Source organism: Lacerta agilis, chromosome 8, assembly GCF_009819535.1.
Source record: "Lacerta agilis isolate rLacAgi1 chromosome 8, rLacAgi1.pri, whole genome shotgun sequence".
Taxonomy (NCBI): Eukaryota; Metazoa; Chordata; class Lepidosauria; order Squamata; family Lacertidae; genus Lacerta; species Lacerta agilis.
In genome coordinates this window covers 61949899-62021987 of record NC_046319.1, presented here as the reverse complement: position 1 = coordinate 62021987, position 72089 = coordinate 61949899, and the positions used below count along the sequence as shown (strand labels likewise).

Genomic DNA, 72089 nt, shown 5'->3' with positions numbered 1-72089 from the left:
AAACATTCCAACAGAAGCAATTACAAACAAGTCTATACACACAGTTCTAGAAACAGATGAAGCTGTAAATTACCCTACAGAATTCTTAAATTCCCTAGATCTACCACCACATTTACAACTAAAAATTGGATCATCAATAATCATGTTAAGAAACATAAACCAACCAAAACTTTGCAACGGCGTTCGCCTCACAGTTAAAAAATTGATGGCAAACATTATTGAAGCAACAATCATAACAGGACCATTCAGAAATGAAGATGTCCTCATTCCTCGAATACCAATACCATCAGACATACCATTCCAATTCAGAAGACTACAATTTCCAGTAAGATTAGCATATGCAATGACAATCAACAAATCCCAAGGACAAACTTTGAACTGCTGCGGTATACATCTAGAAACTGATTGCTTCTCTCATGGACAATTGTGTCGCATGCTCTATAGTTGGAAATCTGCTTCCGGTTCCGCCGCCAATCGAGAAGGAGCGCGGGTGATCTCCTCTGGAGAGACCCTGAGCTTTACAGGAGAAAAAGGGGTTTTGTAAGGGCTCAACAAACCCCGAAACCCAGGACAATAAAGTCCAGGGGACATAGGACACGACAGCGTCCAGGTGGCTCTCCAGCTCGGAGACCTGGCTCGTCTATAGAGGAGTCGGGAGGGAGCTGGTCTAGAGCCGGGACGCACGGGTCTATCTCACCCTGTAAAGCGCTGCCTCGGGCTCCACGGGAAGGCGGAGAATCTTCCGGAATATAAAATCTATCCCAATCTTTTGGACGCGGAAACAAAGAAAGCAAAGAAAATTAAGGAAAAAAGAGGAAAACCGGGAGTTGTGAAAGCACGGCAGAAAAGAAACCTGTCGGAAACTGCGTGAGAAAATGGCGCGGGACGCTGAGCTATGAGAGGAACGAACTGTTGAACTACGGTAATGAGCATGACTAAATTGTTTCACTTTCCTGAGAAGCCGAGCTGCAAGGTAGCAGTCGAAATTTGCTATTCCTAAGTTATTCAAAAAGACTATTGTATGGAAGTAACTGTTGCATTTTGAACTATTTGCTACATTTAGAACTGTATTGGCCACATCTTGAACTGTATTTAAACTACTCGCTATGTTTAGGACTGTATGGGCTACATTTTGAACTTTATTTGACTCTGCTGGGATTTTGTTGCAAGATTTGACCCAGTTATTTCACGAATAAACCCTCTTGGCAAGAAAGGACATTAAATAAAGGACATTTATAATAACGGAGGAGGCAAACCCCCAAATCTGCAGCGTCTTCCAGCGTCTGCCAGGGAAGGAGGAGGAAGAGAGGAGGGAGAATCACTGACAAAGAGAGAAGAAAGGAAGGCGGAATTGCGACAGCAGAGGCAAGATCGTCAGTTTATCTCTCCATAGCAACAAATGATGCACTCAGCAGCTGTAAACCCGCAGCGATATACCCTATATGAATAGTCCAATATGCTGCTCGCTGGGAATTTTAGGCAATTCCGAAGTTAAGGGAAAGTGGATTTCCCTGTTTTTCAAGAATAGCATGCATGTTGCGTATGACAGAAAATAGGACAAGTATCCCTGAAGGTAAGTTCAGGGAAGCTCCAATGTTGCGATGGGGAAAATAACGACGTGACGAGCAGGATGGTTTGCAATGGGAAGGCAACCTCGAGCCACACCCAGGAGCTCCCTTTTATTGATCATTTTACACAGTAGTTAAAGATTAACCCTCAGGCACAAGTCCCATGACCGGGGGTCAGCAACCCGCGGCTCGCGAGCCGCATGCGGCTCCCTGAGCGGCCTGCCGCGGCTCCCTGCTGTTGCGACTCGGAAGGAGGAGAGGGGAGGGCGCAAAATGGTGAGTGTGCCCCGGCGAGGCTGAGAATGGAGCCAGGAGGCGGCGGCGACGCGGGAGGGCGATGGGCCTTGACCTGCCTCCGGCCAGGATGGGACAAAGGACAGAGGCCGGGGGCGGGGTCAAGGCCCAGGTAAAAGCGGCAGAGCCGCCCAGATTTCCCCCTTTTCGTTTTACCTGCAGGAACGTCCAGGGTCCAGGAGCGTCGCATTTCAGGTAAGTGTTCCTGGTTTCCTGGTTTGGACTTGCGGGGAGGGGGGCCTCCCTGGAGCGCGGCCTGAGCCCTACCGCCGCCGTCGATTGCTTTGGGGGCCTCCCGCTGGGAGCCCCGGGATCAGGCTGCTTGGTGGCCAATCGACCGGCGGCGACGCGGGAGGGCGATGGGCCCTGCCGCCGACGCCATTTTGTTGGGTTCAGGCCACGGGGGCAGCGACGGGGGCGTGAGGCCGCTTGGCCTGGCCGCCGCTGCCTTTGCCCGGCTTCCCGCCGGGCCCCTGGGATCGGGCGCGCGATCGGCGGTGATGCGGTCGGCGCGGGAGGGCTCAGGGCCCTGCCGTCGCCGCCCAGCGATTGAGGTATCCCGCTGGCTAGCGGGAGCCCTGGGATCGGGCCGCGTGACGGCCGAAGAGCTGGAGACGGGGCCGCCTCCGCTGGTTTCAGAGGCCTCCCGCTGGGCCTGGCAGGCTGCGGGAGCACCAGGATCGGGCCGCGTGGCGGCTGAAGGGATGGCGGTGGGGCGCGATGCGCTGCCGCCGTCGCTGCTGCTGTGGGGGCTTCCCGCTGGGCCTGGCAGGCTGCCGGAGCCCCCAGGGATCGGGCCGCTTGGTGGCCAAAGGGATGGCGGCGGGGCGCCACCCCCGTGGAAAGGGAGACCCCGACCCCCCTACTTTATTTCTTTTCTTTTTTAAAAAAAACTATTTTTAAAATATTTTTATTACTAATTTTCCCCCCAATATCTTTTCTTTTTTTCCTTTCCCCCCCCAAACCTGTTTTTTGCTTTTTGCCTTGCTCTCCCACATCCCCCCTCTCTTTTTCTTCCTCCCCTCCTTTTTTAATCCAAGGGGGAAAATCCCATTTTTAAAACAAACAAACAAACAAACGAAAAACAAACAAATACCCCCCACAGCTGCTGCAGCCACTCTATTTGAATTTTTATTATTACCCTTTTCTCCCTCTATCCCCCCTTTTTCTTTTCTCTTCCCCTTTTGTTTTTGTTTTCAAAAAAAGGAAAAAGAAGAAAAAGATTTTCCCCCTTTATTTTTATTTTTTAAACTACTACATATTTTTAATAGATATTCTCCCAACCCCACCCCCAATTTATATTTTTTCCACCCCACTTTTCCATTCTCACCCCCATCTGTTTTCTACCCCGTCTCTTCCTTTCTCTCTTTCCCTTTGTGTCCCTCCCTCTCTAAACCAAATTCCCCTTTTTCTTTCTTTCTTAGTTCGCTTGCCAACCTATCTTAGAGGGGGAAGCCCTCTCTCCCACCCCACCCCCAAAAACAACTTTGAGTTGAACCCCAAATAACGGGGGTAGATCACTGCTGAAAGTAGATCACAGTTTCTTGGGAGTTGGCCACCCCTGGTATAAGACATGTAACTAGAATAAAAATTTAAAAAAACCAAGCAAATAATTGTAATAAAGCACTGCTATAATTATATATAATTTCCCTAAAATTTTGGTTGCATTCGCCTTTCCGTGCTGAAATGTCACAACCTGAACGACCATGGCTTGCGCCCCCCCCCCCCCAGTTTTGATCCTGGGTACGCCCCTGAGTCAATGCAAAAAAGTAAGAACTTATTCTTGTTGTTTTTACTGATTATACTTTGCATTGGCTCCTATACGTTATTTATTATTATTGCATTAAGGTAAGAAACAATATATGCAGCGTTATATTTGTTTTAAATGTCGCAATGGTTTTGCGGCTCCCAGTTGTTGTTTTTTCCTTTGGAAACGGGTCCAAGTGGCTCTTTTCGTCTTAAAGGTTGCAGACCCCTGCCCATGACCAAAAAAGGAAAAACCTCTCCCTGATGTGCCCCTCCCGCTGATCACCTCATGATCCTCCAGTACTTTTCCAGCTATTCCTTTGTTCTCCTGCTCTGCCTAAACATGTGTATCCCAACCTGGTGCCCAGAGCCATATGGCGTGCCGAATGAGGGCTCTGTAGCTTACCTGATTAGTGTGGCATGCCAACACTTATATATGAATTATTCTACCTTGATAGAAAGGCGTGGCATGCCAGCACCTGGCTAAACTATAATTCCCACACTCCAAGACTAAAAAAGATTTAAGACAAATCCTTATGTTTTACAGGCTTAAAGACATTGTACAAGGCAAATGACATCAATACTCCAGCAACTCATAATGGAGGCCAATACCATTAAGTCCCGAGCAATAAAAATTTCCCTTGGGAGGGTTGGATATTGCTCATGGAGCTCTTCACAATGCCAAAAGGAGTCACCATCATCATTAGGGTCTCTCCAAAAACAGTCCAGATTCCAATCCAAACGTTTCCAGAGCAGATTCCCTTGGTGTTTTCTACATACCACACTCTCCAGTTCACACTGACTGTCGATGCAATGCACCTAATCCAAGCAAAAATACCAGTCAAAAATGCACGTAACTGGCAGCAAGAAACTAAGGACAGCCTTCTCACCACCAGAGATGCCATGGCTGAGCGGAGGGCACCACCAGCAACAGCCACCACAACAAGCTCCAGCCACTATGGGGCAAGGGATGGGACGGGCACCCAATGGTGGGAGGCTTTGTCGGGCTGCGTGACCTTGGAGCTGCCTTTGCCCGCCGGCTGGGAGGAAGCAAGGGACTACAATGGGTGCATCTTCTACATCAACCATAACACCCGGCAGACATCATGGATCGACCCTTGAAACAGGATTACAAAGCCATTGACATTTTCTGACTGTGTTGGTGGTGAACTGCCTTTAGGGTGGGGTAAACTGTTTATGATCAACAGACTGGTTGGACCATATCAATCTGAACCAGACCGGTAGAAAGAGGAATGAACGAAAACAGAAATCAGGCATGATAACTGTGGTCACTGTAAAGAGAATGGCAAAGATCTCCTCAGTATGTCTGCACTTGTCCACCTGGGGCATCTGCTCTCCAAACCCCCACTGTGGGCTAGAGAAGGATCTCTGGTGGTGAGATGGTTGTCCTTAATTTCTTGCCTCCAGCTATGTGCATTTTTGACTGGTATTTTTGTATCGGATTGCATTGAAAGCTCAGCCTGTGAGGGATAGCTCTGTTCTGGAATCTGATCTAGTAAGTGACTCCCAGAGAGAAGGATGGAGGGGGCAATCTAATCAGGTTGTTTAACACAAACCTTCCAAATCTGCACTTCCCAAACCAAGAATCTATTCTACCCCCAAGACAGTGAGATCCTATCTGAATGGTTGCCTCAACAGTAAAATTAATTCAACAAATAAGACAAAGAAAGGCCCGGTGGCATTTGCCCTCTTTTGCTAGTGACATCATCCCAGTATGAGAGTCAAAGAGTTAAATATTTGTTAAATGACTGTCCAATGGAAGACCCAGGGTGGAGTCATCTGTGGTATAAGATTAAAGCACAGGAGTTTTCAGAGTTAATTGGATGAGTCAGACAAGAGAGTTCAGTCAGTCAGGAGTTCAGTAAGATCAGTTGGCAGTCTGTGAGTTGAAGGGAACAGTGTTGTCAGTTTAGTAAGAGTCAGTGAGAGCTTTAGCTACTCACAGTGTGTGAGAGTCTTGAGTTAAGAACCTAGACAGTTCAGTTGGGAACTGGAAGGTCGTTGGTTCGATAGGAAGGTATAGGACGGTATAGGAACTAAAGTTAAGATACTGACAGGATATTATCTGAGAAACCCTAAGATAGTTAAAATTTGTTCACTTTTAAAAACTGACTGGACTCTGTTATTTACCAGGGAGTACTTGGTTGGTGGCAGTGGGAAATAGGGACCGTGATGGCACAGGGATCAATAGACCGTTATACGTCCGGGGACCCTGTGTGAACGCCACAGGGCCCAACAAAAAATACCCTTTCGATGAGAAGTGGGTTTTGTTTTATAACAGGCGGCTGAAAAGGAGCATGACAGGACCTACAACTTGTTGTGATATCAGTACAAGCTGAGCTGCGAACGCCTCAGCAGCGAGGTCACCTGACTATGAGTCATGTATTCACCCTGTGGGAAAACCACTGGCCATACCAGCTTTCCCACACATGTGATGTCATTGTCATGAACTGATGTATTTTACTTTCTGTTCTGCATCAGAGATGCTGGACGTATTACAGACAGCTCTGAATCCATGAGCTGGCTACGCAGAGGCATATTCTGCATTTTAACTGCAATAAAGTAGTTTTAGCCTTAAAGGCTTGTGTGTGTTGTTTTCAAGCTGGGAACAATCACTTATTACTAATGTGCCCCTGGACTTGAGTAGCCAGGAGTGCACAGAGGCTTCGTTCCTGCCTGGGGGTCAGTCTAACAACTTGCCCCCCCCCCGGGAAGTTTCATAACACAACTAACTCCTGCTTCTTTGTGGAAAGGTGTTGTGATAATCTGTTGACACCTTTGATACCTCAGTTTCTGACCTAGGCCTGGGGTCCCAGAGGTGTAGTGGGGGGCACACACACTGGGTGCCACACCAAGGGGGGGGAGCACTTAACACAGGGCTAGCTATGCCGCTATGGGGTCCCCAAAAAGCGTACATGCATCCACCAACAGCAAGGACCCGCAATCACTAACTCCTTCCAACATAAAAAGCTGCTTGCATGCAACTTTCTCTTGCTTCTCACTCAGTTCCTCTTTTCTGGGTCTGGGCCAAAGCATTCTAAATAACCCCACCATCCTTTCTGATGCCCCGTGCCTCTGTTCTGGAAATATGAGGGAAATGGGCAAAAAGGGTATAGGGAGCTTTGAGGGAGCATGCCGTTTCTTCCCTGTAAGTATTGCAGATTTGGAATCTCCCCAAAGATGCACCGTTGTATTCCTTCAGAAAGTTTTAGTGGTTTGTATCTTCTTCTGTGGTCAATAAATTATAGGTAGGCGGGCTGCTTATGGATCAGGGCCACCACTTCTGATCATGGGAAGTAGGCTCTAGTGAGCACATTCAGTGTCCAGAGCAGTCCACTGGGAGAACAATTATCACAATAGAGCTGCCACAAACAGCATAACGTCCAATGACGTCCAAGTTGTTTCCACAATATCTCCTTTCCTGAACCCACAGCTTATCTTATAGAGAAGTATTCACATCTTGCAGGGACTTGAGGAGGGAAGCGGTCTCTTCTTCTCAATCCTGAAATAGGGGACTCTTAAAGGAGTCCATTTACTGCTGAATTTAATGAACCAAGGCTTGCAGAGCATACTTAATTTGCAGTTACATCAGCACTGATCACCTTTAGCGAAGTTATCACCTCCTTGTAGGAGAAGATCAGGTGAAGGCCACAACCGCCTCTGTGAGGCAGCAATTTTTTTTGTTCTCCTTACCAGGCATAGACTGCCTCTCTCTTTAGCAAAATTGTCCCAAAGTAGCAAAGAAGGGGAGACACAGAGGATTTTCTCATTTGCCAATACACAATAATGGATTCTATATTGCTCTGGGATCTGTCGATTATTTGTTTTATCTTCCACATCAGATTTGATAGAATCTCTTGGCTCAATGCAATCTCTTGGCTCAGCAACATTTTGTCAAGAAGGAAATTTGTGAATCCAGTGAGTTGAGCACACCTCCAGTCAACTTGCACACATTTAATTTGCGCTATTGCAGCTTTATACACTTGGTCACCCAGCACACAACTGCACAAATTATACACAGGCAAGCGGGAGAGGAGTACAGTCTCACTCATCTAATATTTTTTTAATGATGTCTGTACAACCACAAATGATCCCATATTTGGTAAGATTCCTGAGAGATTGTACATCTTCACTTTCCTTAATGTGTTTAGGTTTCAGGTGTCAGTCCAAAAGAAAAAACACACTTCTTTGCATAAGCTTTCCCTGCGAATGTGTCCCAGTTTTATGTACTTCTTAACTTTGCCATTTTGCAGATTTTATGTATACCAATTTTTATGTGTACCGATACCATCCATTTAGCAATGTAGAAATAAAAGCAAATTGCAGATAAATTGGCAAGTGCTTAAAATACACATACAAGGGAGAAAAACGACCAGCAAACCAATTATTCAAAACTTACAACCTATCCACTTTCTGCCAATGCACTCAAGGCTATTTGCAGTCCAAACCAATGGCTGGCTGGCGTGTCAAATAGACAAAAATAAATGAAAAAGTGACAGGAACAGAGGAGGATAATGAGCATCCAGCAGCAACCCCAACTGAAGTCAATGGGACATACTTCTGAGTAAACACACACGACAGGACTGCACAAACCGATTGACATTATGGCTCAGACTATACCCATGTAGCTGAAGGGTTCTTTTTTCCCTGCATAATATGTAACAATATGAGAAATTATGCCGAAACCTGGGAGGATTAGGATGTAGACTTCAGGGTGTCCAAAGAATCAGAATAAGTGTTGGTAAAGAATTGGGTCTCCTCCTCCTGCGGGATCAAAAAATGATGTGTTTAGATTTCGATCAGTTAGTAGTATTGTAATTCCTGCGGCCAATACAGGAAGAGAGAGGAGTAATAGTACGGCTGTAATTAAGACTGATCAAACAAATAAAGGGGTTTGATATTGTGTTATATTAGGGGGTTTTATGTTGATGCAGGTGGTGGTAAAATTAATTGCACCTAAGATTGAAGAGACTCCAGCTAAATGTAATGAAAAAATAGTTAGGTCAACTGATGCTCCTGCGTGGGCGAGGTTTCCGGCCAGGGGAGGATAAACAGTCCAACCGGTTCCGGCGCCAGCCTCAATGCCGGAGGAGGATAAAAGTAGAAGAAGAGAGGAGGGTAGGAGCCAAAAGCTTATATTATTCATTCGGGGGAATGCTATATCAGGGGCACCAATTATTAATGGAATCAGCCAGTTCCCAAATCCACCAATTATAACAGGTATAACTAAGAAGAAAATTATAACGAAAGCATGAGCTGTAACAATCACATTGTACACCTGGTCATCTCCAAGAAGGGTGCCGGGCTGACTTAATTCTGTCCGGATCAGAAGGCTAAGAGCTGTGCCGGATATGCCAGCTCAGGCGCCAAATAGTAGATATAGGGTGCCGATATCTTTATGGTTTGTTGAAAATAATCAACGAGCAATAAGGCAGGAGGCTGTAAACCTTCTTACGGAGACCTAAACTCCTCCTATCAGATGTAGCTCTGAGGTGTTGACGTCAAAATGCAAATTTGAAGACGCACTCTTAAAGGTGCCGGGGCTTCCCCCATTTTTTTTTCTAACGGGGGAAGAAGACGGATGGAAGCCCGCTGGGTAGGGTTTTTAGCTGTTAACTAAAGTTTTGCAGGATCGAAGCCTGTCCATCTAGTTAGGCCTTAGCTTAATTAAAGTGTTTGGGTTGCATTCAGAAGATGTATATTAAAATTATACAGGTCTTAAACAGAAGCTAGGGGTTGGCCCCCTATTTGAGGCTTTGAAGGTCTCTGGTTTAAGAATTAACTAAAGCTTCTAGATGAGGATTAATGGGGTAATGGGGAGGAGTAGTCTGGGTGTGATTAGTGGGGAGGGGTTGGTTGTTTTAGTGGGTTTAAATCGTCATTTTATTGGGAGGTTAGTTGTATTTGGGGAAATATATGTAATATATGTTAAACGTACATAAAATATTAAGTTTAGTAGGGAGGTCAAGGCGATTGTGGTTGCTAGAGGGGTGAGTTGATTGGTTGTTAGTTCTTGTAGAATGAGTCATTTAGGAATAAAGCCAATTAATGGAGGGAGGCTGCCTAGTGCTATAAGGGCAATTATTGTAGTTGTGGAGAGTGTGGGGGAGGTTGTTCATTGTATTCCTAGATCTTTAGTACTTTTTGCTGTTGAGAAAATAAGTGTTATGATTATGGAGGTAGTTATTAGTAGATAATATTTTTTGCACTGCCGGGGTGGAGCCGCAGGGGCCGCCAGCGAGTCGGGGTGTCACCCCCCTCACTGGCCGCCTCTGCGGCTCTGCCCCGGCAGCGCCGAAAATAGCCCCCGCCCTCCAGCGGCTTTTCGCGCCGCTGGCTGGCTTGCGGAGCCGGGGCAAGGAGAGGGGCGGGCCAGCGAAGAGGGGTGACACCCCTCTTCGCTGACCTGCCCCTCTCCCTGCCCCACTTGCGCTCCCCCGAGGGGGCCCGGGTGGGGGCTTTGGGAGCTTCTGCGGGCACCCCTTTGTGCTACAGCAGCGGCTTCGGGGCTCTTTGCAGCCCTCCGAGGCTCCCAAAGCCCCCGCCCGGCATCCCCCGCATGCGCCGCCCCGCCCCCCAGGGGTGCCTCTTGGCTTCCCACCCCGGGCAGCCAAGGGGTTAGGAACCCCCCTGCTCAGCAGCCAGCGCCGTTCGTCGCTCCTTTCTGGATCTCCAGGTCGTGTACCGTCTGCTCCGTTGAACTACTAACTGTTGTGATATTAGTACAAGCCGAACTGCAAGAAGCGAGGTCACCTGACTAAGAGTCAATCCACCAATCTTCCCACACATGTGATGTCATTGTAATGTACGGATGTATTTTACTTTCAGTTCCGCGTCAGGAGATGCTGGACGCTTTTACAGACAGCTCTGCAATAATGAGCTGCGCAGAGACAGACTCTGTACTTTATCTACAATAAAGTAGTTTTTAGCCTTACTGGCTTGTGCGTGTTGTTCTTCAAGCTGGGGAACAATCGCATATTATCTTTATGCCCCTGGACTCCAGTAGCCAGAGGGCACGGAGGCTTCGTCCGCCTTGGGGATCAGTCACTCAGCTTGCCCCTGCGGGAAGTTTTCATAACACTAACGTCCCTGGAACGCCATGGACGGCTGGTAAATCCGTGGTGGGGTTCTTCGTGCGTTATCTTGCCTCCCTGCTGAACCCCCCCTTTTTCTCCTTAACTGCTGGTTAGAAGTGCTTGTTAACTCGTCTCCTTGCTGAACTGCCCCCACCTCTTTTCCCTACCGGCTGGTTATAAGGGGCTTGTAATTGAGGTTACCGTGGGGTGTTTTCAGTTCCCTGTAACGCGGGTCAGCTCGTAATTTATTTGCCTTGTGGAAACTGCACAGGGGCTTGCCTGGTTCTGGAGGGGGGCTTGCTGCATAATTTCTGGGGGGTCCAGTGCCGCTTTTTACGTATCCTGCTCGACGCATTCGTTATTGGGTTTTGTTGTCTTTGCAAGGGGTTTATCAGCGCCATTTTGTGCAAGGGGTTTATCAGCGCCATTTGTTTGTCCTGCCTAACTAGTCACCTTTGTTTTGTTGTGTCCGGCAAGCCACCATTTTAGGTCAACCACGTGGCACCAGTGCGGTGGCCATTTTGAAGAGGCCATAATCTGCAGCCTGACTTTTGTTTGAGCCATAATCTGCAGCCTGACTTATTACTTGCCTTTCAACTTGTGGTTATTATTCAACTATCGCTTCCTTTCTCATTAATTGTGAGGCTGCTCTGCAGTCTCTCACTGTTGGGGAGGAAAAATTTTTGTTTTGCGGCTTAAGTAATTCTCAGCCTCGAGCTTAATCGTAAATAACGAGCAGGGCACATTGTGGGCCTCTCGGAAAATTCCTGGTAGTTTGTGTTAAGGCTGTGCAGCCTAATTAAACCCTTCGGCTACTTATACTGGCAAGTGCTTTAAGCAGCAAGCGGTCGCCTTATATTAATCTAGTTCTAGTGGAGTAACTGTCGCTGGTTCACACGGGTAGGCTAATTTCCCTCAGTCTTCAGTTAAGTTATTTGCATAACTAACAACTTTTGTGTGGCTGCGGGCAGTTTATCAGAAAGGCAGCGCAGTTCAGAATAAGGTGTTTCTGGGGACTCTTTGTGTGGGGCTTGTCGTTGCTGTGAGCAATTTAACTTATATTAACGGCAATATATAAATTATTAACAATTAGTAATAATAAATAAAGTTATTTAATTATTTGCATAACCTTCTTTATTTAGCAGTCTCTAAAACAATAGCAATAATAAATTAATAATAATTATTAATAATAATTAGTAACAATAAAAAATTAGTTGATTAAATACTTACATAACTTTCTCTACTCAGCAATTTCCTTAAATAATATTAGTAATAAATAGGGTAAGGGTGGTATGTGTATTTCCTAACACCTCATAAATAATACATAAACAAGCAAATAAATAAATAATGGCCCCAAAAGGGAAGAAGTCAGCCACAGCTTCTGCAGGTAAGCCTAAAAGTGGGGGCTCCTCTCAACCACAGGGTGGCGCTGTCGTTACAATTTCTCCTCAGGTGTTGGAAAGTTTATTAACTGGTTTTCAAACCATATACAATCAAATTAAGCCCAGTCCTTCCATTGTGGAGCTCCCACGCAGAGTACACCGGGCTGCATTCCTGACATGGCACCCATGGACTCAGTATGTCCTGGGACTTCTGCTTCTTTACAAAACACTTCCCAATCGGCCAGCACGCAATCCCAGGGCATGACAACATGGTCTCAGGCCCCAGCCGCAGTGGCAGCCGGTTCGCTGCGCTCGCAAGGTGAGTCTAGTTCTTCCCAGACTAACGCATCTTCAGTTCAGCCGTCCCCAGGTGTGCCAAGCTGTTTTCAGGAAACTCAGTCCAGTGCAGGCTCTTCTCAGGGGAGGGTGCTATCGGAGACGTCATCAGATGAGGAGGGGCATGAGCGCACCACTGCATCGGTTGTCCAGCCAGGGCCTTCTGCTCCGGGACCGCCAACGTCAGCTGCTCTGCAAGAGTCATCGACATCAGCTCAGCAGGAGCAAGGACGGGAAGGGCGAGGAAAGAAGAGGTCAAAAAAGAGTGCTCACAAGAAGGCCAAAAAGAGTAAGCACTCAGACACCGAGGATGACTCAGGTACGTCCTCTGATTCTGATAGTGATGCTTCTATGGAAGGGTATTGGGGCGAAGGTGAAGATCTGGTTGGCCTTCCTTTATGGGCTCATGAAAGGAGGGCCAACTCACATCGAAAATCCTTTAATGGTACACTGGAGTGGAAGGGAGGGGCCTTAGTACCGGAAACCAAAACTTCCACCTTTGTTTCTACTGATGTGATCCTAGGCAATCACCTAACCAAAAAGAAGAGGTCCAAAATACTGAATGGGGATTATGTCGATATTTTCACTCTCCTCCCCCCCGGTTAAGGTCACTGCAAAAGGGGAGAGGAAACGAACTTATGAGAGGTGTAAGTACAGGGAGCCCAGGGCCGAGAGAACATTCGAGAATTGGCTGGATGGGTTTCAGGTATTTATGGGCGTGGTCGTTGCTGCTTACCCCAAGAGGGCTATGCATCTCTTGGCATATTTGTCTCATATAAGAAAAGCGCAGGCAAAGGCGGGGGAAGCGGCTGCTTTAACCTATGACAAGGCATTTCGTAGAAATGCGTCCCTCTTGGCAACCACGCGTTGGGACCTGATTGATCAGAACTACTGGAACGAACATGTAGGTCCTTAAGTATTACAATACTTATCGAATTTTGGAGGATGGGTAGAGCAGCCAGGACCCTTAATATTCATTCAGCTGCTATTTCATTTTTCAGTAAAACCCTGTTCTCGGTTGACCCTTGCGTTGACTTTGTAGTGAGGAAAGCACTTGAGGGTTGGCGCAGGCTTCAGCCACCTAGGCCAGATGACAGGCGCCCCATCACATTTGACATATTGTCTAAAATCCATTCGCTTTGGGGGACTTCCGGCGCGATCGCCATGGCCGGCGGTTGGGAGTCGTCTCGGGTCTGAGACGGCTCCGGTTTTCTCCGGGGGTAGGAGCTCCGCAACCGCTTAGCGGGGCTCCGAAACCACGGGAAGAGTGTCCCGTGGCAGGGTCTTCCAGCTGGCCCATTTGGTGCCGTCCAGTTCTCGAGCCTCCCTTGTAAGACGACATATAATAGCATGGCCCATGCTAGGTTACTACATTTGTAGATTTGTATTCATAGACCTGCTGAAAATGTGGAGAATGTGTAATGCATGTTCGCACTCAATAAAGTGTTTGAAAATAAACTTGTATTTAGATGCATTTTACTTTAATTACATCAGTATTTTTATAACAAACAATACATGTGCTTAGGGGGTAAGGGTTTCTTTAACTAATCTAGTGGAAGAGACTCGAGTGCTAAAATCCACGGGTTAGGGGCCGCAAATTACTTGCCTTGCCCCGGGTGCTGACAACCCACGCTACGCCACTGCCTTCATGTACGGTTTCATAGTACTTTTCGTGTTTTTTATTATAAAAAATGTAGCCAATCTCTTCCCTAACATTTGCTACACCTTGACCTGACGTACTAGCGGTAAGGCTATTGAGTCTACTGTTAGACCTTCATAGGGTAGGCTGTCGACGGCGGTATATAGGCTGATGTTGTGCTAGTTAGGGTTGGGTAAAACGTGGAGTATCAATTATAGGACAGGCTCCTCTAGGTCGATATGGGACACCAAGTCCTTTGAGTTTCAAGTTTTTCACTTGTAGTTCTCTGGCAGAGAAGTTGTATAGTGGCTAATCAATGTTTAGGGCTTAGCATAGTAGGGTATCTAATCCTAGATTGTTTCTAAGCTTTCGTGTGGTCAAGAATGTAAAGTAAAAATATTCGTTGATTTTCTTCACTACCTGAGTATTTTACAACTGGGTTGTGGGTTTAAATATTTTTAACATTAAGAATCTCTAGTCACATTTTACGCCGTTTATCGTTGTTTTGGGCTTTTCGTATAACCGCGGTGGCTGGCACGAAATTGACCAGCCCTATAAATCATAACTGGGTCAGGTTTTCACCTATGGCCCAATGTTTATTACTGCTGATAGCCCGTGGGGGTGTGGCAAAGCAAGGCGTTGTGGGCTTGAATTACAGTGCCTGATGCCTGCTCCAATAGCCTTTTTAAGGGTTAAGGGCATTTTCACTGGTGAGTTGAAACTTGTATAATTTTGATAAAAAAACAACGGTAAGTCTAGGACCAAGACAGTAAGTCTGTGGAGGTTTTCCTTTTCCTCATCTCGGCATCTTCAGTGCCACGCTTTTAAAAAATAAGCTACAATGACATGTTTTTGTCCTGAGATACATAATAAAAGTTGTTAAGGGCATCAAAATTTTAATATATATATATATATGAAGCAATTTTTTAAAATGAAAATGTAGTTTGGTCCAAACAAACGTAATAAATCATATAAAAGGCTTTGTAATTTGATCCTGACAGAGCTAACATATTTTTTATAAACTTAACAAGTTTTTATAAGTGTGTTAGAAAGTTTCAGGTAAAAAAGTTTGATGATGAATCAAATTTTAACAAGGGTTTGAACCAAAAATTATAGTTGTATCGTTCGTAAAAGAATGTAGTACTGACTGTAATTAACCGATAATTGATCAGTTTAGTTGAATCTCGTTTTAGGGGTTTGGCGAGAATTTTTTTTGGCTAAACTTGAAAAATCATTGGTAGGGGGGTTTGCCATATGTTCATATATATGATAAAATTTAGTATTGTAATTAATTTGTTTATTGTAGGATATTTATTGTTAATTTTTTAGTTTTTTTGTAATGAGTATGGATCGCGGGTAATGATGTTAATAAAATTATGTTAGAAAATTTTAGGCTGAAGTTTAAAAAATTTGTTAAAAAAATTATGAAGTTTTTCAGGGGTGTTTCGTTGGTGCAAAAAAATATGTCCACCAAGCATTAAGACAATAATACCATATAGGAAGCTTGCGCTAAGACCATTGCACTGTTAGCTCGGGCTAGAAATCGGATAGGTAGGAGCACTTTGAGATGTGATATGAAGGGAAAGAGAAATAAAAAATACTAGCTGCCAGGAAAACCAGTTATGCTATGAGCAAGGGTACGAGGGGAACTAACCCATTAACAGCGTGTAATTAACCCACGGTGGCAGCGTGTAATTAACCCATGGTTGGTGCAGGTACCAACGGACCATGAAACGTCTAGGGGTTCTGTGCAGTTGGAGTGGACCGACACAAAAGTGGTGGCGCAGCGGTGGGATCTGAAAGTCCAGTGACTGGATGGAGTAGTAGCAATACACCTGGAAGGGGGAGTAGGTAAATATGAAAAGTGGATTACCTTACCCTAGGGTTTAATTGTGGAGGCTCTTGGTAGTTGAGAATTTAAGGACTAGTGATTTCAAAATTTATTTGGGCAGAAGGGTTTAAGCGGTGCTGGTCCGAAGAAGTACGCTGGTAGATGTTAGAGAAAGAACCTTAGGCGTGACTTTGGGGATCATAGTCTTGGGAGAGCCTAGCCTGAAAGAACAGTCGGAGAGAAACGTTCGTTTCTTTGATAAACTTGTTGAACCCCTATCTCTACGAAAATGCCACCCGAAAAGACTAAGCACCCTGTGAAGGAAACTTCTATTGAAATTGCTGAGGATGATAATGGGAATCTGCAAGGAGAAGACGTAATTGAAACCCCACCTGAAGGAGGGAGTCCTAAAAGTCAGAGAATTTTGAAAAATGGAAACTAGCACAAGAATATAAACTGAGGGAGATAGAAATGAAATTAGAAGCTGAGAGAACAAAAGCTGACAAAGAGGAGAGAATGAGGGAAAGAGAGATGCAGTTTCAATTAGAGATGAGGAGATTGGAATTAACTGCAATGGAAAATCAGAATAATAGTAACAACACCAATGGGCAAACACCAGTGAAAATAGTGTTAAAACGATTCCCGGAATATAAAGATAAAGATAGCCCAGAAGCCTTTATAATTTCATTTGAAAGGGAGTGTCAGGACTTCCAAGTTAAGGAGGAAGATAAAATGTTGATCCCGAGGGCAAGAATTAGTGGGCCTTTAGTGGAGATCTATTCACAAATGACTGAGGCACAATCTAAGGATTTTGAGGCGTTCAAGCAGCTAGTTTACACCAGATTTGGAATTACCTCAGAGCAGTTGAGAAGGAATTTTAGAAGTGTAACCAAAGTGCGTGGGGAGACTTACCCAATTGGGGGCAAAAATTTTGAATTTTCTTAATAAATGGATAGAGCAGGAGGTGCTGACTCAGTTTCAAAAATTAAAGAAGTGATAGCTCTGGAACAGTTTTATGAAACCATAAATGGCCATTTAAAATACTTTATAAAAGAAAGACATCCCAAAACCATCACAGAAACTGCTCAGATGGAGGATGAAATCAATGAAATTAGAGACTATGGGTATGATGGACCCAGATATGGAGGAAGAATTGGGAGATCAATAAAAATAAAAATGAACAAAATCAAAGAAAAGTTACCTCAGACCCCACTAAGAGAAATTATCGCATGGACAAGGGCTCACATGAGAAGACATCCCCACAATCAAGGATTGCTGAGGGAAAATTTAATAAACCCAGCAAGGTAGACTATCAAGAAATATTTTGCTGAAATTGTGGGAAACCAGACTACCGAAGGGCTCAATGCTGGAAAGAAAAAGAAAAGATAGTAACGCCACTCTGAAGAAAACATTTTGTGTCCAGGCTGTAGAGCAGGGCCCAACTGACCCAGTTGTCAGGGCAACCGACAAGAACACAACTGCTGAAGTAATTGAGGCCAGGGTTCTACATTGTTATACAATTCAACAAGATGAACACTTCTTAAAAAGTGCTGGGGGGAAAACATGGGTTAGAGGGGAAAAGATACTGTGGGTTGAAGGATACAGGGCCACAGATTGATATCGTGAAAACGGAGGCCATCATTCCCTGGAAAACCTTAAAGTTAAAGGGAATTTCAAAACATCCTGAGGTATTACCAATGGCGGAAGTTAATATTAGATATAAGAATTGGTCAGGACAGTGGCAAGTAGCGATCCTGGAAGAGATTCCCACCGCAGTCCTTATTGGTTGGGACATTGTAGATCATGTGCAGAGTGCTTTCATAGTCACCAGAGCACAAGAGAAGCTAGGGGAGAGGGGGGTACATTTCAACATGGGGCACCTTTCAACAACTGGAATATCTGACTTCTAATACTGCACAATGATTGGCCAATATGCCAGCCAATAAGCTTTTAGTATGAGTAACTGCTGTCATTTAGTTTTCAGTCATTTCTTTTTACAATTGTTGTGTTACTCAGTTGATCATGTTCTAACACCCCAAAAGTGAAAAGGAAACTTTCATTTTGAAACAGTTAATCAACTAGTAATCCTTTAATCAGGTAAGTTATATTTATTCACCTAATAGTTTATTTAATTATGCTTCTAAATACACTATCAATAAGTCACAAGTATTTTTCTAAAATGGTTGACAATACTTTAACCAAAATGGCTGCACCAGGGGCAGATTTCAACAGAGCTTAGGGGGGTACATTTCAACAGTGTTGAAAGGTGCCCCTTACCATTTTTCAGTTAAGTAATTATGAAAATTGGCTTGTAATTTTTTAGATCAACACCTAGCTTGGATTAAAAAGTTTCAGGATGACTTCCGGCGAGGACGCCATCACGGGCGGTCGTGGGTCGCTTCGGCAAGACCAGATACAGTGGTGGAATACTTATTTAATTTACAAAACACCCTGCAAAGATCTCTAGAGTTAGCAGGGGGGAATCTAAAGGGGGCACAAACCAAGCAGAAAGCTTGGTATGATAAGAAGGCTAGGTTCCGAACATTTGACCCTGGATGTGAAGTGCTATTACTAAGACCGGTAAAAGGAGACAAACTTCAGCTAGCTTGGGAGGGACCCTACAAGGTAATAGCAAAAATGAATGAAGTCAATTACATAATTCAACATGGGGAGGGATGAAGGGTGGTACATGTCAACATTATCAAACCCTATGGACCTTGTACACGCTTAGGGGTGGACCTTGTACACACTTAGAGAGGAACTCCATGAACCAGAAATACCCTGCTGGGAAGGGGAGGAGATTCAAAGCAGAGTATCTGAAGTAAAATTAGCCCTGAATTTAAACAAGACGCAGCAAGATGAAGTGGCTCAAATCTTGCAAGTATTTGCGCAATTATTTAGTAACAGTCCAGGATTGGCTAAGGGGGTAGAACACCCAATCAACACTGGAGACGCTAAACCTATAGCTCTTAATCCATATTGAATCACGGGGAATTATGTAGAAAAAGTTAGTAAGGAGGGGTGAGAGATGTTGAAAGCAGGGATAATTACACAATCCGAAAACCTGTGGGCAGCTCCCATATTACTTTTGGATAAGCCTGATGGGACAGTGCGTTTATGTTACTTTCAAAAACTGAAACATATCACAAAAGCTGATGCATACCCAATGACGTAATTGAAACCATCTGGGGTTGCCACTACACCACCAGTTTAGATCTCACGAAGGGCTATTATCAAATAAAAATGGACCCTAGGGACAGGGGGAAAACTGCATTCAGGAGTCCCTTAGGACTTTATGAATTTAAGGTTATGGCCTTCGGCTTGAAGAACACACCTGCCACATTCCAGCGGTTAATGGACAAGAACTTAAAAGGACTGAGTGACTTCACGGTCGGATATTTAGACGACATAGCCATATTTAGTATGACATTGATGTTGGCATATTTAAACTGAGTAACTGCGCAACAAAAGGCATTCTGAGGAGGCTGCAAAGTATAATTAGGAGTTGTTTTAATTAAAGAAAAATAACAGAAGTTACATTAACTACAAGAATGTTACAGAAACATGACCCATCCAGTGACCCACCACCCAGGGTACTGAGAGAGGTACACAGACCTCCTTATATGCTGTATCCGATTGCTGATACGCCTTAAATCAATACAAACTTAACATCACCTGCTATACTGCCCAACAGCTACAAAACTAGGTCATTTCATTTCCTTCTTTCTTTTAAAGATACACATTTCTGTGGAACAGTAATGAACCTTAAACTGTAACCACTCAACAATGGGAAGAAAAACCACTTGAAAAATCTATCAAAGCAAGTGCCAAATAGGAGGCACAACAATTCCATACTTAGGTCACATGATTGGAGGAGGGGAAATCAAACTGATAACCTCAAAGGTGGAAGCCATCTCTACCTGGCCTACCCCAACCTCAAAAAGACAAGTGCGAGCATTTCTAGGATTAGTTGGATACTACAGAAAATTTATCCCAAACTTTAGTGAAATAGCAGCACCATTATCAAACCTAACACAAAAGAAAGAACCCGACCATGTGAAGTGGACGCCAGCCTGTCAGCAATCTTTTGACATCTTGAAAGAAGCTTTGACAAAGGGACCAATTCTAGCAGCACCAGACTATTGGCAAGAGTTTACTGTGTTTACAGATGCTTCCAATGTAGGAATCGGGGCCGTCTTATGTCAGCTGGGACCGGAAGGAGACCTACATCCGATTGCCTACATCAGCAAGAAATTGCTACCAAGGGAGAAACACTTATCTACAATTGAGAAAGAATGCCTGGCAAGTATGGGCTCTGAAAAAACTAAAACCGTACATCTGGGGCGAAGCCTTTATTCTATGCACGGACCATTCCCAATTGATTTGGCTTCGGACTATGAAGAGCAACAGTAAATTGATGTGCTGGGCTTTGTTGCTACAGAATTTTAATTTCACGATCAAGTGCTGTGGGAATATACCTTGCAGGTGCGCTCGCACCTGTGGTTATTTATGTTTATTTGTGATTATTTGTGCTTAATTTTACTGTGTCCTTCGGCTTGGAAGGAAAGGTAGCAGCAGGATCCGGCAGGCGACTCACTGCTGGGATCCCTCCACGGGGAAATAGTGGCTCCAAACTTTGAATTAGGCAATGGTCAGTTAATCTTCTTCCTGCCCAATTTAGGGCAGCAACAGTATTGATTATGATGTTGGTTATTCACTCAATAAATAGCTGCCTCTCCCTGTTTGTGGTGTGGAGAAAGCTGAGGAGTAAGCACGAGAACATCGTTGCGTGACAAGCCCAGGTGCAAACAGAAAGCGAAACCAACCACACAGGGCAGCGGTAGGCTCCTCCACCAGACTACAGTCTCAGTTGTTTTATTTTCACTTTTGTTTTAAAAGTCTTTTATTTAGCAGTTTAGTTTTGGCCGCCTTTTAGCTTTATTTTCCTCTTTGGAACCTTTTTGGACCAGACAGACGCTTGCAACCATTCACGAGGCAGAATCTTCACGGACTCACAAACTCAACCCTCAGATTGCAGCCAGCGGATCCCTTTTTTCACGGCGCGGTGGGAGCGGGCTCCAGGATTACCGGCCGTCCCGGCCGCAGGCTGCCCCACAACTGGTGCCCCGTGTGAGGCTACACGTGAGGCGTCGGTTGCAACAATCCCCACAACTGGTGCCCCGTGTAAGGCAACACTTCGGCAACTCTTCCGGAATCTCAACTTCGAGGTGAGGCATAACGGCTCGGTCACCCAGGACTTCGCAGAGGTAAGCGGGTCCACCACTCGCCCAGACCAGAGGTTTAAGGTCTACAGCGCGCAAACTCATCCCACGGGATCCCTGGGTAGAGTGGCAAGGGTTAGGAGGAAGTTTTTTTTTTTAAAAAAAAGGAAAAATTCATTTCCTAGAGGACTAGGAAATGGGCTCCTCACTTTCGGTTCAACAAGTAGTTTTGCAGCGATCTGTCGTACCTCTTAAGTAAAAACGGCCACCCCGTTTTACATATTCCCATGAATTTTTTTCTAGTGTATTAGACTCAGATCTAAAGCCCCGGCTAAGCTAGCCTGCAGCAGAGAATCACAACAGGACCGCATCTTAAGCTAGCACAGTTATATTCACAAAGAGGTGAACATGAGCCCAAAATCATTCATGTGGCAAGCGAGGGAGCAATATGTATTATTATTATTTTGTTGTTGAAAGTTAAGAACATTGCTACTAGCAATATATCACATCTTCTATAGCCTACATATAGTAGGGGTATTTAAAGTGAGAGTTGTCGTAGTGATCCATGGTTAAAAGTAGAAGTTGGCAAATGTGTCCTCTTTCTTGCTCTTCAAAATATCATGACTGTCTCAGCCCCAAACTGGTAACCTTTTGGGTTATTCCCCCCCTTCCTCCAGGAAACTCGTCTTATGGTATGTATTAAATCCAAATCCCCACAGCCCATATCTCCTCCTCAGGCCTTAAGTATAAGAAGCCGTTTCTCATCACAGACTTCCTGGCAACCCCACATCCCACCCTTCCCCACTTCCCACATTCACTTCCCAGAAATGTCTGCCTGCTGTGAATCCCTCACGTCCCAACACACAAGGCCAGTAGTTGAATCTCTCAGGATTGTTAGGCAGGACTCAATATTCGTCTCCCCTTCTCATGCTTTTCCCATCCTCCGACAGGATGCGTTTCAAATAGGCTGTGTCTGGATCCAGAGTCACATTTTCTGTTGGGAAGATGATGAGGGAAAGAGAAGATTAGGCAGAGTCAGCTGAGAGACAGAAACAGACATCTTGTTTGGCTTCCTTTGCAGAACTTCCTGAGCTGCTGACTCTGCACATCTGAGCAGATGGTGGTCTCCTCACCCAGAATATTCTGTACAGTTTCCCCAGAATCCCCCACTGCTCCCAGTTTCCAGGGCATGGCCTCTTCCTTCTTCAGGGCCAGCTGAGTCTTGCTCGTCTTCAAAATATCATGACTGTCTCAGCCCCAAACTCTTCCCCCCTTTCCTCCAGGGAACTAGTCTTATGGTATGTATTAAATCCAAAAGAGAAGTATTGAATAAGCCGTCCTTTGTAAAATTGCCCTGCCACCTGCCTCCTCTTTTTTTAAAATCTCACAAGCAAGCAAAGAAAATTTCATTTAATATAACACAGTATAATAAACACTTAATATTAAAACAGGTGTTGAAATCAGTAAGATCCAATAAAGCCATAAATTGTAACTACTTCAGAAAAAATACTGAAACTATCACATGGGCTAGTTATTTTGTTTTTTGTTTTTGTACCTGGCTCTCAAAACCATCAGGATATTGCAACATGACTTGCCCTCTGGGCTGCCTTCCTTGGCGGCCGCGCTCTTGGGCGGGCTCTGGTGGGCCTCCTGAACAGCTGCAGCTAGTGGTGTCAGCTGTTAGTTCCTCCTCCTCTATACCTCCTCCGACAGATGCCATGGAGACGGGAACCAGGGAGGGGGACACTGCAGACGAGACGGACGCCCAGGAGCCAGGGAGGGGGGCACTGCAGATGACATGCAGGAGGTAGTGCCAGCTGCTGGCTCTTTCTCCTCTACACCTCCAACGGTTTGAAGTAGCTTGCTGGGTGTGTCTTTCAATGGTCATAGAAGTGCCTATGAATAGTTGAGAGTCAGGTGAGGTCATTTTGGCGTTCAATATCAAAAATTCTTTCCTTGATTAGGTTTTTCTCCCTTTCCATTCCCAGGCTCAGAAGATACCCTGTTGAGAATCCATATGAAGCTAGTTTCCTGAGAATGGTCTTCCCCCAACTAGATTGAAATTTATCAGTGGAGCAGGGGTAGAAGGCCAGATGGTGCTTTGTTTAATCTTAGCCAAAAATGGAAGGCAGATTGCCACACTTTGGCTTCGACTCTATGTAGGCCTGTTTCCAGGCGTAAGACTGCGTTCGGCACACATTTCGGCGTTTGGAAAATGGATCTTAAAAATCCTGATTGGATTTTCTCATACAAGACCAGGTTGGAACTAGGTACAAGTGGAGCGCTGTACAATAATTGGGCTAACGGTTTAGCCACAAATAATTTAAGGGCTGCTGGAATGTAATTCCGTCCCTTTGATCAATAAAAGCTTACAATAGCAGTCATACTTCTTTGTGGAATGGAAGAAGTGTATTTAATATGAGCAGTTTTCTTCCTGGAGGCTTGGAAGATGACACCCAGGTATTTAAAGCAATTTACCAGCTCGATGGGTTGCTTGTCTAAACGCCAGTTAAATGTTTTCCTTTTATTGGAAAAAAACCCATTATTTTGGTTTTTTGATAGTTCACAATCAATTGTTCCTCCCTGCAGTATTGTTTGAGTATATAAAGTGCTTTTAGAAGGCCCATCCGAGTCTGAGACAAAATGACCGCATCGTCTGCATAGAGCAAGATGGGTAGCCTTTGATCAGCTAATTTGGGAGCATGTGTATCTGCACCTTGCAGCTGTGCAATTAAAGGGTTAATGTAGATGTTGAATAGATGAGGGGCCAATATACACCCTTGTTTGACACCTTTTGTTGTTCTAATTTAATTTGAGTGTTGGCCTTCCCTATTGCATCTTCCTCGAAGATGTGTGTTGGTGTATAGCTTGTATATTAATAACAGCAGGCGACGGTCTATTGTTGACTTCCTAAGTTTGTCCCAGAGACGGGTTCGTGAGATGGAATCGAAGGCCGCTTTAAAGTCCACAAATGCTGCAAAGAGCTGAGGGCTGTGATGCGATATATATTTCTCGGCAGGGGCGTACCTAGGATCAAAACTAGGGGGGGGCAAGCCATGGTCGCCCCCCCCCCGTTTCAGGAGCCGATTACAGCGAGGGAGAGCCGCTTTAGAGTTAGGCTACTGTCCTCCTCTCCCTGGCTCGCGTGCTCAGCCCTAACCCTAACCCCCCTTCTCTTGGGAGGACAGAGCTGAGCAGACCTTGGAGCCACTTAGCTAGATGTGGTCTACAATGCCAGGTAGCAGCACTCTGATCCGACCTGGAGCCTGATGGACCCTGGGACCCTCTGCGCACAAAGACTGACGCTCTGACGTCAAGTTTGGGCCCTTCCCCAACTGAAGGAAGCCGTAAACTTTAGAAAAAGTGCTGAGAGCTAGGAACACGGAACTAAACCTGCTGCTGCCTTCTGCATCATCACCTGCAAACAAGCCCCACTGAGCACTAGAGCGGCTTGCTTCTTAGTAAATACGTTAAAGCTCAGGTGCGTGCCGCGCCGAGGAGACAACCGCGCCCACTTTTACGCGCAAGGCTTTTTTTTTAGATGGCGGGGTGTAGGGAAACCATCTCGGTTCTGCAGCCTTTTCCCCTTAACGAAAGAGCCTTTCCTCGTCCTCTCCCCCCGCCCCATAAGCCCCACTTCCTTCGCCGCCCTTCTCACTTCTTCCAGCGCCAACACGGCCCCCGGCACTTCTGCAATTTGGAGGCGAAGCTCGAAGCGAGCTGAGATCCTCCGAAGTCACGGCCACGAACTCGGAGACGCTGATCTGCTCCGGCATGTTGCTGCGAGGCGTTACCTTGGAGATCGGGGCGCAGTTGCAGCCGGTTTTGCTGTTGTTTTGCTGGTTCTCCAGTTTTGTTTTGTTTTTTAATTGCCGGTTTTACATAGGCCTCCCCTCCTGACCCTGGCTCACGTGCTCAGCCCTCAGAGCACAACAGGGTCCTAGCGCCTCCAGAGGGGCGCTGGAGGCGCGAAGGCACCAAGCCCATGCTCCGCCTCACTTACCTCCCCGCTCTCCCCTCCCCGGAGTCTGCTTCTAGGGGGGGGGCATCTGCCCCCCTGGGTACACCCATGTTTCTCGGACAGATGTTGCAGGATCAGGCAGTGGTCTAGAGGGGACCCTTTCTGTCTAAAACCAGCTTGTGCATCATCAAGTATGTTCTCCCTATCAATCCACTCACAAAGTTTCCCACTCAGATATCTGGCGTATAGTTTGCTTTTGGTGTTCAAAAGGCTTATAGGCTTGTAATTGGCTGGGTTGTCCCTTGGGCCTTTTTTGTAGATGGGGATGATAATTGAAAGCCCCCAATCCTCTGGTATCTGAGCTGTTCTGTCTATGTGAGAGAAGAGTGCAGCTAGTATGGGAGCCCACCAGTCGGGATCGATTTTAAACAGATCCGTTGGAAGGGCATCATTTCCAGGGGCTTTCCTGTTCTTTAGCTGGACTATCAATAGGTGTATCTCCTCAATCGAAACCGGTGGCCATGGCTGTAATTGCCGTTCTGATATATCTAGTGAGTGGGGCGCAGTAGTGGGTTCCCCGTATAGAGTATGGAAGTAAGATTGCCAAGCTGACACTGATATACAGCATGATAAATGTGATAGCTCCAAAGTAGGCTGGCCCGAGGCTAACCTCCAGAATAATGCTGCGTTTTTAAGCTTGGTAGCCTCGATTAGTTGTTGCCAGTGCAACTTCATTTCGGATCGTTTTTTCCTGATCAGTAATAACTTTTTTTGGCATCCATCATACGGTGTCTATTATGGTCAGAAGGGTCTTCCTTATGGTCGATGAAAGCATGAATCAGTGACTTTTTAGAAGTAATGCACTCTTGATCGAACCACTTCTTAGAAGGGATCCTATACTGAGGGGGATCAGGGTGTGGTTTTATGACTAATTCTTGGAGTCTTGTTATGAGTGTTTGATATAATATGGATACGTTGGAAGTGTTCATCGCTGCACCTGCGCAGCTCTTCTGGATTGCTCTTGACAGGTGCTGACTCTCGGTAGATTTATACCATTTAGCAACAAGATCACTCATTTGGCCATTCCACTTAACTTTTTTATGTCTGGTTTTATGTCTGTATCGAAGTGGTGGCTGGTTGAAAGGCAGAGTACACCGGAGGGCCATAGGTAGATGGTCACTTTCCGATCTAACTATTACTCTGAACTCAGCAATCGAGGGGATCAGCTCTTGAGAGACGATACAGTAATCTATGACAGAGTTTTTGGCCTGACCAAAACGTAAATTGACCTGGGTGGTCTCCTTGTGCTGCACCATTCAGGATATGTAGGTTTTGTCTAAATACCATTTGAATTAGATGTAATCCTCCTATGTTACAGATCTTATCTAGGGAGGACCTGGGTGGTAGCGGTGATGAGATTTCCAAGTCTGGGGGGCAATGATGGAAGCGTGCGTAAAGGTCAGCGTCACTCGAGCCAGCCCTCCTCCTCTACATCTCCCTGGCTGCATGTGGAGGCGGTGGCCACCATGGAATCATTTGAGTGAGTTCACAAGATCCTGGAGGGGGCTGCTTTGGAGAGGGAAGCTTTCTAGGTGCAGTACCAGTGTAGTTGTCACTAGAGGGTGCTGTTTTGCAACTTCTTCTGTTCCGGTTTTCCTGGTTTTTCCAAAAAAGCTTGTTTTTACCTGTGACAGGTGTGACATCTGTATAATCTAAGTATATGCAAACACTCCCATATTGGCATGGAACGTTGTGTCAAAATTTCAACGCCTGGGAGGATTTTTAAAATTTGGCATAATGTCTCCAGTTTTTTTGTTTGGCTTTTTGGTTTACATATTCCCATGAATTTTTTTCTAGTGTATTAGACTCAGATCTAAAGCACCCGGCTAAGCTAGCCTGCAGCAGAGAATCACAACAGGACCGCATCTCAGTGGCGTAGCGTGAGGGGTGCAGGGGGGGCCGGCCGCACCGGGCGCAACATCAGGGGGGGCGCGCTCGCAGCTCTCTGCCCCTGCCTGGCTCACTCACTCTCTCTCACTGCAGTGCTGGCTGTGCGAATCCGATCCGAACCGCCGGGTTGCCACCCACTGTGGAGGGGGGGGTGCCAGGCGTGCGGTGCGGTGCGGAGAGAGAGCGAGGGACTATCTGGGGGAGGGACAGTGCAGCGGCCGCCCAGCGCAGCGCTGAGCGCGGGAGAGAACCACACCAGACCAGACCAGGCAGCAGCAAGAAGCTCCTCCCCCTAGCCAATCAGGAAGTGGGATCCGCTTCCTCATTGGCCGAAAGGTGAATGCATGCAATTGGCTGAGCTGCCGAGCAGGAGGCGGGAGGACTCGAGGAGACGCGGGGAACTGAGTAGAAGCCGCCGCTGCAGGTAAGTCTCTGCATTGAAAGGGGGCACGCTGGTCTCTCTGCATTGAAAGGGGCACGCTGGTCATGGCATGTTGAGCTGACCAGATGGATTGAAGTTTGGTTGGTTGAACAGTGACGAGACAGATTTTGATCCATATGTAGCTGCTGCAGCTCAACATAAGTTGATGTAAGCCAGTGGGTCTAGCAACCTTTAATTTATTTTTTATTTTTTGCTGAAAGAGTAAGGCAATAGGCATGAAGGTGAATAAACATTATGTTAAGAGTAAAGAAATGGTTATACAATGAAGGGGTGCTAAAAGTGCAGCAAGGCAAGAAAGTGATTTTCTTTTTTTAGAATTTTAGCAGAATACTACACCTATATCATGCCATACAAAAAAGAATCTGGTGCACAAGGCAGGAAAAGGAGAAAGATAGAGACAGAGCAACAAGCTAAGTTAGCTGGAAGCCTTCACCGGTTTTTGGTGAGTACTGCTGAAATTACAGCAGGACCATCAGCAGCACCACAGGAGACTCATAATCCTGATCCTGTGTCGGTGGACATTCCTGTTCCTGCATTAGAAGCAGAGACAGTTTCATCTAAGGATGTTTATACTCAGCCAAATCTGCCAGAAAATATTGACCAAAAAGTTTATACTGATATTGGCTATTGGCCTGAAACCATGGATGAAACCTTGAAAACTGAACTTGTCAGACGAGGGACAGAGGAACTGCAGAATAAGGATGCATGGTTTCCAAGAGACAGTAATCCTTGGTTCTGAAGCAGGGGTTTTGGGGAGTAGAGAATCATGGGTATTATGCTATGGGAAGCTGACCGAAGGTTGCCCTGGCCCAAGAATGTACGGGTTATCTTTAAGGAGTTTATGGCCGGCAGATCCACTGGGAGTGTTGGGATTCACAGTTGCAGGGAGTTACTCTGATGTTCCGATAAGAACTTACTAGGGCCAGCTGGTGATTGTCAAGCTGGTGAGAAAATCAAGGAGGGAACATCAAAAGGGCTTCAGCTGCCTTTCTTCTTTGGCAGGTGAAGAGTAATGACCAGGAGTCGTTGATTGGGTAATTGGATTAAGAACCCGTCTCCCATAGGAGGATAATCGGGAGTCCACGTGGGGGGGGGGGCTTTATCTGCCCCAGCCTTTTGTAATTGAGAGTTTATTCACACCTGACTTAGAGACTGCTGAGGCGTCTGGGAACATCTGAGAATGGGCACCTAAGGAAGCTTAGGGGATGGAGTCCTTTGGTCATCAGGATGCCTGCCAGAAGAACTGCCTTTCTTTCACATGCAGATTCAGTTAAGTATTAGATCCTTGCCGGTTAAATGGAGAGGGATTATAGCAGTGTTTTTCAACCACTGTTCCGCGGCACACTAGTGTGCCGCGAGATGTTGCCTGGTGTGCTGTGGGAAAAATTACTTTATATATAGTCAATATAGGCACAGAGTTAAATTTTTTAACATTTTCTAATGGTGGTGTGCCTCGTGATTTTTTTCATGAAACAAGTGTGCCTTTGCCCCAAAAAGGTTGAAAAACACTGGATTCTAGTAAGGTTTTAGTGCTAGCCTATTAAGATTGTTGTTTTTTGTGCATGTAACTTGTATTGGGAACTATACCTTATGTACTTTTTAGTAACTTTTAAATAAATGTTTAAAGGAACTGTTGTTCTGGTTTCCTGTTCATTTCTAAGTTTGCTTGGCTAAATCCAGGTCTGCCGCTTGGTGTGCTACTTTAAGGGAATAATTATTTGTGGCTCTATTTGAGCTTGGAAGGCTGTGAGCCAGTGCAGGTGGAACTGCCCTTGGGTTCTGCTCTGTAGCTGCAGCTGGGGGATTCGAACTTGCGAGGGTGGTGGCAGCAAAAGGAACATCTTGACTCAGCTGGAGAGCTGGGCCAAGGCAGAAAAGAGTAATTTGGGCGCCCGGAATGCTAGCAGCGGGAAACGCTGAGGGGCAAGTGGGCGCTCGATTACTACAGTAATGGCAGGTCATTTTCCAAGGATTGGTTCTACATACATTTGGAGAATGGTGACACTATGTTAAGGACATGGTTGGTTTTCTCCTGTAAACAATGCTGCATATTGCTTTCTTTGCATGCTTTTTCAGAAGGCTAAAGGGAAAAGTTCATTTGGAAAGTCAAGTGGATTTAATGCATGGAGAAAGTTAAGCCCTAGATTACTAGAGCATGACTGCAGTTCATATCACTTGAGTGCATTTACAATGTGGAAAGAATTAGAAATGCAGCTGCATAAACAGGAGACTATTGATGCTGCTGCCCAGCTTGCACAACAGAGGTCATTTGAAAAATGGAAGGCAATCTTAATCAGAATACTTGATTGTGTTCTGTATCTAGCCAGGCAAACCTTACCCTTACGTGGTCACTCTGAAGATTTAAATACAGATGGTAACTGTGGAAATTTCTTCGAAACTTTCAAGTTCTCGCCAAATATGACCCAGTTGCCAAACAACATCTTCACAGAGTACAACGCAGATGGTTACATTGTGTCCACAGGAAGTCTTTTAGTTTGCATAATGACATACGTTTTTTTCTCTTTCTTGCATTTTCGGAACCCAGTACTAACCGAAGTAAATGATACTCAGATCTACCTGCAGCAAGAAGGAGTTGCGCTTGATCAATGCGTGCAAAAGTTAAAAGCATTGGCTTTATTTTGTCATGAAAAACGTGATAGCCTAGTGTCAAAGGCAACTGAGAAAGCTCTGCAGGTATGCAAAACCTATTGCATACCTACAGAGAGGAGTTGGAAGACGCAAGAAGATGGATGGTAAGAACAGTTGCGATGCTGGCTTGACCTTAATACAGGAAACAAGCAGAGAACTGGAAGCAATTGATCAGCTTCAGGCAGAAATTAAAAAACGTACTACGCAGATGAATACGCTTCACCAGCGATTTGCTTTTTTGCAAATCCAAACATTGTTGGATACTGGAAAAGATGATTTTATTAAGAAACAAATTCAGCACACGTGTGCTCAGTACACAGAATTGAATGCTGCATCTATGCTCACCGAAATAACTTGACTTCGGCACCACATTATCTTGTATAAGGAGGTCAATCCTGATGAGCAGGTTGCAAACTGGTCAGCTTTAGATTTGCTTCGCGGGGTGTATATGTGGAAGCTGCAAGAAAGTTTAACTAACTTTGTTGTCACATTAAGAATCTTTCTTACTATTACTGTTTCTACAGCGAGTTGTGAAAGAAGTTTCTCAAAACTTAAACTAATTAAAACATATCAGAGATCTACAATGAGCCAAGAAAGACTGAGTAATCTAGCAATACTGTCCATTGAGAGACTTTAATGTAGAGTTCAATTCTGTTGTTGAAAAATTTGCACTAATTAAAAGCAGGCGAATTTAAATTAATCTGTATATACAGATTGATATCTTGCACTTCTATTAAAGAATTACAATTAGAGGTACAGGATTGAGGAAGTTGGCTCCATCTAGCCCAGTCTTGGATCATCTCCAGGGTATGGTTCCATTTTGATGTTTAGTTTTTGTTCTTGATATTTTTTGTCGTTTACGATGGTTGTGAGACGACATATAATAGCATGGCCCATGCTAGGTTACTACATTTGTAGATTTGTATTCATAGACCTGCTGAAAATGTGGAGAATGTGTAATGCATGTTCGCACTCAATAGTGTTTGAAAATAAACTTGTATTTTACTTTATTATGCATTTTACTTTAATTACATCAGTATTTTCATAACAAACAATACATGTGCTTAGGGGGTAAGGGTTTCTTTAACTAATCTAGTGGAAGAGACTCGAGTGCTAAAATCCACGGGTTAGGGGGCGCAAATTACTTGCCTTGTCCCGGGTGCTGACAACCCACACTACGCCACTGGTGGCATGTTTTAAATGCCTAATACCAAACTCGATCTAATGAAAAGAGGGGAAGAAAATCATGATCCATCAGCTGGAATCTGGGATCTCTACCAAAAACTGAAGCTTGGTCAGGATCAGGGGCTGACCATCATGATAGAATGAGAGCCAGTGTGGTGTAGTGGTTAAGAGTGGTAGACTCGTAATCTGGGGAACCGGGTTCGTGTCTCCACTCCTCCACATGCAGCTGCTGGGTGACCTTGGGCTAGTCACACTTCTCTGAAGTCTCTCAGCCCCACTCACCTCACAGAGTGTTTGTTGTGGGGGAGGAAGGGAAAGGAGAATGTTAGCCGCTTTGTGACTCCTTCGGGTAGTGAAAAGCAGGATATCAAATCCAAACTCTTCTTCATTTGTATGCTACCCCTGAACCTAATATATTCCTTTAGTGTTATAACAGGACACATGTCAGTCTCAGCAGGTAAGACATGGACTCTCTCCGTCTATAGGTCTTTGACCAACCCACTCAGATGCACTAAAGCCTCTATAAAAAGTCCCTAAATTTTGCAGTATGAGAACCAGTAGGAGAACACTTCAATCTCCCAGGACATTCTATAAAGGATCTCAAAGTAGCTGTCTTAATACAAAGAAATTTCAGAAATAGACTGGAAAGAGAAGTGGCTGAATTGCAACTAATCACCAAACTTAGAACCATGGAGAAACCTGGTCTGAACAAAGACATTGGATTCTTATCTCATTATACTTAACAAAGCTATCTTTGGCCATCTCACCCCTTGCCTTTCCCTGCAAGACTAATTGCAGCCTTAAGAGTCGTCAACAGGTTTTCCACACCTATCAGCTGATCACCCATTCCCACCACCCTCTGAGTAATACCCCTCCCCACTCCCTCACTATATTTAAGGATCTGGTGACTTCTGTTTCAGTGTATCTGAAGAAGTGTGCATGCACACGAAAGCTCATACCAAGAACAAACTCAGTTGGTCTCTAAGGTGCTACTGGAAAGAATTTTCTATTTTGTTTTCCTAAATTTTGCAGTAAGTGCTGTTAGCAATCAGCTTTAGACTGAATCACTAGCTCATCCTTAAATCTCCCAAGAAGGGCTGCTGAAACTACTACTTCTGAAAGTTAGAACAAGATGAGGATATATTTCAGGTTCTTTTCTTTTTTAAAAAAAAAAAATTATTAAAGATTTCTTAGTTTACAAAAATACACGCACTGTCTCTTTTTTCCAAGTTGTATTTTCTACAGATCAGTTTCATTTGTTATGGGATGTTGTAAGAAAAAATCTGCCCTTATTCCCTTATGGGGTTGTTATGCATGAGTGTTGCAGTGTTGAGAACTATGCTACAAGAAGCATGCCTGCCTCTGGTGAATCATCAAGGAGAAACCTATGTGGGGTTTCCCAAGGCATTCGAGCAGGGGTTAAGCATTGCTGCTGGAACCATTCAGCACAAAATGGCTTCTGAAATAACCACTGAGGTTTTTATTTATTTATTTAAACATTTCTATCACACCCTACATGTGTAAAGCCATTTGGGACACCTCAATTCCATATAATATAAATTTATTCTATGTTGTCAGACATGAGTGTTGCAAACTATGCTACAAAAAGCATGCCTGCCTCTTCACCAATTCTCATCCGTTACCACTGATGGGGGACCAGCAATGATTAGCTGTGTCAGTGGGTTCATTGCTCACTGCCTGAAAGATTATTGCCCGTAGTTTGTGTTATTACCCACTAAGAATATATTTTTTAAAAAATTAAAACAGTTTTCACAGTGATTGTGGTCCCCACCCCCCTTATTTATTATTGCGCAGAGGAGCCCTGACCATCAGTAAGATCACTGTTCCTCATGCCTAGGGTGAATGATATGTTCAAGCCAAGTCTTTAGGATTAGTCACAGAATGGCCATGGGAGGATTAAATGGTGTGCAGCTTTTGGGTTCTACTGCACTATGTCAGAGGACCAGCAAGAAGGCCTGACTTCTGGTGAGATAGAGTTGAGAAGCATTACTTTGGGGTTACCAGTTAACACAGCAATGTTGCCATAGGTGCTCATTAAGATATCTGTTAACAGCTTCTGCTCAGAAGTGTATAGCTGAGAACTAGTGCATTAGTGGAGATTGTTGAGCTATGGCTGGAGACTATTAAAATCCCTGTTCAGCCTTAGTTTTCATTTAGTTCTCCAATTGTGCTAACAATGAATCTGCTCAGCCTTTAGGGTTATTTTTGACAGTCACAATCTCTCAGCCTAACCTAGGAAATATAGGAAGTTGAGTCAGAACACTGGTCCAGCTAGCTCAATACCGACAGGCAGTGGGTCTCCAGTGTTTTGGAAATGGAAGGCCCCACTTGGGAGATGCCAGGCATTGAACTTCGGACCTTCTGCATGCAAAGTGGATGCACTACCAAGGAGCTACAGCCCTTTTCCACAATGTACCTCACAGGGCTGCCGTGAGGATAAACTGGGTAGTAGAGAACCATCTGTGATGCCTCATGCTCCCTGGAGAAGAGTTGAACATAAAAGAAACATGCAACTTTAATCTGCATGATTCCTAAACAAAACAAAATGAATGGTCATCTAACTGAAGCCCCTGGTTTCTCCATTATGTTATGTAATGGAATTACCATATATGGAAGAAAAGGAATCTCTCGAGGGATTGCTGAAGCCTAACCTTTTTAAGTTTTTAATTTTCACTTGTTTATAGTTTCACTTCAGAATCCTATTTAATTTTAAGCAATATATAAATTGTTCAAATAAAAACAAATAAATACAAAAACACCCAATGTTAAGTTTGCACACATTTGGAAGTATTGTCATACCTCCCCCCTCCTCATTACCCAAATTACAACTTTTGGGGTGGGGAGTATTGAAAAAAGTGTCAAGAATGCTGCATTCCCTACACAAATATTTCATTGATGGCTTAAATTAGGATGAAATTACATTGGTGGAACCCTTTTGAAATATAATTGCTTTTAAGGAGTGCAGCCAGAGCAAGGGAAAAACGCAGGCTTCCAGTAAAAGGGAAATGAAATAAAATCAACCTTAAGCTCCTGTCCCCAAGCCATAATGGCTATCTAAGCTAAGAGAAGTCTGGTTGATATGACTGAAATAAAAGAAATGCCACTAGCTATTTGCCTACTGCAACATGTACAGACAAGCCAGTTTGCAAACCTCCAGGACTTACCCAACCCACCATCCCCTTGCAAAGCCCTTTTCAATCTGAGTCTCCAAAGAAGAGGGCTGGAGATGTGAAGCAGTGGGCCAAACCAACTCATGGCAAACATGGGGGGGGTGAGAGTGTTCAGTTTCTTTTTTCCTTTGTAACCCAAGCATTACTACTTTTGTTTGCCCCAACTCTACCTTGGCACCATAAAACCAGCATTTGCTTACATATTCTTCAAGGTGGCACACTGGATTTAGTGCTTTCCACAGCTGGAGGCTCAAAGTTTTGTCCCCCTTCATGTAGCAGAGATGGTTCCCCTCCCCCCAGTCATCATCAAGCAGGGGAGAGAAACCTATGTGGGGTTTCCCAAGGCATTTCAGCAGGGGTTAAGGAACCATTCATTTGACACAAAATGGCTTCTGAAATACCCACTGAGGGTATTTCACTTATTTAAACATTTCTATTGCACACTGCATGTATAAAGCCATTTGGGTCACTACTATTCCTTAACATATAAATATGAAATTAAGGCCTATACATTTAAATCAATACAGTATTATACAACTTTAAACAACCCCCAAATAATTATGGAAACTGTAGTTTTTTAAGGGCACTAAGTTGTTGGAAGACCCTGTTCCCCTCGCAGAGCTACAATTCTCAGAGGAGCTTGGCAGTCCCTGTTCCCAGGAAATTCTGGGAATTGTAGCTCTGTGAGAGGAACAGGGGTCTCCTAACAACAGTCAGCACCCTTAACTTAGTGCAATTCCCAGTACAGTGATACCTCAGGTTACAGACGCTTCAGGTTACAGACTCTGCTAAACCAGAAATAACGCTTCAGGTTAAGAGCTTCGCTTCAGGATAAGAACAGAAATCGTGCTCTGGCAGCGCAGCGGCAGCGGGAGGCCCCATTAGCTAAAGTGGCGCTTCAGGTTAAGAACGGACCTCCAGAACGAATTAAGTTCTTAACCTGAGGTACCACTGTATTATTTGGAGGAAGTCATGACTGTTTAAAGTTGTATAATACTGCTTTAAATTTATAGTGCAGATGGGACCAGCATTTGTACATATGTTCTCAACCAACACAGATTGCTGTGACTCTTGGCTCAAGAACAGAGTAAATTAGCAATGAAATCAGCAAGCCAAGCTTAGAAATAAAGAATATGCCATTTATTACAAAATATGATTGGTAACATGATACAGAACAGAACAGTTAGTTTTCATAGGCAGGTTGGAGTGGCAGCTCTTTGGTTAAATCCAAGAAAGAGCAGAGAAGGAAGGATCCTAAGGACAATAAGGAGAACAGCAAAATCCTACTTGGGTTATTTAACAAGACACAGGGCAGGGAATCTGCAACTTCCATATGTGGTTGGTGTGGGATAACCAGCTTCGTATAACCAACATTCATTCTAATGAATGAATGAAGATAATACCATAGAGTAAGCTATCCTGCCAGGTTTAGCTATGTCCATGTCCACTTCCCCTCACCTTAATAGGAACAAGGTAATTCCCTTTGTTCTCCCCTAGTCTTCAGTGTGTGAAGAGGTTTGAGCTGGTTGCTCCATCTCAACTGCATGGCTCTCACAAGCCACTTTTGAGTTCCTATACCAATAACTAAGATACATTAAACACTTTGCATCTAAGCTGAGTTTTACTGCCTGTGCAACCTTTTCTGAAGCACATGAACCTGACATTTGGAGTTTGTAAGTAAACCTTTTAAAAAAAAAAAAAAGTTTTACCAACCGTGTGGTCTTTTTCCTATGCTGGGGGGGGAAGGGAAACTTTGGAAATAAACTTTTTGAGGGAACATTCTGGAACTCGCTCAACTCCTCACGGGTAGTTGTGATGAACCTGGGGAAAGAAAGAACCCCGTTCTTCAGGGGATGAGGTTGGGGACCAGTGTGCACATGAAGCCTCCATTTTAGTAAGGAGTGGGGCACATGCATACCATTGCACAAAGGTGGGTTGGAAGATGCAGTTTGAAAGCACATCAAAGTGCAAGTAGATAGACACCGCTCCGGTGGGAAGGTAAACGCTATTTCCGTGCGCTGCTCTGGTTTTGCCAGAAGCGGCTTAGTCATGCTGGCCACATGACCGGAAAAACTGTGTGCGGACAAACGTTGGCTCCTTTGCCTAGTAAAGCGAGATGAGCACTGCAACCCCAGAGTCATTCGCAACTGGACTTAACTGTCAGGGGTCCTTTCCCTTTTTTGCATGTGTATTGTTATACAACTGAATTACATTTTTAAAAAACTGTCAACTCACATCAAAATGTAATTTTCTTTGCTGAAAACTTTTATTAAGAAACAATAAATTAAATACTGGATTTTCTGTGAAAGAATTCATTACAAGGTGAAGTGTGTGAGGAATTGAATGGGTGGAGGGGGGGGGGGTTGGAGGAAAGGCAGCAAGAATAGCTAATTTGTCCGTGGCTAGGGGGTGTAATCTGGACTGAGTGCAAGACCACCTAGCTATGGCTCTGTGTGAAAATGCCCTCTTGAAATTACCCTTAGTCACACACGCACCCCTCTTCTTCTTCTTCTTCTTCTTCTTCTTCTTCTTCTTTTATTATTATTATTATTATAAAAGATTTGTATTTGTTTTACAAATAATCACATTACATAACATTGTACCCTCTTATTTTATCTCTTTGGCTCAACTGAGCCTAATGACTTCCCTCCCTCCCATCTGATGGTTTACAAAATTAAACTTTTACAATTTGCTTTGTTTCCTATCCTTGTTATATCATTGCCTAAAATATTATATTACATGAATAAGTAGCAATTTAATCTTACAAATCTTCAGATAGCCCTGCTAATGATGTTAATTGCTTACAGTTGTCTTTCAAATATAATATAAATTTATTCCAGTCCTTTTGGAATGCTTGGTCTCGCTGGTTCCAGATTCTTCCCATCAGTTTTGCCAGTTCTGCAAAGTCCATTAGCCGTGCACCCCACTTCTCTGCTTACATATAGATGCCTTTATCAGGGTCATCTTTGACCAAACCATTCCCTGCATAGTAGCAGCAAACAATGGTATTAAGCAGTAAATTGTTTCTATTTAGACAGCTTGCTGTTAATAAGAGCATTGGTTGAGTTGCGTTTAGCCTTCATCCTATGTTGGGCAAGAGATTCCTGCATTGCAGGGGGTGATCGCCCTTGTGAGCCCTTTCAACATGATGCACAGACATAACACTGAAGTCGCTGCACTGTAGAATTTTTCTTCGTGCCTAACAGTGTGTTGCCGCTCTGAACAATATGATGCAAAAAGGGAATGTTGGACTTACCATGAAAATTCACTGTCTCCAGTGGAGTAGGTTGAAATTCCCACTTGCTTTCTAGGTAGGGATATTAAAATGAGCTTCTGCTAATGATCCCTGCCCTCTCCCCATCCAAAAAACCACCCATACCCAACCCTACAGTTTTCTGTTTCCATTGAGAAGTTTAAGTCTAAACAAAATAGAAAATTCTTTCCAATAGCACCTTAGAGACCAACTGAGTTAGTTCTTGGTATGAGCTTTCGTGTGCATGCACACTTCTTCAGTTTAAGTCTGTAAGTGATTTCCCTATGGTATAGATCAGGGGTGGCCAACTTCTAAGAGACTGTGATCTACTCACAGAGTTAAAAACTGGCAGTGATCTACCCCCTTTTGGGGGATTCAGGTCAAAGTTGTTGAGCTTTTTTTTAGGAAGGAAAGCCCTGTTTTGGGGGGTTCACGTAAAAGTTGTTGAGCTTCTCTAGGGAAGAGGAAAGCGATGCTGAGCTTTTTTAGGGAGAAAAGCCCTGTTTTTGGTGGTTCAGGTCATTTTAGGGGTGCAGGGCAAAGATGGTGAGATTTTTTTAGGGGAGCCAAAGTTTTTTAGCTTCTTTGAGGGGAGCCACTGATCTACTGGTGATCTACCACAGACGTCCAGTGATCTACCGGTAGATCACGATCTACCTGTTGGACATGCCTGGTATAGATAGATGCATTCAGAAGTAATGAACAGCTCCACCATGAGGTCAGCCAAGGCAAGCACACCCCATTGTGAATTCTGGTACTGTATCATTAAAACTGGCAGGCAGATAGTTCTGATCCTGTAGAGTTCTCTGCTCAAGCCACATTAAAATGCAGCGCCCTAAGCAGGGATGGCCCAAGACATTTTGGTACTTGAGGCAAGGCACAAAATGGCACATCCTCCTGCCAAGGAAGCAAGGGTGAATGAAGACCTTCACCAGGAACAAGAGGTGGGAGGAAGAGAAAAATCAAATCAACCTTACCCAATGGCTGAAGTGGAAATCAAAGGCTGGGGGGGGGGGAATTCACCAGGTGGGTGCAGAACCTAGGAGACCCCAGAGGACAGCTCCCCCACCATTTCCTCCTGGAGAAGCCAGTATAAGTTGCAATTTCAGCTGAATTTGAGGGACTCACTTGAAGCTTCTGTTGCGTTGAGCTATGTGAATAGCTTTGGTTTGACTTGCTCATTGCAAACAGCTGAAAGTCTGTAAATTTTGACAATAAACCTGATTTGCAATGATGGTTGAATAATTTAGATTGCAACTGTAAGCCATCCATGTGTACCTATGGCCATAAAGCCTGGGTAGAATCCGGAGGGAGGTGGGTTAACCTCCTATTTCAGCCACAAACATCTCTGTAGGGGTGGCCCAAGCCTGTGGCAGAAAACTCCCAGATGGCAATACATCAAAACTGTGAATTTGCTACCCATAATAGCACCCCAAATATATTCTTAGGGCCATCCCCAGCTGCATATGTGAATTAAAGGTAAAGGACCCCTGACCGTTTGGTCCAGTTGCGGACAACTCTGGGGTTGCGGTGCTCATCTCGCTTTACTGGCCGAGGGAGCCGGCGTACAGCTTCCAGGTCATGTGGCCAGCATGACCAAGCCGCTTCTGGCAAACCAGAGCAGTGCACGGAAACACCATTTACCTTCCTGCCAGAGTGGTACCTATTTATCTATTTACACTTTGATGTGCTTTCGAACTGCTAGGTTGGCAGCAGCAGGGACCGATCGCGGCCCATCGTTGGCAGGAGCTCACCCCATCGCGGGGGTTCGAATCACTAACCTTCCGATCGACAAGCTCTCTAGGCTTAGTGGTTTAGACCACAGCGCCACCTGCGTCCCATATGTGAATTTAGGCATGTTCAAATTGAAAGGGCCCCTGTAGCAAGCCAAGACTGTCCCTGCTTTACAGTTAACTGAGACAAGCCCCTACTGAATTGCCATATAAACATTCAAAGAGGCAAGCTGTACAGGAAGGCATTTAGACATTATGCATTCATGACCATTTCACCAGTTTCACATTTAATAATGAAAACCATGCAATATGCAGGAGTGAAGAGGGATATGTAATGTGATTGCACCGGGCTCCATTTTTACCTCACTGATGTAGCAGAGGTTAAAAAGGTAGCAAATGTTTCATAAATCTTAATAGCTTACTTGTTTTGATTAGTAAATGCAGCCTCAAGGGAAGGGAGGTCTACAAACCTGTGTGCCAAATATCAGAGAGCCAGGCATAAAAAAATAGGATCTTTCCCAAAATAGAGCGCTCTCTTGAGAACAGTTTGTACCTAGCGAAGCAACCGTTTCAGGATCGGTATGCACGATTTCTTACAGATATCCCTAAGAGAGGGATCTTTCTACTGAAAGCAAGCCAGCCTATCAACCAGCCTTGCCTTCATCCTTGTGTAGCCAAGTGGTCTAGGTACAAACTGTCCTCTTAGCAGATGTCTTTATTTTGTAAAGTCTTTGGGATCAGGCTAATCTGAGCTTTCTCTTTCTACAAGAAAACCAGGAGCACTGCAGTTATGCGCTGTCAAAACACAGGATGATGCATTGTTCCCTTACTGATCTTGCCAATACTGATTGTCCAGTTACTCACACTATAGAAATGTAATTGTGATGGGCCTAGATAAGAGATTTGTAATTTTTCTAGGATAGTGGACTGCGACAAACATTCCCTGAGAAAATATCCGTGCATCCTTGCACACACAGAGATTTATGGGAATATAGGGTGTGACCTTATACCAGGTCAGATTATTTGTCTGTCTAGAATAGCATTTACTCTGACTGGCAGCAGCGTTCCAAGATTTCAGAGAGGTGTGCTTTCAATTACCTGGTACCTCTTCCTTTAGGATCATGGACAGGGCTGCATTTCCTTGTGGACAACCTTCCAGAGACTGCATGAGAGAAGTCAGAGGAAAAAGTGGGCAGGGCAACAGGTAAGACTCTGACTTTTATACTTCTACACCCTTCCCACTCTAGGCAAGTAAGAGGAATGGTCAGAGTTCAAGGGCACATTCCAGCCAGGCAAATACACTCAAGGAGGACACAGTAGAGTTAGTTAGGGGCTTTGGCCTCTGGAGAATCTCATAAAGGCCTGGAGAGCTACATGTGGCCCCCAAAGGTCTGAAACTCCCCACCCCTGCTTTAACTAGATGGGACTCAAGCCCTTGTGCCTGCAAAGAATTTGCTATAGTCTCCCCCAGAGGTGTGTGTGTGTGTGTGTGTGTGTAGTGAAATTTTTTATTGTTGTTCAGCTATCAGATAGTCACCCCCAAGTATAGATATGGCAGCTACCACCCCTCTTGACAAGAGGCATAAAGCAGACCACCATGTACTGGGCCAAACACCTACCATTCGAGTTTCTCCTAAACCAGCAATTCCTAAACTTTTCCCCTCATGGACCCACTGGAAAAATGCAGATATTCTTGGAGGATCACCTAATCGTGGTTTTTCTGTCACTTGTCCTACCGATCGCTAATTTTTTATTTAGGAAGTTGGTAAAGTCTCTCTCCCTGCATAAGAAATGTAGCCACAATTGAATTCTGCGTTTTTATGCCAAACTGCTGCTTCGCAAATTATGCAACTGGGGAGCGTAAAAATCTTGCCTCCGAGTAGGAAGATCAGGTGTTCATTAGCATACCCACCAACCATGCAATTCTTTGCAAATGCTGCAGCAAACTAGTGGCACATGGTCAGAACTGTCTCAAGAACAGAAGGAGGACACCGAAAGAAAACTAGAACAAAAATGCTTTTAATAGCTTACCCCTTCTCTTCCAGGGATCAGAGAAACAGAAACACCCCATTACCTCCCCCACCTCCTAAAAAGACTAAGGCTGGTGTTCTGCAAGGACATACACTTTGGGGGAAATCTCATTTCAGATTCCTGAAAAGTTATATGGGCAACTGTTTTTCCAGCAGCCAAAATGAAGCTTTTTCTATGCATTCATCATATTTATACACCAGAAGAGATCCCTGTGCTTGATTACAAAAATAGTATTTTTCTGGGCATCTCTCTATTAGAAAGTGTTAACCAAGAGGAAAACAATATGAGTATATCCCCTCCCTGCACACAAGCTAAGGCAAGGGGACAAGATGAATTTAAAAGCACCTCTTCTTCCATCACAGTTTTCTTCTCTCCATCCACACAGATGCTCCTCATTCACAAGTATAGTCTACAAGGCCAGAATGAAGTACTCTAGGATATGGGGCAACCATTAGCCCACTATTAACACATGAATATTATTTTAAGTTAAGCAGCAATTAACTAAAAATCTATCCATGGCAGAGGAAAGGCGTACTTCAGCTGTCATGCCATGGATGGCAGGGAGGAGAAAACAGAGCTCAGCAGCAAAATAAAATAAAATAAAATTAGCTGCCACAGTGGAAGCTCTGCTGAGAGGAATTCCAAACCTATTTCCTACAGTTTCCAATCTCAGCATGACTTTTTTTTTTGCACAAGTTTTGGATGTGAAGGTTTGAAAAGGAAGTTGAAATGGCAAGACTTTTGACTATTGCAAGGACAAAGAAACTGAACATGAGTGAGAAGTTACAGACTGTATTGGGGTTATTCCACCAAAGGCTTGTGCACCTCTCCCACCTGTGACCTGCCCCCCCCCCCCACTCAAGTGGCTTCGTCTCCAGAACAGACAAAGGCAAATTACTTTCAGGTTCTCCTCACTGGACTCCTTATCCCATAGAACACCTAAGACATCATCATCATCATCGATTTGTATGCTGCTTTTCCATAGTCAACCATGCGCAAAGTGGTTTTACTCCTTTTGCTTCATTTATAATAAACAAGAGGCTGCTGATGGTTCTAACTCTGTGGCCAATTGAATCCAATGAACAGGATGCTTGAAGTTCCAAAGGACTACAACGGGGTAAAACAATATGGTTCTCTTCAGATGTTCTGGACCACAACTTCAGCTGGCATGGTCAATGGTCAGGAACAATGGGAATTGTAGTCTACAGCACCTGGAGGACAGACACTATGCTGGCTATCCTTAGACTGTAATGTTTTTGAAGCAGTGGTCACCCTGCTCTGTCTCTCTTGTCTGCCTGTCTCTCTCTATACACATATACATATACATACAGGTATACATGTACGCGTGTGTGTGTGTGTGTGTGTGTGTGTGTGTTCTTCTAGAGCAGAGTGGAGGCAGATCCAAGCTTGCACCATTTTCCTACATAGTGGAGAAAGTGCACTGCCAATGAAATGAAAAAGGCGGCAGGGTGAGCCAGCAAAAACAAGTGGGTGGGATAGGAGAAAAAATAGATTTTCTTCCCTCAAAGACCTACAGGTGAAACTCGAAAAATTAGAATATCGTGGAAAAGTTCATTTATGTAAGCAATTGTTTTCATTAGCTACTGGAGTTTATTATATGAGATAGACTCATGACATGCAAATCAAGAGCACAACAAAAGGCTTTATTTGTCAAGCCTTTATTTGTTATAATTGTGATGATTTTGGCGTTCAGCTGATGAAAACCCCAAAGTTGAGATTGTTAATTTGGGGTTCTCAGCTGTATGCCATAATTATAACAAATACAGGCTTGACATCTCTCGCTTTGCATGTCATGAGTCTATCTCATATATTAGTTTCACCTTTTAAGTTGAATTACTGAAAGAAATGATCCTTTCCACAATATTCTAATTTTTTGAGTTTCACCTGTAAATACTAGGCAAACAACTCAGGGTTTTTTGTTGGGGGGGGGGGTACTTTTAAGCAACTGGAAAGTTCCTGAAATAAGAAAACTGCAATGGAAAACTCTTACCTACAACTCAGAGAAGATATTCTGTTTTTAAGATCCTTGAAAACACAGCAATGCTCTTGATTTTTAAAGAGAGTGAGGCGTGCAGTAAATATAAAAGAGTGATGGATCGGAAGTGGCTGTCCAGCCAAGACAACAGAATATGGTTTGAGTAAATGGGGAGGGGAGCAATCTACAGTTGGCGTAGTCTGGCCCAAGTTTCCTAAGAGGTATGCAGACTGCAAGAGTGTGCAATCACCTTTTGCTTAAGTGGCAAGAAATTATGTGAAACCAAGGCCTTTGCTTCTGTATAATACGCATACATCTTGGCTTTGGCAAGGGTTGAGCCGAAAGACAACATAGGTTTTTTTCTGGTTCCCATATTGGGGACCATGAAAGGAACAGGATTTCTCAAACCTGGTGCCCCACCAGACATTGCTGGACTAAAACAACCACCATCTCTGGCCTCTGGCCATTCTGGCTGGGACAGCTATGTATCTGAGTTCATCATCATCTTGAGCAGCTTTTCTCAACCTTGAGTCCCCAGATGTTGTTGGACTACAACTCCCATCATTCCTAGCTAGCATGACCAGTTGTCAGGGGGGTTGGGAGTTGCAGTCCAACTACACCTGGGGCCCCAACTGATCTAGAGAGAACTAAGTTGGAGAATGCTGCACTACATGATACAAGACTACAGTATGTCATTCTACTCAGAAAGACCATGGGATGCTATCGAAGGTCTTATTTCAGGGCACACATTTTCAAGGGGAGGCAAAGCAAAGATGTTTAATGGAGACAGCAATGTTACAGTCATATTTCTCCTCAACACCCACCCACAAATGGCTGCCTGACTTGCTTCCAATTCCAAGCGTAAACCCCAGAGAAGAGTTACCTGGAAGAGAAGGTCTGAGGTGGTTCAAGACAATGGCGCATTATCAACACCATCACACCTTCAAGTTGTACTGACAGCAGATTTTATGCCATCGTTATTTCTGCCACCATTTGCTCCAGAGATGTGACACAAAAGACGTGAAGGTGTGTGCCATGTCCAGAGACCACTTTCCCAAACATAAGAATTCTGTGTTCCTAAAAGCCAACCTTAAACTAGCATTTGTCCTGGTCATGCATACCTTTCTCTCCGCCCTCCATTCTTACCTCAAGGAACAATGCTAGCAATTTAACATAAATGAGGAGAAAACAAATGTTAAGTGTATTGCCCAGGGACTCTTGGGCTTAGGTCACAATCATATTTTTAAAAAAGCCATGTTACATCAACTGTGTGGTATCCATATGATGGCTGGAAGCAAACAGGTAAAAGGAGTCATTTAACAAAAAAGAGGAGTCAACATCCTGTGCCACTTTAAAGACTCCTGCCCACCAGAAACAAGGGTTGAGAAAGGATAGGTGGCTCCACCAAGAAGTTCACAAACCCCATGGAGGTTCCTCTATGCATGGCAGAGGTGGGAGGTCACACAAATGTCAAGGAAATGGGGAAGGACAACCTCGTGGAGGGCCAGCGAATCAGTTCACTTTCAGCATTCAGTCTCAAGCAGTGCTGAGGCATGTCCCACATACGCCACATGCCTAACCATAGACACACAAGAAACAGAACATTTTGGGAGAAGTTGCCAGGGGTGGGGATGGGGAATCAGGAGTTTTCTAAAGAGCAGCAACATCAGGTCTTTTTACTAGCTCAAGTCACGGAGCCCCGTGTCAGGGCCTCTCTCTATTACAGCCATTTCTCTCTGCACATGGAAGAAATAAAGTATTGAATACCAGGAAGTCAGTTTCTCTGCCTGGTGTCATGTATTTTGCACCTCCAGAGTCACGTGAATTAAGCTGCCCGTGTTCTCTCTAGCCACTTGGTTGCGACCATGGCTTTAGATGCAGAGGCTGGGCAAATGCTCATCAGCTGTCCTGTGGGCTGAAAGAGACACCAAAGAGGCCACAACTACGGGCCAATAGCTAGCAGCAGAGCAGGCAAGCCAAGCTTCAGAGACACAGATCACCGCATTAAACTTAATTCCATAATCCCTGCCCTAGTTTTACATTTTATTGAGTTTTTAAACATCCTCTCTGTAAAATGCATTCTTGTAGGCAATACCTCCTGCCATCCAGGCCATGCAGCAGCGCTGGAGGAAGGGATGGCTACCAGTTTTACACTGCTCACAGACAACATGGAAAAGGAACCCCTGTACAGACTAGATTCTGCTGGGAGGCAAAACTCAACAGGCCGCGTTACCATGTTGCTCAATAGTGGAACGGGGCAAAAGGGGGGAAGAAATAGTAGCAGCAGTTTAACAAAGCCACTCTTGCCCCTGCTGATGTGTCCTACTCTGTGCATAGTGTGAAACAGTGCAGTCGTTCATCAGAGTTCAAACTGAGCAAACTAGATTTCCCTTCAAACAAAGAAAGAAACAAAAACAAAAAAAACCCAAAATCATGGGAAGGAGAGGCAGTTCAGCTTTAGCTGGTCCGGCAGTGGACTTGCCCCTCGGAGCTGTCTTCATCATCTGAGCCTCCAGTCCCACCACTAGTCAGTCCTGTGATCCGGTAGCCCATGTTAAACAGCATCACCTCCAATGGGTCAGCGTTCATCCGCCTCTGGTTGGCTTGGGAAGCACCTTCCATGTCTTCCACCACTCGCCCGTTCAGTGTCTCGCTCTACAAAACAAGAGGAAGGGCAACAGGCAACGTTAGCTGCTCGTGCTGGGCAAATCAAAGTGGGTGGGGGTGCTTTTGGTTTTCCAAGCTTAACCCATGGCAGGCACACTGCTCTGAACATCATCATCACTTATTACTTATACCCCACCCATCTGTCTGGGTCTCCCCAGCCACTCTGGGCGGCTCTCAACTGAATATTAAAAACACGATAAAAATCAAACATTAAAAACTTCCCTAAACAGGGCTGCCTTCAGATGTCTTCTAAAAGTCATACAGTTGTTTATTTCCTTGACATCTGACGGGAGGGCGTTCCACAGGGCGGGCGCCACTACCGAGAAGACCCTTTGCCTGGTTCCCTGTAACCTCACTTCTCGCAGTAAGGGAACCACCAGAAGGCCCTAGGCGCTGGATCTCAGTTTCCAGGCTGAACGATGCGGGTGGAGATGTTCCTTCAGGTATACTGGGCCGAGGCCTTTTAGGGCTTTAAAGGTCAGCACATACAAGTAGCATTCAGCAACCAGGGCTAGAGGTTGCCTGTAGAAGGCAGATCCATGTATTTATCTAATCCTTTGTCTGATCATACCTCTGGTCTGGGATTCCACAGCCGTACGACTGGATCGATGCCACTGGTGGCCAGGAAGCAGTAACTCGGGTGGGGCTGGAGGCAGTTGACAATGGACTCGTCACCTTGCAACACCCGCACCAGGTTTGTTGTTTCTTTTTCCCAGATGAAGAAGGAGCCGTCGTCAGAGCCACTGACAATGTACTGTGCATTGCTGGGGGGGAGGCAGGGAGCGTTGGAGAGAGTAAGTAGAAGAATTGAAGCAAGAGTTAGGTTTCATTGTTGTAAAATGTGGACCAAAAAAACTTTTCCTCAATCCCTAATTCAGCAGACAGTACAGATGGAAGGGCAACACATAAACAGCAGAAACCCCACTCCTGACCTTGAGAGAGGTTGACATACCGTATTTTTTGCTCCATAAGACGCACTTTTTTCCTCCTAAAAAGTAAGGGGAAATGCCTGTGCGTCTTATGGAGCGAATGGTGGTCCCTGGAGCTGAATTGCCCAGGGGCCAAAAGAGGATCATGCTTTTTATTTTACAAAGAGAAAAGGGAGTGTTGAAAGGACCCCGCTCAGCAGCTGATCAGCAAGAGATCGGGAGAGAGATAAGAGTCCCGGCTCCCTTTCAGCCCCGCCCTCCATTGTTGAATGTGCTGCAGAGGGAGGTTGTTTGTTTCCCCAGCAACATGTGACTGGCTGATTAGATTATCTGTCTGGAAACTGTAGAAATGGCTCCCTTTCCTTAAGATTTTTCAGAAATGTGAGTTAAACCTCATAAAAATGGGGCTTTTCCTCTTTGCTTTTCCCCCTTTGCAAAAGGAGCTTTGCTTTTCCCCCTTTGCAAAAAAAGCTGCAAAACTTTTAGCTGATCCTGGGGGGGGGGGGGAACCCAGGGCTTTTCCCTTTGCAAAAAAAGCTGCAAAACTTTTAGCTGATCCTAAAAAAAGCCTTTTGCCTTTGCAAAAACAGCTGCAAAACTTTTAGCTGATCCTCAAAAAAGCCAGGGCTTTTCCCTTTGCAAAAAAGCTGCAAAACTTTTAGCTGATCCTCAAAAACACACACACACACACACACACACACAAAAAGGGCTTTTAGAGGAGGAAAACCAGAAAAATATTTTTTTTCCTTGTTTCCTCCTCTAAAAATGAGGTGCGCCCTATGGTCCGGTGCGTTCTATGGAGCGAAAAATACGGTACCTGCCAAAGAAGTTGGCCTCTTTGATGTCTGTGGTGGTGTTGCAGTGGCCGCAGTATCTGAACTTGTAGTCATAGCTGCGCTCCCTCAGCACCATCTCATCGTCCGAAATGGAATCTTTTCGGCCCGCTGCTCGCAGCCAGATAGGGCCACTCCCTTTCTTGTCTTCCGCTAAAGAAAGTCAAACACCACGTTACTTGTTTCCAGCACTTGGGAGAGCACAACAAAGCCTTGCTGCTTCTCAGCCTACCCTACTTCAGAGAGATAAATAACGCCCTCTACCTAGGAATTTTAAAGCTGGAAGGGACCTCAGAAATTATTGGATCCTGGGGTGGGGAACCTCCGGCCCGGGACTGAATGTGGCCCTCTTGGCTTCGCAGTCTGGCCCTTAGGACTCTCCCGGGGCCATACAACCACCACAGACAGGCCCCCTCTCCAGATAACACCAGCCCTGCTTAGACCCTCCTTGAGTGTTTTTGCCTAGCTGAAATGTGTCCTTGAACTTGTCATGATTTTTGCTTTACTGGGTGCAAGATAGAGACGTCTGAGAGCATGGACAGACTGTAGCCTACTGTACAAAGGTAAACTTTGCATTTGTTGCTCCACCCACTTTTGCCTCTGGCCCTGCGCACCACTGGCATGTGGCCCTTGGAAGATTGCCCATAAGGGAATTCAGCCCACAGGCAGAAAACTGTTCCCCACCCAATTTAATCCAGCCTCCTGTTCAGTACAGGGATCTTGCAAGTGCAGCATCCCTGGCAGAGCGCCATCCAGCATCTGCTTAAATGCCTCCAGCAATGGAGAGCCCACCACATCTTGAGGCAGTCCATTCCCTATCAAAGTATCTCCCTTAACCTTAGGAAGTTTATGCTAACGTTGGTTTATTCTAATGTTAGCAATACTTGCTCCCGATTTCTAGTCCTGCCCTCTGCAGCAAGGGAACAAGTCTACTCTATCTTCTGCAGGATAGCTCTCTTCAAATATCAGAAGGACCACTGTGTCTCCCCTTAATCTAAAAATTACTCAGCTCTTTCAACCATTCCTCATAGAACTCTGTTTCCAGACTGCTCAGCATACTGGTCGCCCTCCTCTGTATTTATTCACTCTAGTTTGTCAGTGTCCTTTTCAGATTGGGAACAATGTTGTAATACAGCAGCTTCACCACAGTCATTCACTGGGCTCAAGACTGAACAGAGATCTGAGCCCAGAACTTCCAAATCCAGACCAACCGCATCCTCTAATTAGGGCCAAGCTAGAAGACATGTTGGAGATTTTTTTTATCTCTTTCAAGGGAGCCAGAGGGAGCTCAAATTGGAACAGGATCATGGAACTGGGAAGGAGGATCTAACCACTTTCCTGCATGCTCTTTTCCTGATCAGAAAAACATAAAGGTATAAAAAGAAAAGTGCAGTGCTAATGCAAGCTGCAGCTGAATAGTCTTGAATCATGTACACCTCAGAGGTTTGATAAATTAAGAAAAGGAATCTAAGCCTTCACCAATGCTCAGGGCTGGATGGCAATATGCTGGCACAACGGTTCTCACCATTATCACTTTTTGAGAAAAGGGCTGCATTGATGTCCCGGTCCAGTGCATCACAAGCACTGCTATGTGCTTGCTCAGGGAATTTTCCTTTGAAGTCATCCAGACACTCCAGTGCTTCTGCCACATACTTCAGCTCAAAGAGACAGCGAGCCAGGCGGAAGTGAGCCTTCAAGTGGCATGGATTTAGGGAGATAGCCTTTAAGCAATCTCTCAATGCATCATAGTGATCCCCATCCCTGTAAAGGTGACAAAAATCCGAATTATTCAGTGGAAAAGTATTTCCCCTCTTTCTTGCTTCCAAAACTCATTTACCCCAATCTAGTTCAGTATTCTCGGAAATGTCTGATAGCATCTCTCCAGGGTTTCAGACCTGGTCTTTCCTAGTCCTACCTGGAATGCCTGGGATCGGACCTGGATCCATGCACTCTACCATGGAGCTATGAATGAGCCCACATTTCCCTCAAAATAGAAGCACCTCTGCTTTCCTTCCACAGCAGCAAAAGCCAGACTATACTTGGTCCTGATATATGGGCACTATTGCTTGCAGAATTTTCCCAGGAGGGAAAGACAAGATAGATTCTTTCTGTTAGGAAAGAAGCAGCAGAGGAAGGCATAAACTATCTGAGAGGAGGCTCCTGTGGCTCCTGTGGCAAGAGCTTTCTCCCCTCACCTTGTGCCCTCAAGATGATGTTGGACTACAGCTCCCTGGGTCATGTTGACTGGTACTGATGGGAGTCTGAGTCCAACAACATCTGGGCACCACCAGGTTGAGGAAGGCTAGCCTAAAAGAGACAGCGCATGAGAGAGTTTGCAGGCCAGTGGCTTCTGCAGTCGGGACTGTCAGCTGACTGGAAGTAATATCCACATAAGCTTGAGATCAATGAAAGGGCAGAAGAACTCCCACAGTGCTATCCTAGGATGGCAAGAGAGGCTCATTTCATTAAGAAAAGTGGCCTCGTTTGCTTACCACTTGCGCTTCATGTAGGCAGCAGCTCTGTTTCCGTATAGCATGGCATTGCTGGAGGCTTTCTGGACAGCTTTGCTATAAAGCTGGATGGCTTGAGTCCATTGCTGACAAGCAAAAGCCTCGTTGGCTTGCAGCTTGATTTTCTCCAGATAGGGAGGCAGCTCCACCTGTGGACTTCAGAAGGGAGAGGAGGAGAGGAGATCTGGAATATGTCAAAATAGATCCTGGCCATGGAACCCCTCCTTACCCCCAACCTCCCTTTTATAAAACTAAATACACTTTTATTTCAATCAGTTCTCCCAGCTGGATAAACAATTTCTGCCACGGAAGTCCATTCTGTATTGTATTATTATTATTATTATTATTATTATTATTATTATTTTCTGTTGTTTCTCGTGTAGTTGTTAAGTGGTTTTTGTTGGTTTTATTATGCTTTGTACATCACCTTGAGATATACGTGGAAGATAATAGCATTAATGGCAACAACTCCCAGCAGCCCCAACCTGTACAACTGTGTTGGATGAGGTTGTAGCCTAAAACATCTGGAGGGCACCAGGTTGGTGAAGACTTCGCATAGTTTCCAGTCAAGTTGACTCTTGCTCTCAGTCTCTCCAAGTAAATTCCCAGAACTTTTTGTACACGGTTTAGATCAAAAATACAAAACCATTTAAGACAAGCATGTCACCTTACCTAATATGTGCTCGCCCCTCAGACAGCCTGAAACCATTGCTGTGGAGATGGATGCCATTTGACACACCATTGGTTGATGTTTTCCTGTTCTGCACCTCTTGAGTGTTGGAAAGACAAGCAAGGTGTAAGTTGCAGATAATGTACAGGCATCTTGCACATACTTGGCCATTCAGTTTCATGGACTCATTGATCCTCAAGGAGGCCAAGGGTAAAACAAAACACATATGTTGAAATCACCACCACCCCCTGCGTCCGAGAAATAAACGCTCGTAATTCGCATAGAACTTGTAGCCATTCATCAAGTTGGTCACAGGAGCAATATTTCAATCTGCTCTTCCCTGGCTCACAGCTCATTGTCTAAGCCTGGCGCCCCCACCTCCAAGGACTGCCCATACCAATTATACAAGGCATGTAGCTTGGGTCAAATAAGACCACAACTTTTATTGTCCTGACATGCTAGCATTACACTACCAACTCCATGCTGTACTATTCCAAATGGGAGAGAAACCCTGAACACACAAAGAACTGCACTATGAGTGGTAAGTCAGCAATGTCGCTTCCATTTGCAGTGGTACATGGAAAGAGGAAGCCTTGTATTGCTGTTTCATTAGCTTTTTGATTGTTCAAAGCCACTAAGTCCTGCCTCATACACTTCCCTCAGCCCTATTCCCTTTAAGTAAATAAGTGTCTATCCATTACAAACACCCAGTTTTATTTCTCTGCAAAGAGGTGCTGCACTGGGGAGTTGCAACTCAATATAAAAAGTCCCATTTTCTGCTTTGCAACATGCTCTGACATTCCATTATGTTTATTTCTTAAACAAAGTCACAGCATGTCATGTTACCTACCCTGGCAACTTGTTTGGTAAAGAGCACCATGTCTAATGTGACAGCAATAAAGCAGCAACAAGTTTTGCATATTTTACTTCATGTTATTAGCAAAACCCACATACCAATGGCATGAATGTGACCAAAGTCAAAATGGGCATCTAATACTTATTAACCAAAAAACAGTGGGGTGGAATAGCAAGGAGAGGGGCACCGCATTATCTATGGGATACTGCAAAACCCATTAAGTGATTAAAGACTGGAATCTCCCTGCTTTGTTCAGAGACACTTAAATTACAATGATTGGGAATAAAAAGCTGTAAAATTTGCTGGAACTGGGTTTCAAGTCCTCCGCACAACCACCATTCCAAGGACAACACCAGTTTTGAAATCTATGTCAACCTGCAAGAGAGCTAGAAGCAGGCAGAAAGCTGGAATGGCCACAAAGAAATGCCTTAGGAGTTGAATACAAATGCAGGCCCTTTCTTCAATTCAAGATAAGTGTAGTTCACTCACCTCCTGAAGAGTGGCATTTCTTTGGCAGGAGAAAAGTGTATGGCCGCTGCTTGTAAGTCAGATCAAATAAGTAAACCTAGAAATCAAGTGGAGGACAGTAAGTTTGCAGGCTATACAAGCAAAGTGATGATGAAGAAATAAAAGTATTTGTTTTCTGCTGGTTAACATGAATATGCACGTGTCTAGTAGAGAGCAACTATGTCCTCTACTGGGTAATGTAAAGCATGACTCCAAAACCCAAAAGGCCCCTCCCCACCCTCCAAAGATGGTCACTGGGAACTGAATGCCTAGTGATGCCTTAAGAAAGAACCATGGATTTCAGAGTTATATACAGAACAGCTTCTTCGACATGAAATAACAAAACTATTTCAGTTTATGGAAATTTTTAATCAAGCCACCTCTTTGACTTAGGAAACTGATTTGTCAGGTGAGAACAAAAACAACCACGGGAAAAACTTCCTGCATTTGGAAAATGATTTCTTCATATGTTGCTAGGACTACATGCAGAAGCCTAGGAATGGTCCCAGAATTATCAGAATTACCAAAATGTGTCCTGTGCCTTGGAGTCTGCACACACCCAACATGAAGGAGTTTATTAATTTAGAGTAGGGAAGGATATCATGGAGAATTTTAGGTGGTTTCATATACAACAGCAAAATTCCTATTTTGAAAACCACGAGTATGAATGTTATGGCAACATTTTTCTTCGGCCAGGAATTTTTATATATATATAATAATACACACTGAAAATCCAGCTTAAGTCTACAGCCTGCAGTGAAACTACCAAAAGGAAGCACCTATGGATAGAGACCATGTCACTTTCATGTTCTGTACACCAAGTCACACTTTCCTAGTACCAAAGAAAGAAAGTGTTCCTTTGCTTCAAAAATCAGATAGTGCTGGGAAGGATAAGGTGTTTGTTCATTGCCAGTGTTTCCAGGGCACCTATGATTTTCAGAGATAATTAAGGCAGGGACAGGGAACTCTGCCCTTCAGATGTTGCTGGACTCCAACCCCAGCTACCATGGCCAATGGTCAGGAATGGTGAGACTTCTAGCCCAGCAACATCTAGAGGGCAATCCAAGGGATTCATGACCTTCATGGAAAGTCCCCACAGCTGTTATCTTCAGGAAACTCTCAACCCGAAGAGATTGGAGTGATAAGGAACTACTACAAAACATATGCGGTACTAGCTGCCCAGAACGAGCACTGTACAAATCATTTAATGATTGCCAAGCGATCACCCACATGTATCAAACCACTACCATTGAAGAGCCACCTAGCACCGCAGTGAATGCAATGCTTTTCAGTGAAAGCAATTCATATATTTAGCTTCAAGTCTATGATTAAATAGGCCCTTCCAGAGATTTATGTGGCAGCAAACCTAGATTTGGAGAAAGGACACCAAATGTGGAGAAGGAATGACACTTCCAGATGCAGGGAAGTACGGTTTGATCCCAACATGTTTCACGTCTTCTTAATGGGAGCTCTTAGGCATAACCAGCACCAGTAATTCCACATAAGAGAACTATGTTTCACATTTGGTTTGCTTTCTCTATTGTGCAGTATTTTATGCACTGTGGATGGGCCAAAGGCCACTCACTCCTTGTGGTGCCAACCTTGACCCCTTTGAGTCTAGGAAATCTTTTGAATGACTCTCCAGCCCTGTGAGGGTTGCTCAAAGAAATAAAATTGGGAAATGGTAACAAAACAAAACAAAAAACAAAAAACCCCAACAACCCAGTACCAAAATACCTGCCCATCAATATCTAATGGGTAATTCATCTGTGATCCTTCTTACCTGCTCCCCTCCCATGTTGACCAAGAGTTCTGTACCATCAGGACTGAATGTGACATATGTAGCTACCAAAACTCTCAGCCGGTTATTGTAGTCTGGCAATTTCACTGGAAGATGCCCTAAAGAACGAGAAGAAACTCAAGCATAGCTCACCTCTACAACTTCACAGAATGGAAGTGACTTCAGCCCACAAACTTTCAAAAGGTCCTTTACCATAAAAACATCTCATATTTGTGCTGGCCTTTGTAGCACCCATCAGTTGTGATATGAAGGAGTTCTCAACTCATACTAAGCTATCAACAGTCAAGGAAATCCATGTTGGAGCCACCCACTCCCAGTCCAAGTAAATTAAAAGCACCTGCACCTCCTTAATGAGGCAGCAAAACCACCATCTTTTGGAACACAAGCAGACCCCAGTTTAGGCACAACACACAAAACTGTCTTACCTGCTACATAGTATTGTGCTGCACCATCTGGAAGGGGTTTCTGCCGGTCACAAAATGTATGGACTCCAGCTGTGGGATTCTGTTTCATTGTTTTTCTAGCCAGAAGGGAGGAAGAGTTTAATTTTGAGCACAATGTTAAAACCACTGCTTTACTTGGGAAGAAAAGTACCAGAGCTGTTAAATTAAAAAGGCGAAACACAAAGAAACTACCAGGGAGCAGAGTGGGTGAGGATACTGGGACAAGTGGGACAGTCTGAGTTCTATATGCTTAAAAAGATGGGAAAAGAGGACTGATGGAACAGGAGGCTGCTGAATTTGGGAGGCATTATCACTTGGTGTAAATTAGGTATACAGATTGCATCTTACCACAAGGAATAATCCTTCATATGTAGTGCAACAGACAATGTTAAAGTTTGACTATTTTAAAAAAGTTTTATTTACAGACTCCCACTGTTATAAACATGGCACTTTACCAAGTTAACATCAGCAAAACAAAGAAAAATAATTGTCCCAAAGATTTCAACTATGAGAACAATTAGAAAGAGAGTGGAGGGAAGAAGAAAAAAAGAGGCAAGCAAATGTAGTTAACACAAAATAAAATGCCATAGATTTACTTTCAATCAGGAAAGAGACTTAATAGCTTCCAGCACATACAAGCCAGTGCTCTCCTGCAAGTCTTTGGTATAATGTCATACTACTGATAGCTTTAGCATTCAGGCGTTGAATTTTGAATTACTGTGCAGCAAAAGTAAAGATCAAGATGTACCCCTTTATCTCACTTTATAAAGCTGATCCCTGCCCTCCCCAACACACAGTTTTTCTATGCATGTACATACATGAATATATTAATTACTGTCCACATCATACAGTACAGGAATCAAGCTCTCTGAAACGAAACTGTGTGCTACATCATTCCACCTTTTAAAAGCTGCTACGGGTCCTTCTCTTTTGTTGCAATAAACTAACCTGAATACTTTTCGAGAGTCTACTTCTCTACAACAGCCACATATATCCACTCACAGCTGAACAATTTCCAAGGTTTGGCCAACAGAAATGACTCATGTGACCCTGGATGCACCGTCATGTTCAAAATGCATTATGTCCACCTTTATGGTGAGGCAGTCAAGCACTCCATCTCATGGCTGAGTACACTCTATGGCTAAGCTTAAAATAAATGTTGGCGTGTAGTCCACAGCAATATGACTGATGATCTGCTGCTACAAAACTAGCACAGCTAACGCTAAGGAACCTTAGCATCTGAGTTTGCAGCCCCCTCTACAGTTCATGTGAATTGGTGCAAGTCTTTCTTCTGGGTTTTACATTATTTTCCCTTCTGCCTGAAGACTTAAACCCCACCAAGCTCCAAGAATTAGTTACCATTACCTGTGATTGTGGATCATGCGTATATCATAGATCCGTACAAAAGGCCCGCTGGCTCCCACTGCCAGGTAGTTATTGTCCTGGGGGTTGACAGTGAGGCACTTTGCCTCCACAAGTTGTCCACAGTATTCCGTCAGGTCAATCAGGACCTCTGAGTGTTTGCTGTTCTCTCGCAGGTCATACTGTCTAAAAAATGAACAAATGAAAGAGTGTTAACAGGTACATACAGAACAGAAGAAGCCACTGATAGGCATCACACACTAAGCCACCATGGAAAGTAGGGAATTAAGGTGCCAATGCTTTGTTAGTCTACTTCTTCCTACCTAGGTTTTGCTTATGTGGGTTCTCTTAGATGAAGGCTAATTGGCAGAACACACATGCAAAAAGGTCACAGGTGCAATTTCTGACATTTCCAGTTAAAGGTTTAGAGTAGCAGGCCAATGTGAAGTCTCTGCCAAAGACTATGTAGAGTTGCTGCCAGACACAGCAGACAGTACAGGGCTGAATGGACTAATGATCAACACAGTATAAGGCAGCATTGCACCTTATACTGAATTTGGCTTCAAACAGTTTTGGCTCTCACACCACACCACACAAACTGCAGTAATAACCAATAGAGAGTTCTTAGCATCATCACAAAATTCACTGCCCTTGGCAGGAAGAGCTGTTGCTCTTCAGAGAAGAAAGCACTTGTACCTAATCAGCCCATCCTCAGCTGCACTCCAGAAGGTGTTGGGCCACATGGGAGCTGTGGCAATACGCTTGACTCTGTTTTTGTGATCCCCAAACATATGGATGGTTTCTTTAACAGTCAAGTCGTGGACATGCACCTTGGAATCGGCAGCCCCAGTGATAAGTATCCGATCCTCTGCATGTGGCAAGAACTGTGGAGAAACAAAGCAAGATTTTCAAAGCATGGATCTTCCAACACAACCACAACACTTTCCCCTTCCAACAAACAGGCATCCTATTGTCTGCTTAGGATATTGCCACTGAGCAGCCCCATTTGATTGGCTTTGGGTAGTATCCAATGTACTAAATTAAAATCACTTAGTGGCCTGCTTGTTCTGCTGGCATTGTGTTTTACACCAGGGGAATGTTGTTGCACAAGGTAATGCACAAGCAGGTTTGTGGTAACCCTGTGCAGTTTATTGTACAGTACAACAATCTGTTGTGCAATGAATTTCTGCTGCTAACGCAAAAGAACTTACACTAGTAGACAAAGAACACTGGATACATCCCATAACTGGTAAGTGCCCACCTCCAGTGAAATTTCTAGTGTTTCCTAAGAGTGCTTTTAGGACAAATACAAGAGGAGGAAACCCAAGCCCTGCATGCAAATGTTTCCAGGGCACATAAATTACATAATGTACACTCGTGTGTTGACGGGGGGTGCAGGGAGAATTAAGCACATTAGGCTCTCTCTCTCTCTCTCTCTCTCTGTGTGTGTGTGTGTGTGTTGGTGCATATGCTCATGTCAAGTTCAATGTGCAAATGGCCAGGAAGGCAGGCACACCCTGGTGATGGGACTGGTATAATCTCAACTCTCAACCCCTCACAATTCAAGGCCAACTGGGGAGGCAGGGAAAGCAGGAGGGTCATTTGGCCCCAGGCCTCAAGCTAAAGGAGGAAAAGTCTGTCAATGGTTGCTAGAAGTGATGAAGGCTACACTCTGCCTTCACAGTCAGAGGCAGCAATGCTTCTGAATAGCAGCTGCTGGAAATTGGGGGTGGTGGTCCTCTTGTGCTCAGGTCCTGCAGGCGCCTGGGTAAAAGCTGTGAGAATCAGATGCTAGACTAGATGAGCCATTGGCCTGATCCAGCAAGCTTTTCTTATGTTCTTGACATCCAGAGGACCACAACTTCCCCAGTCCAGCCTTAGAGATACACCCTGATCCAGCAAGGAAGAACCACGTATATCTGTATGTGTTGAGCTGCTACAATGCTAATCTTGCACCCACAATATATTTGAGAAATGCATATGAGTAAGTACATTGCCATGCAGGACCCACTAGTTGCATACAATAAGGAGTGTCCTGATGTGGACTAGAACCATCACATATATTTTCCTTTTTTTGCAAATTGTTTTGAGGGGTCTTGTGGTGGTGGTTTTTTCAAAAAACAAAACAAAACAATCAAGCAGTATATAAATGTTATGAAATAAATAAATAAATGATTGTTACTTTTGGTCAAACTGTGGGTTATTTTGCCTGCCCTACTGAGTGATAATTTTATAATAATTTTCTAAGTGGCCGTACGCTCAAATATAAAAGAACAGAAATGGAAGACTGAGAGATAAAAATGTTGACAAAGGAAATCCACCTATTCAGACAGCTGTTTGCACAGCACATGACATCCTGCTTTATGCTGAACTGGAGCATCCCAGAGAAGTGTGATAAGTATGCACAATACATTGCCCAATTCACTCATTTCACCCAGAGATTTGTAGCTACCACACATCATTCAGCATATACAGGAACACATCACAACTTGGGGCTTGTGCTTGCCTCTACCATTATCTGTGTGGAGCTGGTGTCTGTACATTCATTCTGATGTCAGCAAGCGAGTCACACAACTGCAAGCTTCGCTTTTCAATCTGTGCAGCCACCTTTCCCCTCTTTAGCCTCAGCTGAATGTGGACTGGATGAACCAGTCACATGAGCTTGTCACCATAAACACAGCAGCTAGTGCGCATGCAATGAGCTACGAGAGAAAACCCATGCAGGCCATTATAGGCATGCCAGAAGTTTGTGCTGATGACAGCTATTTCACACCACTGGTATAATGACTGGGGAATGAGGAAATAACAACACTGAACATCCAAAAACAGTCCAAGTCTGGGCCATGTAAAAATAGTTGGAGCAGAGACAGCCCTACCATGAGGATTTGGGGTGCCATTAATGGCAGCAGAGTAGAATACAGATTATTTGACCCACAGGGCACAACCAACTGGGAGGTTCTCTGGGATAAGTGCTATTGAAATGGGCAACAGTTGTGGAACAGCACCCTCAGTCAGGCATCATTTGAATTATTCGCCTCAAAATGCCTGGAGCTGTCCCTGGGCCTGAGACACTGCACAATAGATTTGCCACAGCAGTGTCCAGTCTGCTTCCCAAGGCTGAAGATTTAAAAGTTCTCCTCTGTTTCAAATACTCAGACTGGGAGTGCCGTTGCTTGTGTAGCCAGACAAGTACAAGAGGTTTTGAGCCTTGCTTGCTGGGGCTGATGGGAACTGCAGTTTAGCAACATCTGGATGGCTGAAGACTCCCCCACTGAAGGCTTAGAGGAACCACAAGGTTTGCAGAAGAGCAAAAACTAAAAACAACAACAACAAAGCCCTTAGAGGGGGGGGGGCGACCCTAAAATTGGCCTACTGAGGAATAAGTGTAGGCAAGAAACAATGCATAAATGTTGAGTGCAGGGGACAATAGAATGGAATGGCTGGAATCCTGAACAGCAACACTCCTCACTGTGACATGTTGTTGCATGACCCATTCGTAAATGCATACTGCTTAAAGAGGCCATTTCCCCTCTGCTCACCCTTTCACCACTTTGTCCAAAACCCACTCACCTTGACTGAGAATATGTTTGCTGTATGTCCTGTATGCATGGAGAGGAGCTTCTTATGGTGCAGTGGGTCCCACACTATCGTGTGCTGGTCATCAGAGCCAGAGGCCAGCAAACTGAGAAGTCAAAGGAGACAAAACATTACGAGCTTTGCTGCCCATGAAAACTACTCTGATCTTCCATATTGTTCCACATTCATTTGCAGGAAGACCTCAGGTGCAAGCGCAACCTGGGACACCCTAGAATCTATGTAGGTTTGTGGAGCACAGCAAGGAATTAGAAGGAGAAGCAGCTGACTCCACTATCAGCATGATAACCGACAGAAACAGGAAAAGATAATGGCAAATCATCAGCTGACAATTTGTGGAAAGTGCCCCACACCTCCAACTAATGCCTTTTGATTTCAACTGTTCCCTTGGCCAGATAAGCTTTCCATAGACATTTAATGGAGTTGTCTATTCTTCCCTACTGTACTTTCCCCACAATACAAGGACTTGACTTACAGGTAAGAAAGTACTTCCGGCCTCTCATGTCAAACATGGTCCACAAGTTCTGTTCCAGCAAGTCTCCAAGTTGTACTGTGCAGCCTGCCTTTATATGACTTACGGTATGTTATGGTTGACATAACTCCCATCTCGCAGCATTTAATCCAGGCATGAAGAACACGCGGACCTCCAGATGTTGTTGGACTGCCATTCCCATCCTCCTCAACCTTTGCCCACGCTGGCTGGAGTTGATAGGAGTTGGGAATGTATGTTGCTTATTTCATCTTCTTTTATATCATAAATTTTATACACAGCTTGATTGTAAAAATAAATAAATCTGAAAGCAGTTCTGGAGATCTACAGATTCCCCACTCCCAATTTAATCCTTTCTGAATGTCACGGCATTGTATTGCATGAAATAAAAGAGTAAAATTTGCCTTGCTGGATTAAGCCAAGGTCTCAACCAGTCCGGCATTTAATTTCAAATAGCAGCCAACCAGATGTCTTCAGAAGCTCACAAGCAGGGCATAAAGGCAATGGCTTCTCAATTTGACAGCTGCTAGCCACAGCATGAATGTGCTTAATCTGCACTTTAAAAACGAATGAAAAATTGCTGCTGGAAGTGGGAAGACAATAGCAAAGGGACCATTTGGCTAAGCAAGAGAGCAAAATGGAAAGCAGCCCCATCGTAAACTCAGTTGCTCATCACATTTTACAGAGTTCCCTCCACTGGATACATGCTACAGACATACTTACTTTCCCTTTTCATTCCATTCAAGGCAGTTGACACAGCCAGTATGACCCTGAAAAAGTTATACAAGGTGATGCAAAGAGTTATACAAATTTGAAATTTTACAGGATTCCAAGACAGGGATAAAATAAAATATCACACTATTTGGACATGTCCAATTCCCCTTGTAGTTTTAAGTTCTCAGACCCTCTTTTGGCTGTATAGTGAGAGTTGTCCCATGTCACTCCCTTTACTACTCATAATGTGCTTGCTTGCACATACTTCATGAAAACAATCTTCCAACATCAAAACTGACGAGTAAGTTGCAGGAAATGCAAAGCAGCCCCCACTAACTCCAGAAGATCTTTCTCTAACCTCTGGCACCCTCCAGATCCTCCCAAGAGAGGAGAGAGAAAGGAATCCTCAAGCCCCATTTCCCTAACCCCTTATCATTGGCCATGCTAGCTGGGGCTGGTGGCGAGTTGGAGTCCAACAATAACTGGAGGTTGGAGAAGACTGCTCTAGTCTACAGCAACTGAGACTCAATGCTAGAGGTGACAACAGACAGCCCACGTGTCAGCACAGCCACTGCTGAATCCTTATAAAATGAAGGAGCAATGTAAAGAACATTTGGCCATCTGTCATGGATGCTTTAGCTGAGATTCCTGCATTGCAGGGGGTTGGACTAGATGACCCTTGGAGTCCCTTCCAATTCTACAGTTCTATGATTCTATGATTTCCAATAGAAAGGAAAGGGTGCCGAACTCTCGTCCTATGAAAGGCCTTCTTCCCAATGGAGTCCCACCAGAAGAAAGGCAGCTAGGAAGGAGGTTTCAGAAAGGGAAGTGTACTGGGCAGGTGGTAGGCTCCACAACACCCTCAGACTTGTCTCAATGTCCTTTAAAAATCATGTCCACCTCTGATATTTTAGGGATTCAACATGACTGAAATTGGGTATGCAGATACATCAAGTTCGGACAAGTTATCTAGCACCAACCAGTGTGAGGCAGCTACTGAATTGCCACCTCCTGCCAAGGAACTTGCTGTCTGCAAAGGCCCATTGTCCTGTTTAAAAAGCCTTAGTTCAGTAAAACAAGAAGGATAAGAGACAAGGTGGCCATGTGGTCTTTTTACCTTAAAAAAATAGCCCTGAATCATGGACATTTGAGGGAAGTAGGTTCATAATGTCACTTTCTAATAAACTGAGCCTTACAACTAGGTAACTTCACATAGGATTAGACTGCTTGGCTGATACTCACATGATACTGATGCTTTAGATCTAGCAGAAATTTCCATATCACGAACACATAAGTAGGTGCTTAATTCTTTTAGGCAAGCCTAGCTCTTGGAAGGGGGAAATCCAAGTAGACCAAGGATGGGCAACCTCTCCAAGCATGCTTGGGCTCCAGCTCCCATCATCCCAGCCAGCATGAGCAATGGTCAGGGATGGCAGCAGATGGAGTCCAACAACACCTGGAGGACAACAGATTCCCCATCCCTGAAAGAGATTAAAAACAGTGGCACTTGAAGGGCATCACAAATCCATGTGGTTCTTCGCGAACACAAAACGTTAAATAAATGCAAAACGTGTCAGAAGAGGCACACCAATCCTTGAGAGGGAAACTGGATTTTCGTTAGCATTCAGCAACTGTCATTGTAAGGGGAGGAGCTGTACTTTATTTCCTCCAGCACTTGCAACTTACCTGCAGCTCTGCCTCCAAGCCCAGGCGCTGGATGAAGGGGTCAGTGACATGATAGTGTCGTTCAAAGCTGAGGGCACCCTTCTCCTATAAAGAGCAAATGGATATCATGCCTTACTACGTCAGGAATCAATATGTGAGCTCTTAAATCTAACTCTATACCGTTCCAACACAAGGCACAGCATTACGATAATCCACAGAGGCCCTTTTCCAAGTGCCCCCACAATCCAGGGTATGGAGGGTGGCTGTGAAGGAGAGGAGTTTTTCAAATGTGGCAGCTGAGTTGTGGAATGATGGGAAGCCCCTTGCTTCTTTTCCTTGCTGTTGCTTTGAGATCTTCTGAGGAGATTCTTCTCCTTGTTGCACAACTGGGGAACGCTCCATATTTAGCAATGTGAAGCGCATGGGTGGCCAAGACACTGATGGGATTCTGGCACATAGTGAAGACTTATTTGTTCCGTGCAAGCTTTCAGAGGCCATGTTTATTTTAATTTCAGGTGTCCCCCTCACCCAGCAGCTTCTAGTCTGTTCGCATTTAATATTGCTTGTTATCATTTTTAATTGCACTTTGACTGCTTTTATAAGTCCTACAGATATGAGATTTGAGAATTTGTTTGTCTTGCAACCAATCAGTATATAAATTTTAATAAATAAATATTTGTTTTGATGTAAGCCACCTTGTGCATATTTGACAAAAACCAACATACAGTAATACAAAATAAATTATATAAATGAGACTTCTGTGGTGGTGCCCTAATTGCAGAATGCCCTCTTCTCACAAGTACAGCTGTCATCATTCTGATGTCAGGTTATTTTCCCAAGACATTTTAAGTGAATGGTTGTTTTTGGTTGCCTTTGTCTGTTTCAAATTGTATTTTATTGTTGTTTTATTTATGTTTTGTATTCCACCTGGTTATCTGTACAGATGACAGTTGGGCTATGAAGTAAAATACATAAATACCTGTTTATTGCCTTCTCCAAGTGGGCTAGCAGCAACGAGAGTGATAAGACATCGCACAAACATTTTCTCTCTCTGGGCAGTTGTGCCAACTGTGCCCAGAGGGTGAGGGCAAGTGACTGGGCAGTGGCAGAGCAGAGGTGCTACAGCCACTCAGCAAGGAAAGCCTTCAGAGGGAATTTTGCCCATCTTCTACCAACCTCAAAAGAACCTAGAGTCAGCACCACTGACAGCCAAACCATGGTTTGGCCATGACATCTGATCTGAGCTTAAAACATTAAAAGTATGTTTTCTGAGACTACACCAAACTACCCCAACTGCCTTTCAAGTTCATTATCTTCCTCCCTCCCTTTAGCACAAGAAGTACCTTGAGCTGCCTGTGGATGAGGTCTCTAGTAATGTTTGCTTTTGCCATCTTCTCACAATAGGGCTGACGAAAACAAGCTAGTGGAGGTGTTGCTGTGCATCCGAGCATTCCAGTAGAGTTTGTGTCCATACAGAAGGCATTGAAATTACCTGTAGTCAAATAAGGTGGGGGGAAGGAGAAGATTTTTTATTATTTATACAGAAAATCAAGATGTGGGGGCTATGGCCCTCTCCTGCTTTGACTCAGCGCCCTCAGCAAATGGCATGTGGAAGACGACCCTGAACCTGGAAATTCCATTTAGCTATTAGGGCTAGTAGTCACTGATAACATGACCTCCATATTGCTGCCTTTCCTAACCCCATTTTAAAGCCATCTAAACACATGGCTATCACAACACCTTGCGGCTCAGCTCCTACACCACCTCCCCCCCTTCAAGCAAGGTCATTAGTTCCCACCACCTCTCCCCTTAGCCCTACCACTACAATCTCCCCTCTCTCCCATCAGCCGCCTGAATCCATCACTCACATTTGGAGATAAGAAGAGCCCTGCTGGATCCAACCAAAGTCCATCTAGTTCAAGCAACCTGTTACCCCAACCAGGTCCCTCAGGAAGGTAGTGAAGCAGGGCAGGAAGGCAACATCCCCTTTCTGCTCTTGCTCCCCAGCAACCTGCATCCACTGGCATGCCACCTATGAACCTTGAAGTTTACAATAGCTGCGACAAATGAGATAGTCAGTCCAGGCAACTCAAACTTCAAGACTGGATTACTGCAATAAACTCTTTGTGAGGCTTCCCTTGTGGCTAGTCCACAAAGTGGGATCCTGTTAGCATTTTACACCTCTGCTCAAAGATCTGCACTGGCTACCAATTTGCTACTGCACCCAGTTCAACGTTTTACTATTACTATATAAGGCCCATAACAGCTTGAGGCCAGTTGACTCAAGGGATTGCCATGCCCCATATGTGTCACTTCATATGTGTAAATTTCACAAGTACTATATAACATTTGCTCCACATCCATGAGGAGTCAATCTTTCAGCATGACAGCACCTACGCTGTGGAACACCCCAACTATTAATAATAGATAGGCACCTTAATTATGCTGTTCTAGATACCGACTATATAGTACAGAAAACCTATCTGGACATAAATCAGGTGCGTAAAATGGTTTTTAAATCATGCTGGTTTTATTTGTATATTACTGATAATTACTTTAGTATTTTGTGTGGAAGGCTTGGAGATTTTTGGATTAACCATCTCAGGCCCTATGATTGGCAGGGGAGGCCCTGTTGGTGGTGCCACTACTGCATGCTACCTGCGTGGCATAAACCCATTTATGGGAGGTCTGGTGAGGTCTGCCTCCCTCACTGTTTAGTTTCAGGAGGAAATTTAAAAGCATTCCTGTTTACCCAGGCATTTGATAGCTGAAAGAAACCGTTCCTGGCAACCTTGAAATTATTAGCCAAGAGGATAAGGATTGTTTTAAACTGTTTCTAGATGTTTAATTGTTTATAAATGTTTGATTAATTTTAGATCTTTTTACATTTTTAAATGTTCATTTTTAATCATATTGCTTTATCACTGATGTGTTTGCTGCGCTGGGTTCCTTTGGGAAGAGCTGGATATAAATTTAATAAATATAAAATTTCTAATTCAATAATTTTTGTTCCCCCACCCCACTAACATTATATATGTATCCCTGGGTATTACTCATCACTTGTCTTGACCAGCTAGCTATGTACTTGCTGTGAAGTGTGATCCTCACTCAATTCCACTACCTATAATCTGTTAGCGTGAGGCAAAACTGTAGGAAGGAATGTGAGCAATGCAACCGACCACTGAAGCAAGGAAAAACAGCCTATATAAAGATAGGCTTTTCCTCGTTTTTTTTTTAAAGTGCGCTTGAGCTTTGGCTGTGCCATGCATCACGCATGCAAACAAACAAGCTGCAGTGCTCACTCAAGATAACTGATCATGCACAGAAACCCCAAGGGGCTTGTTTAATGGTAGAAAGGAATGAAGAAGTTAGGACACCATCTCTCCACAGAGGAACAGTTGAAGACTTGGATGCCTCTTCAGGATGTGATTCAGCCAGCATAGCAATCCGTGCTCAATGGAGTCCAGCCTCAGAGAAACGCATGGCAGGCTTGGTGACATGGGACAGAACTTGACAGCCATTCTGTCCCATATTGATATAATTATGTCTGGCTGTCAGCCTCTGCAGCAAGAAACTATGCTAACCACTCCAAAAGAAGCTTAATAGCCCAAAGGAGCTCTCGTTTTGAAAGGGAGAAGAAAGATAGTTGGCCAAGACACAGTGCTCCAATTACATGATAAGGGGAAGTAAAGGGTCAACTCACCCACCCACTTTTGGAGGCTTTCTTCTCAATCCATGCAGACGTGTTTCCCGAAACAGACTGAGCATGTGGCATGGCAAACTGGATGCCTGACTAGGATTGCTACACTGCCACATTAAAATGCTGCCTGTCCCTTTAAAAGGCTACAATCCTACACACACTTACCTCGGAGCACATCTCACTGAACAGAGCAGAATTTACTTCTGAATAGCCTGCATGGAATCAGGCTGCAAGTAGGACAGAATGCAATCACTGTGTCTACAGTCCTGTCCTCCACTTATACTGTCACTCATCCTCCTCAATTGTCTGCAGTGTGGTGATAACTGCTTATAAGCCCACTATTCACATCTATTTGGTTGGTTGTCACAAGATACAGAGACTTTTCAGTAGTGGCCCTGTCACTGGGGAATTCGTTCCAATGGATGTAAGATTGGCTCCTTCTCTGGGTGTTTTTAAATTATTCTTAAGGTCTTGATAATTTCTATCTATTTTTAACTAAACAAGGCTGTCAATGGCACTATTTTCTTTATGTAACATGTTAGAGGGCTAACTTTTATGTTTTAAATCATGGTTATGCTTCTAAACACAAACTACCCCAAAAGATGGAATAAACATACTCCAAATAGTAAAATAAATCTGTCAATCATACCACCAAGCCAACCAGGATTGGCAACTATATTTGTGCTGTAGTGAGCTTTATGGATCTTCTAATGCAACCTATCACAGGCATGCTGAAGATCTGCATTCACAGCAAGATGATGCCTATAAGCACTTTTCCATCTTCATATTCAGTCATGCAATTCATCCACCAGTAGTTGAACACATTCCCATATAGGCTGTCAGCCAGTATTAAGCCAAATGATGTTTCCCGACTTCCTTTAGCACAGGTTGGCCATTAAGCCTCACAGTTGCTAGATATACTCATTTAACACATAAAACATTTAATCTAAATTGGCTTTACAGGTTAATGTTTGAGCTTGTTCTACCTCTTTTCTGATGCTGTCAGAGGCACATGTGTGACATGATTTCATACCTATTTTTTAATGTTTGCCATTACAATAAAAAGCAAGCACAGGTTTAATCCCCCCATGCGGTCTACATGGAAGCATGTCGATAAAAAGAAATACTGCACTCTGCTTTGTACAAATGCCCACACTCACAGCAGAAAGCAGGGCAGAGAAATTTTCAAAAGCCCAGAATTACATGAGCGGAAAAAACCTACTTTGGATACCAATTGACAACCAACACCAACCCAGTTTAAAATTATGCACTAAAATGGTAGTTAAGGAGCATGCTTTAGGATGGGGATGCAGTGTGCAAGATATCATTGGCAGGGAAATGGGCATCAAGGAAAGGTATTTGGGAATTCAGAAGTTAGCAGTTAGCACACATCTCCTCCACAGCTAAGAAAATGCAAGGAGGCCCTCAGCACAACATTCACTTCTACCTCACTTCCCCATGCATAAAAAAGTGGGATGGGAACAACCAAGGGTTCACAACTGTTGGGGTTACAACTATGAATAATATTAAAACTACTGTAGAATTTAAGAGATTACTTATCAAATTTAGGAAGGACAATTTCCTGACAGAAGAGGCAAGACAGGAAAGCAACAGTAGCAAGGCAGTAAACATAAGATACAAAGACAGGCAATACTAGCAATGAGAGGAGGGCTGACGTTTGTGTGTCTATGTCCACACAGCGCACACAGATTGCTCTTTTTCCAAACCTCCTTCCTGCTCACAATCACAATGCCAAACACATACAAATATTGCCAGACCTTTATCACTTTTACAGCTGGCACAGTATTAAAAGAATGTGTTCCAAGGACAGCAAGAGAAATAACTATTCTATGGTGAAGGTAGGGACAGTTATTCTATGCTAACTGATCTGAGATGTTTGCCTCAACACGTCTTGCGATACCTCATAGTGTGGCAGAAGCTTTAATGAACTTAGACTTTTAATTCTGCTAACGAAGTGGGCCTTAAAATTTGGGTGATAGCTCCCTGGCAGAGCACATCCTTTCCCTGCAGAACCCCCAGCATCTCCAGGTAGGGCTGGAAGAAAGCCCTAACTGAAATCCTAGTGAGCTGCTGCTGATAAGGGGTGGACACTTCTGAGCTAGATGGATCATTGGACTGGTTCAGTATAATGCAGCTTCCTATGTTCCTTGAAAGGTCCTCAGCTCACAATATGCAGCATCTCCACAGAGGGCCAGGAAAGACCCATTCGAAATTCTGGAGAGCCACTGCCAGTCAGCATAGATAATACTGAGCTAGATGGACTCTGCATTAAGGCAACTTCCTATCTTCCTTAAAAGCTTCCACAACAGTGAATCTGCTGGTGCCACAAAGCACACCATCTCTTTACGTAGGGGAAGAGGGAGTTCGTTGCTGTGTGAAAGACTAACCCTGGGATTTGCTAGGAAGAGAGAGAGAGAGAAAAACCTCAAGGAGGTGGGGGAAAGAAACCTGGAGTGGGCTGTGCACCAACTTCCCTTGAACACAGTGAGAGGTTGCAAAAGCAGCCAGAGGAGCTACATGCTTATTCGAAATCAAACATGCTGCGGTCCATTTTGTGCCCCTGTAAATTCACGTGGGGAAGGGGGAGGAAAGTGTGGGGGGCTGTTGAAACAGACTATGGGTCAAAAGGTTATTACGGAATCAAGGAAGTGCAGGGGGCGGATCATGTGTCACTTGGGGGGGGGCATCTACCTTTCGAGAAAAAGAAGTGGGGAGGGGGGAGCCTATATCACTCACGGGGAAGGAAGGAAAGGGGGGGGTCACGGGAGTTACCTGTCAGGCCTCCTCAGGGCAGGCTCAGCAGCCGCAGCAGCCAGTGGACGAAGCCCCTGAACTTCCATGCAGGGGGACGGCCCGAACCCCGAGCCAGGGCAGGGGCCCCTCCGGGAGGTGAGTGGCTGGGTGGCAGCCTGAGCCGCTCGCCAGGCTTCGCAGCCCCGGCCTGGCTGGGACCCGAGCCCTCCGCGGCCCCCTCCTCTGTTTATCCCCTCCAGCTGTCTGGGGCTCCAGCTAACGCCACCTCCTTCTCCCACCGCCCCCCTCCCCTTTCTCCTCCGACTCGGACCGCAGAGCGCCTGCGCGACGCTAACTGCGCCACCAACCCCCTATCCCCGCGCCGGCCCCTCCGCGGCGCGAGCGGCGTAAGAACGCTTCGGGAATAGCGCGTCCTCCCTTGACGTTAAACGTCCAATTGGCCGTGCTGGGAGTGACGGCCGGAATGGCCAAAGGGGAGGCCGCTGACTGGTTGGAGGCTCGGGCCAATCTGCGCACTTAGAGTAACGTAAAGGGAAGGGGGAGGGGCCGGCGTACCAGGGGCAGAGGGGATGCTGGGAGTTGAAGTTTGCGAAAGAGGGAAATGGGCTCTCCTTCCTAGGCCAGCGGACAGCGGGAGGAGGAATTCTTTAGGGCAGAAACCCTCCTTCTCTATGAAAGCCGTCTGGGGGAGCTTCGCGACTAATTTTTCTTTGCTCTTTTTTCTTTTTCATTTGCTTGTAGTGCTATGCACGGTTACCTAGGAGTAAGTTCTGTTGAACTCTGTTGTGTTTACTTTTGAGTAGACAATGACATGCGTCGGACGGCAGTGTGAAAGTTTAGAGCCGTGGTGTTCACTAGGAAATTGTAGGTGTCCGCAGGAAATGCTTTTTTTAAAAAGTAGGAATTGTCTTGTTTTGTTTTAATTTTTTTAAATTTCCTTTTATAAGAGAGAGAATAGTAGCAACAGATGAAAATTTAAAAGGTTAAAAGCAAAATGATAAAATAGGCACACAGAATTAAGTACAGTTAAATAAAGTCCATGTCATGCAAGAAAAAAGTGAGAATAAAAGTTGTTTTCGCATGAAAGAATATTAGTATTATTTGATTGCCAAGTATAGTTCCAGATTTGCCAGGTTTGTGGCAAGGCTTGTCTTGAAAATGATGCTTCCGCTGTACATGTAATGAAGGAATGCCAAATCATTAAAAGTATCTGAAGATTCTAATCCCTGTCAAAATATCAAATAATGCATAAATTTCTCCACTGTAGCTATATTGTGGAATGAGTGTTACTAATTATCCAATATAACATTTGGGGATTGAATTACTATTCAAGCTGCCAAAATAATATCCAGAACTAGTTCTTTTGACAATATATCTCTCTACATTTGCCTCATAAAAAATCAGTAACATTAATCTTGGACAGCAAACAATAGTTTCTTCAGTAATATTTATCATTTCTATTAATATTAAAGCCCAAATATCTTGCATCAACATACATTCCCAACATAAATTATAATGTGTACCAAGTCTTTTTAAAAGATGGATAATTTTTAAAAGAGCCTGATGCAAACGCATTACCACCAGACTTGGACTGAAGAGAGTCCAAAGGATGACTATAGAAAATAGTAACAGAGTTGGGTTACCAGTGTGGCACCTGCAGGCACAATGGCACCCTTGTATACTTTGCCTGATCATATATTTGTAGAGCTGAAAAGTATCCCAAGGGTCATCTAGTCCAACCCCTGCAATGCGGGAATGCAGAGCTCACTCTGATAACTCTTCTTTTTAAAAAATGTGGATCTTGAATTGAAATTGTGCCCTGCAAAGTAACACATCTTGCATTGCTAGACTTTCCAGCCTGAGTCTGTAATAGCATCCCTTATTTTGCTTTTTCTCATATCTGCCTCTCATCTCATAACAGCTTGCCATGCAGCTGATGAAATGGTTCATGAGAGCCATAGTCACATCTCTATTGGGTCCCCAATATCTAAGATGGGGTGGGAACCTTTGGACCTCCAGGTGTTTCCATCCCAGATCTAAGAACATGATTTCACACCTATCAACTTGCATGTACCTTAAGGTCAGTGAATGAGGCCTGACTGGTGGTCACTATGTAGGATGAGATGCAAAGTACTGGGACCCATGAAAGGGTCTTTTCAGTGGTGGCTCCACATCTGCGGAAAGCTTTCTCTCCCAGATATGTGTCTAGCCGCATCATTGCTTTCCTCCTGAGAAACAGGTGGGAAAGCACCTCTTCCAGCCAGCTTTCAAATGATGATATCAGTGACTTAAAACAATTATGAACAATTTGATGGTACTTGTACCAATTCAGCTCTTTTTATCTTTTCCATTTTATGCATATTATGTTCCGTATGTATGTCATGTTGTTTGCTATGCTGCATGCAGAGGGGGGGAAAACCTTGTGGCCTTTGTGCAAAGTGTGGTATAGAAATGTATCAAAAAATAAATACTAACTTTTATGGTGCTAACAGGACACTTTGTTGTTTTTGCATAGAATTGGACTGCACAGCTGTAATCCTGTGTACATGTATTTTGAAGTAAGGCCCATTGAACCTGATAGGACTGCTCTGCATGCATCTTATAACAAACACTAAACAGTCTTGTGGTACTTTAACGACGACCAGTGCATGTATAGATTTGCTTCTCTAAATTTGTTTCTGTCTTTTATATTTTGCTGCTATCATGATTTTTGTTTTAATTTCTTTTTGTATAAATAGTTCTTAACTTTTGTTTCTCACATTGAGGAGCTTGTTTTGAAGCTGAAAAGCAGGTTGTAAAACAGTTCAAAAGAAGAAAAACATCAGGTGTGAAAATACCCAAGGTTGACACTGACAGTATCTGGCTTTTAAACTGATCTAGCAGAGAAGATGAAAGATTTGCCTCTCCCTCCAGCTCAAGAACTAGAAGAGAGCAAACAAAAAAGCTCAATATGTTTACTTTGAACCTCACAAGACATTTTTAGCCTTTGAACCCTTACTGCTTTCTGCTGTAGATTTAGGCCTCATTCTCATGACATGGTAAACCAAACTATGGCTTACCAGGACCT

At 44.3% G+C, this 72089-nt stretch overlaps 1 protein-coding gene across 1 annotated transcript; it reads right to left on the bottom strand.

The window, feature by feature from the left end:
- Positions 1–45520: 45520 nt before the first annotated feature.
- On the bottom strand, positions 45521–69304 carry WDTC1 (WD and tetratricopeptide repeats 1). The gene is made up of 16 exons (XM_033157865.1): positions 69041–69304; positions 63891–64039; positions 62569–62652; positions 60892–60938; positions 59655–59766; positions 56781–56968; positions 56088–56270; positions 54705–54799; positions 54262–54377; positions 52461–52536; positions 51118–51214; positions 50428–50601; positions 49461–49696; positions 47920–48088; positions 46745–46937; positions 45521–46161 (listed from the first exon to the last, which is right to left on the bottom strand). The coding sequence occupies exons 2-16, from the start codon at positions 64017–64019 to the stop codon at positions 45964–45966; spliced, it is 2097 nt and encodes a 698-aa protein (XP_033013756.1). The 5' UTR covers positions 64020–64039; positions 69041–69304; the 3' UTR covers positions 45521–45963.
- Positions 69305–72089: the final 2785 nt, after the last annotated feature.

What these genes read in the sequence shown, in the direction of transcription:
- WDTC1 (XM_033157865.1), bottom strand. Translation starts at nt 64,019, where the DNA reads ATGGACACAAACTCTACTGGAATGCTCGGATGCACAGCAACACCTCCA. An exon ending in GAATGGAATGAAAAGGGAAA is followed by an intron (nt 59,767 to 60,891) that starts GTAAGTATGTCT and finishes TTGACTTCTCAG; the next exon opens with TTTGCTGGCCTCTGGCTCTG. An exon ending in CAAACATATTCTCAGTCAAG is followed by an intron (nt 56,969 to 59,654) that starts GTGAGTGGGTTT and finishes GTTTCTCCACAG; the next exon opens with TTCTTGCCACATGCAGAGGA.